This window comes from Falco peregrinus, chromosome 3 (genome assembly GCF_023634155.1).
Source record: "Falco peregrinus isolate bFalPer1 chromosome 3, bFalPer1.pri, whole genome shotgun sequence".
NCBI lineage: Eukaryota > Metazoa > Chordata > Aves > Falconiformes > Falconidae > Falco > Falco peregrinus.
Genome location: NC_073723.1, coordinates 94,952,822 through 95,018,332, shown reverse-complemented (window position 1 = coordinate 95,018,332; position 65,511 = coordinate 94,952,822). Strand labels below are relative to the sequence as shown.

General features: G+C 42.9%; 1 protein-coding gene across 3 annotated transcripts; it reads right to left on the bottom strand.

The window, feature by feature from the left end:
* Nucleotides 1–25,121: 25,121 nt before the first annotated feature.
* Nucleotides 25,122–65,210, bottom strand: DSP (desmoplakin). 3 transcript variants are annotated; one of them, XM_005239062.3, is made up of 24 exons: nucleotides 64,632–65,210; nucleotides 55,176–55,278; nucleotides 53,352–53,500; nucleotides 52,825–52,999; nucleotides 49,969–50,097; nucleotides 48,725–48,775; nucleotides 47,586–47,747; nucleotides 46,578–46,682; nucleotides 45,197–45,292; nucleotides 44,820–44,945; nucleotides 43,801–43,953; nucleotides 42,097–42,251; nucleotides 41,566–41,692; nucleotides 40,836–41,040; nucleotides 40,115–40,332; nucleotides 39,169–39,335; nucleotides 38,710–38,848; nucleotides 37,167–37,360; nucleotides 36,132–36,294; nucleotides 35,433–35,516; nucleotides 34,411–34,518; nucleotides 33,691–33,789; nucleotides 30,566–32,857; nucleotides 25,122–29,028 (listed from the first exon to the last, which is right to left on the bottom strand). In XM_005239062.3, the coding sequence occupies exons 1-24, from the start codon at nucleotides 64,823–64,825 to the stop codon at nucleotides 25,834–25,836; spliced, it is 8,589 nt and encodes a 2,862-aa protein (XP_005239119.2). In that variant the 5' UTR covers nucleotides 64,826–65,210; the 3' UTR covers nucleotides 25,122–25,833. The 3 variants fall into 3 exon arrangements, with proteins under 3 accessions (XP_005239119.2, XP_055654767.1, XP_055654766.1); XM_055798792.1 differs by having other exon boundaries at nucleotides 32,360–32,857; nucleotides 64,632–65,208; XM_055798791.1 differs by having other exon boundaries at nucleotides 31,892–32,857; nucleotides 64,632–64,924.
* Between the last annotated feature and the right edge of the window lie 301 nt (nucleotides 65,211–65,511).

Below are 65,511 nucleotides of genomic sequence, written 5' to 3'. Positions count from 1 at the left end.
TATAGTTAAAGGTGGACTTGCCTGCACAGTCACCTGTAAGGGACAGACCTTTGTCTTTCCACTCCAGTGGCAACTAGGTACAGTCATAAGTCTTGGCTTTCTAGACACTCAGTTAACAACCTATAGAGTAACTGCTGAACAGTCAGTGTGTGAGCGGTCTCACTGAGTTTTGCACCTGAAATTATTCAGGCCATTTTTTGATCAATCCAGCTGAAAGTTAGTGGGACTGTTAAGAACTGTTGTCACTGGGAACCGTGTTTCTGGCTCCTTCCCTGTCATGGAGGGGCAGTTGGAAATGTGTGTACCCTTTCCAATATTACCTTAGTACCTCAGGGCTCTATTTGCCGTAGCATTGCTCTGAGACTGCAAATGGGCACTGAGGTGATCCATGGAACAAAACAGCTGCATCAAAGTGTTGTCTCCTCCAAGAAGTGATTCCAGTACTGCTAGCTCAGTATTTCGATTGTCTATTTAACTCTTTAATAAACTAAAATTTAATTCAGCCACACTTTCCACCAGAGCCACCGCACTGGACCCCCTTCTACTCTCCTGAGATTGGCTCCTTTAACTTTCCTTTCAGCATTTCCCACATCAATGCAAAGTGTTGAGTTTAACAGCCTGATTTGAATAATCTTCTAACAAACATCCCATTTAAAATGAAATGGAAATGAAATGGAAATATTTTCATGACCCAAGGGAGAATGCTCAGACAGATTGATAATCTGCAAGGCAAAACTGTACCTTAAAAGTTATTGCGGTGACACACACATCTGAGACACACTGCAGATTACTCTGCGCTGCTAATTTGGGTGGCCTACTTGGGTAAGCAGTTGCTCCTCATGTATTACAAAAGCATATATATATAAATGAGCATATATCTTTATATATTATATACATACACATGTATGTATCTCTTATTATGACATATATTACAATGAAAAGTAAAATATCTTACTTTTATCAATCTTCCTAAGAGATTGTATAAATCAAGTAACTTCTACAAAGAGCTGTAAACTGTTGGCTTTTAGGACTTTCAGATGAAAGAGTAACGTGATGCCAAACAGCTACAGGGTCAAAATCACTTTCAGCCTGAAACAAAAACTGGGAGACAGAAAGTTGCTGCTTAAAATGATAGCAACCCCCCCGACTTTCTGACACACCAGGGTAATGGGAAGGTTGAATAAGTTGCTGCCGTTCCAGTGTTAAGCCACTGTGACTGAAATAATTCGTTATGGTAAATTTTGTTCCACTTTTAAAGACAATTATTGCTGAGAACCACTGAATCATTAAAGTTGCCTGTTTTTATCACGGTGTTGATCTGTATTCATTCATGCTCAAAGGCAATAAAGCACTTACTTAACCATGTATACAATTTTAAACATGTCTTTGAACTCCATGGTGTTTTAATTTAAACAGTGGTGCACTGAATCAGTGCTTCCAATGTGACAACTCCTTTCTCCCTTCCAACCTTTTAAGAAGAAAACAAGGCCACCCTTCTTACACCTCAGAAGGTTATTAAAGTAAGTGACCATCCAATAAAAGGCAAAATAGTGCTACAGTTAAGAAACCTGCTGAGCAAAGAGAAAGTCACTTGCAGCTTAATGGAACGGCAGAAAGGAATCCCATAGTCCATAAAGGAGAACTAATTCTGCAGAAGACAGGGATTAACAGTGAAATGTCCAGATGATACGAAGTTATTAACAGCAATGAGACTTAGAGATTCATGGAAATTTCAGGGGTCATTTTTAAACATCAGGAAGCACCAGAGCTGTTAAAATTCAGTGTGAGATAAGGCGTGTCAGGAGAAAAAACATGCAGGAATTGCTAGGTGCCTCTAGCCATCTAGAGAAAGGGTTGGCATTCACATAAGTCTGGTTTCCACTGAAATCATGTTAAAACAGATTTTTTAAAATGTCTTATCAAATGTTTTTGCATTGAGTTTTATCTTGTAAGTCATTGCAAGTTCTGATGCCTAGTGCCTCTAGTGTCCAGTCCTGGGCTCCTCAGTACAAAAGAGACACGGAGCTGCTGGAGAGATTCAGTAAACAGCCACTTAGATGATGGAAAGACTGGAGCATCTCACCTATGAGGAAAGTCTGGGCGAGTTGAGACTGTTCAGCGTGGAGAAGAGAAGGATTGAGGGGAATCTCATAATTGTATAAAAATACCTGAAGGGAGGGTGCAAAGAAGAGAGGGCCAGGCTCTTCTCAGTAGTGCCTACAGACAGGACCAGGGGCAATGAGCACAAACAGACACACAAGAGGTTCTCTCTGAACATCAGGAAACACTTTTTCACTGTGAAGGTGACCGAGCATGGCACAGGTTGTCCAGAAAGGCTGTAGAGTCTCCATCCTTAGAGATACTCAAAAACCTTCTGAACACGGTCCTGGGCAGCCTGCTCTAGGCAGCCCTGCTTGAGTGGAGGGGTTGGACCAGACCATCTCCAGAGATCCCTTCCAAACTCAATTGTTTTGTTAATCTATGTCATTAAATGAATGTTAGTGATTGAGTTTAACCTGCACTCATTTTTAAATGCAACATTTAGAGGGATTTTCTTTGAGATTTCCAGGTGCACTGTCCAAGTGGCAAACCACTAGACAATTTTTACTAGAGTAAAAATTACTCGCAGACCAAGACATCTGAAATCACATTTTAGCTGAAACTATTTTCTGTTAAGCTTTGCATTTTTTAAACTTTGAAATTTTGTTACATTTAATCTTTGTCTGTTGTCTCTGCATATAGATAAAAGCACTCTATTCAGTAAAGTTGTTGAATCAAAAGCAAAACACTAAGATTTGCATTTGCCTGTTGATTTCAGAAACTCAAACAAAGAACCAATATATCTCAGCAATATTTAAAATTAGGAGCTCCTCCTCTGTGTTCATAAAAGGCACTTTGTAACCTTCTCCTCTAGACAGGAATGTCTAGTCTTGCTGCCAGATTCGGTAATTAATATGTTCCTAAATATTGAGGAAAATCGTGACTCAATTCCTTCTTTCTGCATACAAATTAATGATTATCTTCAATAATGTTATTTTTAGTAACCAAAAATTAGATAGGCAAGCACAAATATAAGTCATGAGGAAAATCATGCTAACATAGTCTTCCTTAATATATTTTCAAACTTACCTTAAAAAAATCCCAAACCCCAAAACTTTATTCTTGGAAACATTGTTAAAAGAATAAAGGAATGTAAGAGGTGTAACTTCCCGCCCCTCCCCCAAGCTTATTCAGTTACAGAAACCTTCTAGTCTCCGAGATATTTATTTCTTTTTAACTCACAGTGGTTTACCGAACTATTACATTTTTCATAAATTATCTTCAGGTTTTTCCATTGATTTTTAAAAGAATTGCAGTTCAGGTAAGTGCCTGAGCCTAGTACTTCCCATTAGGCATGCACCCAAGCTTTGCATATTCCAGATATAACAACTAAGATGTAAAAAGATTTCCCTCTCTGGGGGGAACATAGTCTTATACTGTGGGGAGCATTTTAAGCTCTCCCTGAGGGCTGTGACTCAAGCTGTTAAAGGTGTTTTTGTAAAAAAGCAAAAGACTAGAAGTCCTCCCTAGGAAAAAAGCTGCCTGAAAAGGCTGTGCTGTCAGCACTGCACCTCAATGCTGAGAATGAAATGTCTACAAGAAGCGTGTGGTTTCTAAGCGATTCCTAGTGAAGAGCTGACATTGTTTTCAGCTAAAAAAGCCTCTGTGCCATAACTGCCATGGTAGAGGTATGTCACACCTCTATTACAAATCCATTTTTAGTTATCACAGGCATTCCAGTTTCTCTCCTCTAAAAATACATCCCGTGTCAACTTTGCTGGTATGTCATAGGTCACTGAAAACACAGACAAGTGCTAGTTAAATTTCTTATTAAAGCAACTATCATCCAGCATCCAGTTGCCCAGAATTTACTTTTTATAAAGAGTTCTGCATGGTTTCTCTGAGAAACAACACACTTCCAATATTTGCAGAAAGCCATTTACTCTCACCAAGAAAATAATCTACTTGGTTTATAAAATTGATTTTTCTTTATCCTGCAGTGCAGCATTGGCATCGACACACCAAAAATGCTGCAGTATTTTACTAGCAATCAATACCAAAAATATACATTAATGAAGGTGGTAAGGCTCCTTGAAGAGTAACTGCTCTTCTTTCTTACACTCTGCAGGTTGTTGTCTTGGCTTGATGTATCATCATAGGATCATGGGATCATTCAGGTTGGAGGGGACCTCAGGAGGTCATCTAGTCCGGCTGCCTGATCAAATGCAAGGCAACAGTATGGACTCACAACTGTAAAACTTCTGAAGAGTCCACAAAGCCACTGCAGTTTTGCCATGAGCTGGAAAAGTTTGTTTTTCTAATCACACAGGTCCCGAGTGTCTTTGGCTGTACCAGCAGGTTTCCTTTGTGATGTGGATAACAGTGGGGACCTGGACTCTAGTCTGTCTCGCTGTGCGGCCATTCCACATCAAAGAGCTGTCTGCACACAGTTCAAGTACACGATATTAAATCTTATTGAATTAACTTAGTCTGGCTAAAGGCAAAAATAAACAGGGAGCACTTCTATTTTTATGATTTCCAGTTAGTTTGCTGATATTTTCAGTAGGTTTCCCAGTGTTAAATTTAGACACTAAGTAGTCAGACAATGAACCCAGTTACTGAAACACCAGTAGGATGGAAATATGCAGTAACACCTATAGGTAGGCTATAGCAGAAATGAAGCCAACATGGAACTGAGACTTGTAGCTTGCAACGCTGGGGTACGACTTTAAGTCTCCAAAAGGCAGGTGCCTAGTCTAAGCCCATCACCTAAACTTACACCCAGTGGGGAATAAAATAAAGAGACAGACTGCTGATACACACTGTGATTCAGCAAGCTTATTTAGATACTGCCTCTCTTCCCGCTTCCCCCCACCCCCCAAATATAGAGAATGCTTATCTAGCTTAATGTACCCACTTAACATTTAGATGACTAAAGGTATATGGGATTAACCCTGCCTTTAGTGTGCCATAAATTCAGTTATACACACCTGTAGACCTTGAAGTCCAATGGGATTTCTATAGAGGCATATGCTGCAGGATGAAAGCCCCAGAAACACTGGGCTGGCAGGCTAAAAGAAGAGCTTTACTGATGTCCGAGAGATGCTCATCTTCACTGTTAGCAGTATCTCACACGCATATTAGCTTATGATGGGACCTATAGTCAAACAGCCTTAAAATCCTTCCCAGCTACTCCTGAACCTGGAAGCACATCCTTTGGTAGCTGTGAGTCAGGGAACAAGCAAAAGATGCCCACCATAAGCATGTCTTACATCGCAGACTATTCTGACATGTATTACGTGGAGGAAACCACTCGCGTCTATCGTGAATCCACATCTGCTGGGTACAACCCGCAGAAAGCAAGCTTGCCCTTCCCCCTCCCACAGAGGCCCCCAGCAATGCCAGGCCAGGGGCATCACAGCCTCCACGCTGCCCAACAGGGAGAAAGACGTCACAAAGGAACAAGGTGAGTGGCATGCTTATTCCCATCCTACAGTATGTTGGGAGAGCCAAATACAATATCCGTGTGGCAGAACATCCAAATGCAAGGTTATGTGGACAGAATATATATATGGCTGAATAAGGCAAAGAACTTCTGATTCAGGTAGTATTTCAGGCCCATTGTTTATCTCTCCGATGTTAGACCTCTAATATAAGCAAGACCCTTTGGAAACTTAAAGAAAAAAAAAACTGTCTGCTTTCGTATGTAATTACATTTCACACTGAAAGATTATTATACTCCTGCTCCATAAATCTGTACTGTCGGGTTCAATTATTTTCAGATGGCATTCCAGGTTTGCTTCTTGTTGGGTGTATTTTGTGTTATATGTTTTTAAAGTTCTGATCTCTCACTCTTTTATAGTTGAAATTAATTGGGCTACTCTGCTGTTTATCTCTAAGAACACTGCCTGTCTTGAAGGTGGCTTTTTATCCAAAGTTTTCAAATAACATAACTGGTCTGCTTTTTTTAAAAAATTCTCTTTAGATTATGTTTTTTATTTTTTGTATCATTATTATTTCTTGTCTATTTCAGTCATTGATCTGTTGGAACAATTCAACAGAGCCAATGGCTCTGGAGTCTACATTGTTCCAGGATCACAGGCTATCACCTGACAGCACATGAACTTAGGGCAAGTGTGCAAACCAGAACTAAAATCAGGTACACAAAGTGACATTGGTAAAGACTTGGGCTTTTACACAGACATTACACAAGCCCTTCCTCCTACTATGACCTTTGTCAGCAGTAAACCCAAGCATAACTGACTGCCAAATTATCTACTAAAAGCAAAGCGTCATATCCACAGCTCCTGAAAATTGGTATATCTCCTCTGGGTTTAGTGGAAACTATAGCTCCAGTTACTTCTGATTGAGATTTTAAATATATGATGATAATATGAGAATTATAATACTTCATTTTACTCATGTGTCTGGGTAACTCTCCTTTCTTAAGAGTATTACAATACATTTCAAGCCCTTGTTTGGTACATTTGTTCCCCTTCCACTGACAAGCATAATTCCCCATGCCCGGTATCATTAACAGCAAAAATATTTCAAGTGGGCTTCATATTGTTGCAGTGACAGCAAAGAAGAAATACTTCTAAAATTGTCCTGTGGTTTGTTTCTAGATTTGTTCTTCCCAAGGAATACTCCATTGTCTCCACCTTTCAGAGCGAGAGGGGACACTTCTAAGATGACATGGGACCTCTGGGAGATAAAGGGCAGAGGTGGGGCTGACTAGGCTACATCTCCACAGAGAAAGCAACTACTGCCTACGGTGCAGCTGCAAAAGGGTCTGGCTTCGTACCATCTTGGAGAACATGGGGGAGGTTTCTGATGAAGCCTGGCACAAACTTGCCCCGAGTGCTAAGGGAAGCCATCTCACTCTGTCTGTAGACTGCCAGCCGGCAGGCACGGCCTGTTGTCAGTCACTACAGAGCAAGGGGGGCAGGTGGAGATGGTGCCCTGGCAAGGTGAGCCCAGGACAATGTTATTCCCTGAGTGATCATCAGGGCCTTACTGCGTATGTAAAGTTCCACTTGACCTCAGCTGCCAAGAGTTATTCTATGCACAGCGTTGGTTTTATATTATCATAGCAGGAATTTATTACTTCATTAATGTTTACCTTTGGGATTACTGTCTGTTAGAAGCAGATCTGTGGTTAGCAGGCTGAATTTAGGGTCTGGGAACTGCATTTGTTTTATTTCAAGTGCAAAGGACATGCTCCACAGTCACTGGAAGGGACTGGCTCAAAATTCTTTAACCCTTCTGTTTAACAAAAGAGGCTGATGAGAGTGCTCTTCCTTTTGATTTGATTCCTCCAAAAAACAGAACGAGTCTCTGTCCCATAGCCAAAATAACCCTGGGGACAGCAGTCTTGCATTTGCTTTCCCTCTGTGGCCCTGACTTGCTACTGCTGGAACAGTACAGGGCCATTCAGCCTGAGAAAACTAACACAGGATTTTCACAGACAAAAAAAATTCTAGAAAGCCTCTCCCAGCTGAGATCACTTTAGACCTTAACACTCTCCAAAGTAAATGAACGAGATACTTCCTTGAAGCTTAATACTTCCACAATTACTTCTTCAGATGCACCACACACCAGAACTCCTTTCCAGCCCATGCAGACAAATCCACAAACCTAGCAAGCTCTTTCTCCTACAACCTGGGAATTAATTATTGCACTTAGTCCTATATTGGGGAAATGCTCATATACACTAGTGAAGGTGCCTGTATGGATAACCAAACAGACTGGGGCTAGATAGCAACTGTTCAGGAATTTTAGAACCTGGCTTCCTATTGACTGATCTCATAGGTTGGTGTGCAACAGCTTGAACTTCATGTAGATCATAACGTGGCAGCAGAGGAAACCTGCTGTGAAGTTCCTGGGGTGGTGAGCTGACTGATTGCAAATAACATATCCTTGTGGTTTCTTTTCCCTAAGATTTTATTTAAATCCATTTCCTTAATGTTCACTGTTGTTCTTTCCTTCACCTCTTCCTTACAGGCAGATGAGCAGGTGAGTTTCTTACTTTATGTACTTGTAAATATGGAAATTAGACATATGTATTTTCTCCCACTTGGAACACACAAGGAAAGCGTATGTCAAGTATTGCTTAAACATGACCAGTTTAACCTAGCTATGCTCTACTAATTTGCTTTTCTTGTTGCATGTTTCTTTCCTTCCCCACAAGGGTGCTAGCTCGGGATATGTGGAAACTAACAGATTGCAGCAGTGTTTTTGGAGAGCCAGATCATGCCAGTCTGCCTGGCAATGAGGACAGGCATTTACTGATTAGAGCAAGACTAACAGCACATGAAGCGTTAGGGGGTTGCAAAAATATATTACTCATTTGCTTAAAAGATTGAGTTTGTTTGAAAAATATTAGAGGACTAAGGTGAAAAACTGGTCCCACTGGAATCAGTAGTCAGTTCCCTGGGTTTTTTTGTAGAGCCAGAACTTCATCCTAGATCTCCAGAAGGCAAAGCCTCTCTTCTTGTAGCTGCAAAACAAAGTACTTCTAATTCTCCTTCACTTACCTGACATTACAAACAGGTGTGGTTTGTCTGCTCAGGACCTGTATTTGAATCTGAGTATAAATTTCAGCTCTAGGGCTACTGCAGTGTTAAGTTTCAGAGAAGAAATGCTTTTTCTAGTCTCTGAACATTTTCCTTTCTTAATTCTATACAGGCACATTAGCTTTTACCACGAGTGATGCACACTGGGTTGGGGGAAGGTTTCATAAATATCAAAGGCAATAAAATACTGGTAACCTGTAGCCTATTCACATAACACCTTGAGATATTCCTGGCCTGAAGTCTCAGCCCCACTCTGTGAGGGCTCTGTGATGTTTGGTGCACTATCGTGTTGCAGCGATCCATCAGAAGCACTGATACGTAGTATCCTAATCCATTACTATTTTATATTCTTTGTCCTTAAGCATGACTCTGGAACCATTCCTTCCTGTGGGACTCATGCAGCATATGGTCTAAAGCATGAGCCATCCAAGGGAAGTCAGTAGAAGTGAAGATGGATCAAATGTTCCCACAATCACATCTTACCCTCCAGAAATGGGTTTGTGCTTTTCGTCCAAGGGATGAAAATGAAGGGCACCTAGATACTGTAGGGAAACTGGAGCAGCTCCCATATGAGGAAAGACCGAAAGACCTGGGACTGTTCAGCCCAGGGAAGAGAAGATTCAGGGGTATCTCATCAATTTGTACTAATACCCAAAGGCAGAACCACATTCTTTTCAGTGGTGCCCAGAGACGGGACCAGAGGCAGTAGGCACAAACTGAAACACAGGTTTGTCTGAACACACGGAAGCACTTCTTTACTGTGAGCGTGACCATGCCCTGGCACAAGTTCTCAGAGAGGTTATGGAGTCTCCATCCTTGGAGATGCTCAAAACCCCATCCAGACATGGTCCTGAGCAGCCACCTGTAGGTGGCCCTGCTTGAGCGGAAGGGTTGGACCAAATGACATCTGGAGGTCCCTTCCCACCTCAACCATTCTGTGATTCTATGACCATAGTGGGGACAACCATGTAGTCACACCTAGGAATAGCAAATACTTCTCTCTCAGGTGCTTAGAAATGAGATAGAGCATGAAAAAACCTAGCTTTGCTCCTACCGTAAAAAGCCAGTATCTTGCATCTGAACTGCAGCTAACAAAAAATGAGAGGGTCTGGTAAGAATATGAAATGCCAAGAATAGTTATAAGAAAACAGAAATTACAAGAAATCAGTGATTGCAGCGTGAATTGCATTCTTGATGTTGCTGCCCACTTCCACACCCCACACCTCCATAAGTCACTCTAACACCTGCATCGATTTTTATCTGGACAGCTTTTCATCCAAAATTCCTTCTGTATAGGTAGCAAATGCTTGCTTTAACAGATTATAATCCTTATCTTCTGGCTGGTAGTACTAAAAAGGAAAGTCTGGTAGCTTGGCTGAGCACCAAGAACATCCACAACTAATATGTCAGGTATAACAGCCTCTCAACGATATACTACAGGTTCATTATGGTTTAAGATAGATGCTTTCTTTTCCTGTTTGCATCCCTCCCCAACAATCTGCTTTTAGATTAGCCTAATACATGCATATACATAAAATCCTAATGCATATGGTATGTAGGAGTTATTGCAGAGCACATCACCATGGGGCATGATGATGCTTTTATCCTTTCTCCATCTTTCAGGACTACTCATGGTACCAGAATGTCAGCTTGAAAATTACTTCATCTTATCTGATGTCCCCGCTCCACAGCTACCAATTAGTACTTGCTTTAAAATTGACAGGTTGACTCAGACCCAGTAGGCTCTGAAAGATCCTCTGGCTACTCAGGAACTATGATAAATGATCAAAAACATTAAACAACACACATAATTACAATCCATGTAGTTTCAAAACATACACCAGGTGCTGTGCTCATTTGTTCCCTTCGTTAAGCATCACCTTTTTTCATTATCAGATGCCAGGTACCAGGGATTAGGCAAATTGGTTCGCTGGGCTTTGGTTTTGTGTGGTTCCAAAAAGAGAGGTGTTTTACCACACGATACATGGGTTTGAAACTACTTACTTACATTAAAAAAAATTAAAACCCCGCATGAATAACTGTTGAGTTTTCTGAAGAAAAGGTGAAGTTGATTCTCAAGGTGGGGAAGCCAACATTTTACATTGCCTCATATCTCACCTTTAATGCTAAGCTGCACTTATTTAATTAGTACATAACCATATTACCCTTGTTTACCTGTCTTGTTCACTTGCAAATTCCTATGCTAAATTTAGATTGTGGTATTTCCCAGTCCAAGATTACCTTTTGTTAGTTGTTTTGATGAAACCAAGCAGCGCAGGGCTCAGAGTTCATTGACCTTTCCCAAACTTAATTTTGATGAATTCATACCCAGTAAAGATTAACTTCTGTGTGTATTGTGATCCTGAGAAATGAAGAAAAATGATTGAATGTGTCTATTTTTAATTGTCTGATTTCTCCATCACAGGGAGATCCTAATTTTCCAGGTCCACAGGGTATATCTAAACCAAAAGGAGACAGAATACACGGTTAATACCTTGCATTTTTGTATTGTTTGTTGGAAGCAGCTAGGTAAGAATCATTGTAATCATACTGCTCATTCAAACCCCAAAAGTAATAGCTGACTTTGCATACCAGGATGGTATTGATGGGAGTGAGGGAGGTGGTTGCTCATGTGCTAGAAAGAGGGTATGAAATATCAGCTTAATTACAATTTGCATTGATGAGATTTTTTTTTTTTTTACTTCTATTTCTTATGAACACAGCAGCAAGAACCAAATAGTATTCTCAGTAGCAACATTCCACTGCAAGTAGACATTTAATTATGATACCTTTTGGCAATATTATCCTTAAGAAACACTTCGGTTCAAACATCTTCTCCTCTATGCAAATGACATTCTCTTCATGTTTACCAGCTCCCACCAATTTAGCGCACCGAGACCCATCACTGCTAATGAAGTAGCTAAAATGGCCACTGGGACCCACCATGGCTCTTAAATATTCTCTTTAGGTATGGCTTAACACTCAGCAGAAGCCAACCCTAAATCAACACCATTCCTGAGCAGCTATACCTTTTCTATGTTTGGTTGTTGGTTTTTTGGTTTTGTTTTGTGGGGGGTTTTTTGTTGTTTTTTGTTTTTGTTGTTTTTTTAAATGTATTGGTTTCCAGTTGCATCTGTTCTCTGCTCAGGCTATATGAGAAAAGGCAGCAAAAGCAGGATGAATGCAGGATTCCCCTTTCAATCACAGCCCACACATACAACAGCACAATTTGCACGTGAAACCATGTTCTCAGATAATCTGTTTCCTTCAAGTGCCTGAGAGCACTGGCTAAAGTCAGAAACTTTGGCCTGGACTTACAGTAAGAGCTTCACAAGACATTTTACTAGATGTAAACAGACTAAAAAAAAAAATCAAATACTCTTCAGGGTTTGTATTTTGGACTAGGGTCCTGGAATAATGCTGAGAAAACAATGATCCCCAAGAACTGATGGAGCCAATTGCCATTGATGGCATCATGCAGAACCAGCCCACCAAATCCAGCTAGATGTAAATAGAATTCACTTCAAATAGCTTTTTAAAGGAAGAGAAAGAAGCAAAAGTCATCTCAAAGAACAGCTCAAGATGAAGCTGAGGTTTGGCAGGAGGATTTGTGTTAGCATGTGTATAAAAGGGAACAAGACCTATCAACACATCTTACACTGACTGCCCAGATCCTTGGGGCATGAAGGTCAACAGGCCAAATCTCAGACTTCATTGTTCTCCAGAAAACAGTTGCTGGTATAAGGGTTAAGGAGCAAGGGGAAAATAATCCTTTGGTGGTGGTACAAACCTAGCAACAAGGAGGAAAAAGAGCTGCACGCAAGGGCTTCTCTTGGGTCACTGGGGTTCTTGGATCGTGTGGCACGATCCATTGCTTGGGCATGTGCTTTCAAATTAGGGACTCTGCCTGGCAAGAACCGTAAATTATTTCTGAACATCACTGAGCATGGAAAGCAGCAGACTGAAACGTCAGTTCAGTGTCCAAGGCTAGGAACGTGGGTGATGCATACTTCAGGAGGCATTGAGAGGCCTCCCAAAGCAGCAGATTTTTCTCCATACACCAGCTCTCCAGGCGTGGCACGCTTTCCACACTGCTGAGCTCTGGCTACTCCAGTGCCTTCCCTAGGGGTGGCTATCCTGAGGTACCCTTGCAGCGAGGGGGACCCAGATCCCTAGAGGTGCCCGCAGCAACACATCCCTGTGTCCTATGTTGTACAGTTTGATGAAGTTTTGAAAGCACCAGACATGGATTTTGCTAAACTTGGTGGCACTGACTGGCACATGGCTTCAGATGAATCTAGAGCGAAATGGGGCAAGGGAAGCGGCACTCGAGCCCAATTTGAGCTGAACTTGTCCTATTCCTTTATCATGTTAAATATGGTATCTCTTTGAGAACTCATCATGGTACAGGATTTGTAGTGAATTCACACAGGGCTGGCTGTGGAGGCAAAATGAGTATGATTTAGTGAGGAATAAACAATTATGTTGTAATAGCAGCTCTCCAGTCTTCACCCCAGGGCTTTCCTGGTGCTAATGGACCCAGCTGTCTACCCAGAGAGTCTGCAAATCTACAGCAGGAGAAACCATGAGCTGTGCCTCCATCGATGCCGAGAACGGACATCCTGAACATGCAAATAAATCCTTTGTGTGTTCATGGTCAAATAAATTCATAGAAACGTTGCAGACCGAAGTCACAGCAGCTCTAGGCTCTGAAGCCCCGCTATATACAGAACTGCTCCTTGCTTTGGAGTGTGCTCACTCAAGTAGTCATTAATAAAACCAGTAGAACCATTAGCAATGAGGCAGGGCTTATGGCAGTGCTGGTGCTCCCAGGAGGCCCATAGAGATGCTATACATTCTAGCCCCCACCACTGTAACAAAAATGCCTTAACAGGGACCAGGCCACTATTTCTGCTCACTCATGGGAATACCTTTCCCCAGAATGAGCCCTCCCGACTCCAGCAGGACCGAGCACTCAAGGACCTAGAAGACTACAAAAATCATGCTTAGGGAAGGACTCTGACTTTCAGCAGGCTTAGCTGAAAGGATAAGACTATGGAGAGCTGTCTACTCCAAGGCTGCGATTTCTACAGAAGTCATTAAGAGCACAAAGCACTTGGGCAATCTCACCTCATCAGCCAAAGGACAGGACTCAAATATACAGCTATGTCGTAGACAGACACACTGTAGCCTTAAAGAGATTTTATTTATTACTATAAAAATTAAGGGAATTATTCCTATACAAGGTGATTAGTCCTGACTGTGGTCTTTGCAAAACAGCCATTCTGAGACTGCAGACTGGTAAACACTTATAAGGTGATTTTCTGATGCTTGTTATTCAGAGGATCACAATCTTTTTGATGTCATACAAAGTTCCAGGCAACTCAATTACAGCACCATTCCTTTAATTCTGTTTTACCTAAGGTTATACAGGAGGGGTATGGGACAGACTGGAGAAGGTGAGTGTATGATATAAAACAAGGTCTATTTTGAATTTGGTCCTAGGTCACTGATATCTATGGTGCCAGAAATTTATGTAAAGGCAAGTGTAATTTTTAAAGAGTGATTTTTAGGAATTCATAATGAAAATGTTTTACCCTGTTTTTTCCCCTTTTTGGAAGTTGCCAGCATCCTTGCCATGAAACAGCACCTTATTCTTATTCCTGGAAGAACTTAACTGCAATACTTTTTGGCTTCACTGCATAATAGTGTGCAGAAAATGTCATTTCCCTGGTTTGCTGAAAGGCTCATAGGATTTTCTCTGGGCAGGGGGTGGTGAGCTGGAGAACAAACTGTTCCATACGTTGTTCAATTGGCTTAAAATCAAATTTATTCTCTTGTGCCTGAAGATGTCTAACTAAAAGCATGTAAGTGAAACATGATGTGTAATCTTCCAGCTTTGAAGCAGTTCACGTTCTGTGTTGGAAATAACTGCCTAGTGGTATCAAAGCAGATTATTGGAGAGCATTAAATTCACTCAGATATACAAAAAAAGGCAAAAACATCCTCCACAACACAGAAATATTGAGCAAGATGGGGAGCTTTATTTGGAGTACTTTGTTACTTCCAGGGTGATGAAGGGTGTGTGGGATCTCAGGAGTAGATGGCAGTCCAGGAAAGCATGTGAGTTAGGGTTCGCTTCAAAATGTTAACAAAGCCAGTTTTCAGGCACAAAGAGCACTGATTTCATCGTTTCCTCAGCATCCCTTGGGGATTTGCAGGGCTAGGGGGCAAGGCAAGATCCCTGGGACCAGAAAAACACATGGCGTGGCTAGCACATGAAATCAGTTTTAGTACTCCTAGCGATGAGGACAAGGGGGGTTGAAAAAAACAAGGAAATAAAATGATAGCAGAAAGTAGCATCTTCCAGGGGTTTACCTTCCAACAGTACATGATTGACTTTACAGCTAAAAGCCCTGCCAAAAATCTAAGAGTGGCTAAAGCACTCCAGATGACTCCTACAGCCTAACTTTTACTATGATTGCACCAAAAGGCTTGCCACGTAATCCAATAATACCCTTGGCTATTGCTGCTGCCTTCTCAGCTTCTCCTTTCCTGCTAGTCAGGGCTGCTGTAAAAATGAGCTAGAAATAGAGATTTTATCATTCCTCCAGAACTAAAAAACAAATAAAAGTTCCATAAACCGTAAGTCCAGCTTAATAACTCTCTTAAGGTTCACCTTAACTGCATAGTGAGCTTGGATCAAAGTTTATTACTGTTAACCGCCCTTTCCCAGAAGGGAGTGATCCCAGATGTTTTCAACTGCCTTGGCAGGAGCTAAGGGTGAGCAAGGTCAAGGATGCTCCTCAGGAAGACCAGGCTTTATTGTGCTACACCACACAACCCACTTCTTCAATGGTGGAACATGGGTACCAGTTTTACATCCCAATGTGGTACAAATACATGTGTGGCAGCATGTACCTGACCACGTACCAACACAGTAGGATGCAGCAATATTTTATCTTTTTTTTGTACTGCTTCCAATGCCATTTTCAGGCTGCTGTAAAGCCTGAGCAAGAAAACCAGCATTCTGGAGGGAAGCTGGTGGATGGCAGAAAGATGCCACGGTGCTAAGGTCTAACTGTGCTTTCCCTGACAAACAAACATCTACAATCTTCTTGTGAATTTTGTGGATATCTGGGGTGCAGCTGGGACTGAGCGTCACCTCCCTGCTACAGGCAGGGTCCTACAGATCCCTGGGGCAGATGTGCAGCAGCAGCTCAACATGGCACAATGAGAAATGATCATCTGAAGGTGCTTCCAAGGTTGCCAGCAGGAGGGGAAAGCCTGGTTTGTAGGAGCTGCTTTTGTTTCCAGAGGGAAAAAGGGTGGGGGGAGGGGAAGGCAGTAATAGTTTTGGATATTTCTGGAGACCTGCTCACCAAAACTTTCAGAGAGCTCAAGATTCAAGTCTGAATATCTTTAAGTCTTAAAGATACATGTGTTTCAAATATTGAAACTGGAGAACTGTATAGCAGGTAAATCTGTAAGAGAGAATATCTGCCCAAAAATGCCCTCTAGAAGAAAGACAAGCCGAATCTTCCATGGGGGAAAAAATAATTAAAAAAAAAAAATATCCAACTTACAAACCTCTCATTAACTACATGTAAAAATAACTCAAGTAAGGTAACATATCGTTAAGTAAAATCAAACAGATGTGTAACTGAGCTTTTAAGCAGCCTCTGCACACATTAGTGGAGGACTGCAGGTACCCCCTGGCATTTGATACCCTCTAGAACAGGTCTCATTTCTGAGTAGTTTAGGATTCGGGCACACAACCCCATTCGCAGAGTTTCGCAAGTCTGAGCCACACACAAATGCTCTCAGACCACAGCAATGGCAAGGTAATTCAACTACTCTACCCGTCATGAAAGAGAGATTATTTAAATCACTTTTTATTTGTGGAAGACAAGGAACACACAACCCCTGCTCCACAGCACCATACGTGTATGATATGTGAGCTAGCCTGCTTTTAACTTGATTTTTTTTTATTAATTTTATTGTGCTGACAGGCTTTGACAGTGCAGCGACACTTCCCACAGCCTCTTCTGCCACTGTTACAGAGCAAAAAAAGGAAGAGAGGTCAATTAAAAGACTAACCAGACTTACAAAAACCTGCCTGAATTCTCTTAATGGCTCATTTCTCTTTTCCATTCCGGGCACCACAGGTGACATGGGAGATCCTTGCCCACCTGGTAGGCTAAGCCTCACAGGAATAAAAGGCCAAAAGGTAAAGCCCTACTGTTAACGCTGATCAAAACCACGCAACTTCAACCCACCCACAAGTAATTTTGATCTGGGGGGCTTAAGGTGGGAGTGGAGATGATAGTCCAGAAGTATGGCTGGTTATCTGGTCTTGAAGTAAATCCTTGTAAAACGTGCTGTAGGTGAGCTATTGCAGAGCCACTCTGCCCTTATGGGGTGTGCGCCCAGGGCTGTGTGCTCCCAGCTGATGGAGGACGGGATTTTTCAGCAGCATCCCCACGACGGCTAATTTCTCTTGGGACTTTGGTGGTACTTACTGCAAAGGCCTGGAAGTCCCAGGCACTCTTACATTCCCCCCAGACCTGATGTGCCCGGCGGGGCACAGCATTTCTGTGGGGCAATAGAGCAACTTTGGAGACAAAATCATGTTTGGAGAACTCTCCTGCATCCCCGACCGGCGATTGACAGACTGGAAGGACAGCTGGGCTGTGCCCTGACTGCAGGGAGGCTCACCCGATCCCCAGGCCCTGAGACTAACAGGGGAATGGAGTTACATGGTGCTAGCAGGGAACAAGTCTTTCCATCCACAGATCTCAAGCCTAACAGTACAGGCAATTCACACAGATGACTCTAAAGGCTCATATTTTCTGCATTAAGGGAACAAATAAACGATAATGAATGAGGAAATCTCTCTTTATTGAGAAGGTGCAAGGACATAGAGCTGGATTCCCTCTTTTAAAAGGGTGATGCTGTAGGAAAAAAAGAGGCAGGGATGCTAGATAAAAGGTAGAAACAATGTTCTTTGAAGTTTGTGCAATTGGCAATTTCTAACCCTTGTAAAGCCCCATCCCCCCATTTTGAATCATGATAATGCCTACTGGAATGGGTCAGAAGCCAGGGGGGGACAAGGAAGGGGATAAAAGTAATTTCCAGTCCTACTTCCTATGCCATTGCTATGGAAAGCTCTAATCCAGAGACAAATACACTTCCCATAAGGACATCTTTGGAGCTCACATACAATTCGCGCACACTTAGTCCATGGATAATAGCTATGGATTAGTCTCATGCAACCAGGCAACTACAGTGCTTGATGGCTCATTCAAAACGGCTAGTTTATCAGAATCCGGTTTTCCTAGCAGGATGATAGACGTAACACGAGTCTGCCTCAGATTTGACATTAATCAGAGTCTTTGCTGACAGCCTCTGAAGAGGCCAGCAGCAAAGCTGATTTCAAAGCTCTGTTGCTCTCTCCAGGCTTTTCTTCAGCTGCTCCACAAGCCAGAGGCAGAATAGGGACTCCTGACTCCTACCTCCACCCTTGAAGTCCTCCATGAGAACCAGGGCCTGCAATCATGAGGCTACCTCCAATCATCTATAGAAGGACTCATTAACTTCTTCCTCATCAGGTGGCCTGTAGCCAACACCTACAACAGCATCACCCATGTTGTCCTGGCCACTAATCCTTACCCATAAACTCTCAACTCATTCTACATCCATGCCAAGGCAGAGCTCAATACATTCCAGTTGCTCCCTCACATAAAGAGCAGCTCCACCACCTCTCCTTGCTGGCTGTCTTTCCCAGATGGCCATCCATGGATAGCCATCCATGACAGCATTCCAGTCACATGAGCTATCCCACCGTGTGTCTAACTGCGATGAGATTCATGGCCCTGCAACCACACACAGATCTCCAGTTCCTCCCATTTATTCCCCACGCTGCACCCATTGGCGTATAGGTATTTCAGGGAGGTGATGGAGCACACAGGTTTCCCAGGAGGTGTGCAAGAGGATCCACCACAGCCAGAAACCCCCTTGAAGCAGGTGGCCTTCTGGTACTCATCTTGGGAGGCAACTAAGGAACATACATCACCGTTCTGGTTGGCCTGGCTTATTCCCCAGCTGGATGCAATGGTGTGAGCATTACTACTGTGAACCCTTCCCCCCAAGTCCTTTAGTGTTAAGCCCACCTCACCAAGCTGGCCAGCCTGCTACCAAAGATCCCCTTGCCTTTTCTAGATAGATGGGTCCCATCCCTTCCTAACAGGCTATAACCAAAGAATGTCCCATTGTCACCAAACCCCTCACAACAGTACCAGCTGCAAAACCAAAAGCCGAAGTGCATTATACATCTGTTCCTGGCTGCGCCCCTTCCTTTTGCTGGTAAAATGGAAGAATGAAATAACTTGGGCACCAACATTTCACCTGCACCCCCAACAGGGCTTTATAGTCCTCCTTGACCCTGCTCAGGTTCTGGCCTGCGGTGCCATTCATGCCCACATGGAAGAGTGGCCAAGGACAGCAGTCCGTGCTCTTGCCAAGGTGTGGCCGCCTCTCAGCAACATCTCGCTCCTGGAAGGCAGCGCACCTCAGGTGACTCCATCAGGCTGCCAGGTGGGTGCCCCAGAGCCCCTTAACAGGGTCACCCACTACAAGCACAATTTTTTTTTCTTTTTGCAGTAACCATGGTGTGCTGCTGGTACAGCTCCCCCCTGAAGACCTTGCTTCTGGGTGCCTACAGCTACTGAAACTTCATTTCTCTTCCTGATTGTAATGCAGGAGGGTGGAGACTGAAGCAGAGTCCTGTGGGTCACCACCATCCAAGGTGCCTCATTCTCTGTGGTGTCCCCTACAGGAGCATGGTTCTGACACCACTGATCTATCTCCATCTCAGACCCTCTAACACCACGCAGCCTTTTAACTGTTCCCTGCAGCTCAGCCACCCATTGTAGCTGGCCATGCCAGACAGCCACTGAACATGTCAGAGTCCTTCGTAGGCTGAATGTAAAGCCATGTCACTTCCCCTCTGGATTTCAAAAGGCCTCTAAAATTTCAATATTTTTCTGTGTTCCATCCCAGGATTCACTTAATAGCACCAAGCCATCCGCAAAGGCCAAGGTTGTTATATTTGCCAAACAGTGGTGGAACCCACACCCTTCCTCCAACTTGCACAGCAGATGGTCCACAGATAAGCTGTATCAAATTGGATTAATTGGATCAGAAGCTTTAATAGCAACCTGAAGAAGTGGAGACTCTAAAATTCCTGGGGTGTAGACATGTGCATTCCACCTACTCCTCCTGCAAGTATTTGCCAGAAAACCAAGAAAGGCCAGATCAACTACAGATATTTTAAAACTTGTGCTAGATGGAAAGGAAAAAAAAAGCCAGAGAGGTTTAAAGATTTTCCTGATATTTCCTAAATGCAAATGCTTATAGCAGCACTTTAAATTTGAACCAAATTTAATCATGAAGTTTTAAAAATAAAGCCATATGAAAATGAAACATTGGGTTACGTTCTTAAACTCCTTTGCTCAGCCAAGAAACCAAGCACTATCCCAGTTCTGTCCTTGGTTGCTTGTAAAAAAAAAAAATTACTACACACACAAAACTTTCCAGTACGTTGTTCTTTATTTTTTTTTTCCTCCTATGAAAACACATACATTACTCTCAGGCTAATTTAAAAAAAAAAAAAGCAGCAACATTTTTAAAAAAGTTTTAAAAGAAGATAAACCTGGTCTGCCTGGACTTAATGGTGAGCCTGGCCCCAGAGGACCTGTGGTATTTCCTGGAGTGAAGGGAGCAGCTGGGACACCAGGTAGGAGTCCAAAAGCCCCTACAGTCAGTTCACTAAGCACGACCTGCAGTGGCCTGACATGCTTCTCCTCCTTTTGTCATATAGGAGACATAGGCTGTAAGGGTAGAAGGGCAATTCAGGCAGAAAATCTCCCTGGCTTAGATGGTTGCCAAGGTCTGGGAGGTAACTTACGTGTTGAATGACAGCCACCTCCGATTGAATAGTTTTATCCTCTATTTACCATCGATTCAGCCATTAAACACATGGGGCAGAAAAGCTTTTTATATAGTAAAGGGCTTATTTGCAACCAGATAACAGTATTCAGCAGCAGCTCCTATATATTTACTATTTCAGCCGCATCGGAATCACAGTGCTTATTTGATCTCTGCAAGAAACAGAGTTTGTCCAGCAGCTGCCACCACGTAGGCAGATAATGGGATGTGTCCTCAGGACCCTGGTTAGAGAAATGGCAATAACATGCCCATGGGCACGTTAAAGGGAAAGGAGAGAGCTGCTTTGTCTCCCACAGCCCTTTCAGGGCTAGGTAACTCAGCCACCCTCATTCACGCATCAGCCACGTGCCAAGAAAGCCATGAGGACCCCCTACCCCATTTGCAGGGGGAAGGTGCCGCACGTGCTGGAGGATTTAAAAGAAGGAACACCCTTCTCTAGTGCTTTGCTGCCTCGTTCCAATTGACCTCCTAATCCTCACCATTTGCTTGTGTTACTGATTTTTCTCTGAAGCATTTGCTGGACTTAGATACTTCCTCTGGTTTTACACTAGTAAATTTTCACCACTTCCCATGGAGTCACTCCTGGTCAAAGCAATATAAGCAGATGATTTTGTGGTGCATGGTGGGGGAGTCCACTCTTTCAGCATATTTTCTTTATACAGACTCATTTTCCCTTATCAGGGTCCCCTGAATACCCTGTGGCTGCCCAAAATAGGCAGCCAAGCAAAACACATCCCTCTGGACACAGTGACCACGCCAGGCATCCAAGTGCACCTGGACTGTGTCAAGCAAAGGATTGCATTACATACATCCCCAACCCGCCAACAGAACAGGAATCGACAGAGGGATCAGCTACTTCATCACCTCATGTATTAACAGATGGATGTTCAACTCTCCCAACAGAGCCTCCCACTAGATTAACGCTACCATAAAATATTTTTGCTGATAAACTACTAAAGCTGAAACTGGCTTTGAGAGGTAATGAATGGAACCCCAAATATTGCTTTTTCTTTATTATATGATGCAGTTATGTATATACATATACACACCAACTGCGAGGGCAAAAATTAAAGTTCACTTCAAATCCCAGGTGCATAATCATTAAACACCAGGGTAGCAAATACAGATCAGAAAGAAGCAGAGAGTCGATGCACAGCCTGCCTTGAGGTGCCCAGGAATTGGTCTCACATTGTCTGGGCACATAAGAAAAATATTTTCAATTATAGCATTATTCTGAGAGTGTTACACATGACAAGCAAATTCCGCTCATCTCAGAACAGCCTAGGTTCATAGAATCTTCAAAGTAACTGACTCTTCCAGATTTCTGTTAAAAAAGTGTATAGAAAGTGGAACAAATCCTAAAAAAACCCAAACAAAAACCAAAAAAACAAAACCCCAAAACAACTCAAACCCACCCTCTGTGTAAATACTTATAAATTCAGACAATTTTACAGTAAGTCACGTAGTTGCTATTCTGTAAGTCTCCCCACCCCTCTTTCGTACTCATAAGGCCAGACTATTCGTTAACCGTGACATGTGCATGTTTCCAGATAGCATAATGCAGCAAAACTCTGGCTTGAGCAGCACTGTGTTGTGCAAACCATATGGTGCCTTACATACTTTGGGTCCTAAGCAGCAGTCGCTCCCCAGCCTCCAGCCAAAGGACAGCAAATTCACAACATCAAGACCATTAACTCAGTCAATAAAACTCTCAGAAAGGAATTCCAGTCCTGCTCAGAGCAAAGCCCAGTTCTCCAGGGAGCTGAGCCTGCAGATGACCGAACCCTCCCCAGCCCCAGCAGTCAAGTCAGCACGCTGGGCACCCATTTGCCATCAAACAGGGCGAGCAGCACCCACCCCAAGGCACAGGGAGGAAGGAGGAGACAGCAAATTCGGAGGATTAACTGCAAACAACAAGGCTGCTGATGGGTACGCGGAGCCAACGCTCCTTCTGCACAGGGAAGCGCCTGCAGCCACAGGCTGGACCAACAAGTTTATTCCAGCTTTTCAATACTGAGGAATTACCATCCCAGCAGCAGAGATCACCCAAAGCTGCCAGTCATTCTTTCAAAACACACGAGCAGAGTTCTCCCCGCCTTTGGTGCAAAAGAGCTACGAAGCCTACAGACACCCTGCCTCAAAGCCGCAGCAGCAGCCCCACGGTCCCCCTGTGCTCCCATCACACCACGCCAGGCCACAGCCTGCCTGTTTTTCAAACCCCAGGCATGGCTCTCCTAGCTCAGGGATGCCAGGTATTGCCACAAACCCCATCTCCTCCGTCCCGCAGCACCCCACCCCTCTGAGTGCACTCACCTGCCTTGCCTCTCTCTGCTAGCTGATATCCCCATGAGGCTGCCACCACCAAACCTCAGCTCTGAAAAACAGATTCTTTCCAAGCTCCTGTCTCTGCACCTTTTTATAGTGGAGGAAAAGTCTCCACTTATCTCTTCAGCACCCCACGTTAGCAGCACCCTGTCCCACCTGCTGCCTGCTCTAGCTCAGCTGCTACCGAGGTGCTGGGCACCTGGGTCTGCTGCACCAAACCCCTCTGGCCGTGTAAGGCCACCACTGACTAATGTCACACTCCATCTGCTGCTGGAGGGTAGGTATGCAAGGAGGAAGCAGTGTCAGCATCGTTTCTGTGGGATGATCTTGTATTTAGGCCACTCTGATAGGTCAAAAGGTTGACTGAGCAGCAAGAAAGGTAATAGGTAAAGGTAAGAGTTTTAAATGGCCTAGCACAGACGCCAGGAATGCCTCGTGCAAAAACATAAACCCAGTCCTGCGGCAATTCTGCTGCAAAGAGTGTGCAGGATTCCTCAGCCCATGCAGGCTGCAGGGCGCGTGCACCCAAGAGCAGGCTTTCCTTCAGCAGTGACCAGTTCTACCTTTGCTGTAGAGCTCAGGAACCTCATTAGTCATTTAAAACGGTGGAAACATTCTGGGATTAAATAAAGCAGTGGTGGTTTGTTGGTTTTTTTTTTAACAGGGCTGTTTCTCCCTAGTAGTCAGAAAGCCATACAGGCACTGGCTCTTCCTCTACGGTACAGCTAATGAACTTCAGCTGGAGAGAAACCTCTGAAGGTGTGGGGCTCCATATGCTTTATGTAATTTAGCATAGCTAAATTTCATAAATTTATATTAGCTATATTATTTAGCTATGAATTTAGCATAGCTAACTTTCATAAAAGGTCAATGTGGACAAAAATAGGAGATGGGATGCACTTGCTCACCTACTGTCTATAGAGGGGTCTTCACCACTGACTTGTACCAGTCCGTTTGATTTCTTAGTCCAGTAACTGAGGAACTTTATACACAGCGGAGATTTTATACACAGCTCTCACCTTCAGCAAACACTGGAAATGCTTCTCAGGCTAGAAGGTACACCTTCACCAGAGACAGCAGTACCAAACCCCACGCTACTCCTTACTGCAAAAAAGGAACGTGCTATAAAAATTAGGCAGTGTCATTAATAGTGACTAGCATTTATGCTTATCAACTTCTTCCTATCTGTAGCAGCTGATAAAATTCACAGCCCAGTGGGCTAAATGCGGGTACGTGCTTCAGGCAACACTTTCAGTGACTTACAGGAAGAATTTATTTCAGCTACTGGTGCATTGTGCTAATAGTTTTGTTGTTAAGGCTCTGTACTAGCAGTTGTCTAAAACCATTCTAAATTCTTCTGAGTGGTCACCCTGCCAAGAACATAGTGCCTACTCGGAGGCATCTGCACTGTGTGGCAAATGGAAGAGGACAGGACAGTTTCAATGTACACAAATTGTTTTCTGCTCTGGCTAAGGAATATTCATGGCAGCTGAAGTGGCTTCAAACCACTTTTGTGTCCTCCTCTAATCCTCTGGTTTCTCACCTCAGGAGCTTCTTCAGCACAGATAGAAGTAGGGAGCAGGCTGCCAACAGCCTATGCAGACCTGCCAACAGCAAGGCATCGTGTGAACACTGATACACTCTTGCTATTTTCTCAACCTAGGCTTCCAGAAGCCAGCAGAAGAGGTGGGAAGTCATTACAGGAGGTGATTGTTCAGGTTTTGAAAGATCCTCCTGTGCCACCACACTGGCCGTCCAAGCCCCGTTACTGTATCTTTGTTCTGTTCATCATCCAAAGTTACACTGATGGGTAAGGGAGAATGTGTGTCAGTCCCTTGTAGCTGCAGACAACGGGCTGGAACGCAAGCAGAAGAAATACACTTCTGGTGACCTTCCAGTCTATAACCATCTGTGGGAACAGGCTTTCTGCTACTGGTGTTTTCTATTACTGGTGCTACCCTCATTTTCCTACTGAAAATCCAGAACCAGAAGTCCACATTCATCAAAATGGTGGATTAACATAATGAAAAATAATGTGCTGTACACTTTTTATGACAAAGCTAGTATTTGCTACTTTTTTTAATGGTTCTTTCTCTAATCTGTATCTCCAAGATTAGATATTCTCTAATCTCCAAGAATGTCCATAGCTAAATTTCAGAAGCACACAACAAATACTTTAAAACTTCAGAAGTTTATTGCCCAGAATAGTTCACATGGTGCAGTTGGATTTTTTTTTCCTTTTGTTACATGGAAATTAAGCAAAACAGTAGAAAATATATATGGGTAACAGTAAAACAAAAGCCCAGCCTAGTAATAGCCCTTTATATCCACCAAGTTATACTTAAGAAAATGGCTAGCCAAACAGAGAAGTAGAGCATCTGGAAGACAGAGCTTTTCATGTTTATAGTACAGATTCTAAACCAATATTAAAGGCATTTTCTGTCCATATTGTTCTTTCTTTTTTTCTTCATAACAGCAAATTGAAAAAGGTCAATGTGGAAAAAAACTACTGTAAGACTTCCAAACCTCAGTTACAAGCTTATGGGTTGACAGTTACAGATAAAAGAAGAAGGCACATGATAGAGTACTTAAAATATACAGAGATCAATTGAAATCCAAACACTAACAGAAAATGGGAACCAAACCTCAAAATTCACAATTACGGCTTTTTGCACCCCCCTAATATATATTCCATAAATTTGCATTCAAACATTTTACAGCTTTTTCAGATGAGAAGTTGAACATACCCAGGAGACTTAAGGGTTTTGCTTTGGGTTACTTTGTTGTTGTTTTGGGTTTAGTTGGTTGCTTTTTTTTTTTTAGGAAAGGGGACACAGAATAATCTAAATGATATTAAAACGCAGACATATTTTCCCACTTGTTATTAGCGCCCAATAGACCCACTGCTGAAGGTTGAGTACGAGTAAGAATATGAAGAGCTTGCTGATGCATCAAAACTTCCTCTCCTAGACCCACTGCGTGAGCCTGAACGTGAGCCAGAGCGAGAGCCAGAGCGAGAGCCAGGTGCTGAGGAGACATTGTAGGGACTGGATATGCCTTTTGATGAAACGGAGGCTGCTTCCAAGAGTTTAAGCCCAGTGATGTCTTCCACCATTGACCGATTCATTGCATCTTTGTAGGATATTTTCAGTTTGGTCTTGGGGCAGGTCAGGATTTTGGGATAGCTGTTCATGTCTTGCAATTTCTGGGCAGCACGACCATCAATCAATCCATTCCTAATGGCTTCTTCAGTACTTATTCTTCCACGCACTTCAGGGTCCACAAGACCTCCGGTGAGGTACTGGAATTCAAGGAACCGCTGCCCAGCCTCATAAGGCAACCATTTTTCCTTCACTGCTTCAGCTGCTGACATCCTCTTGCGTCCTCCCTTTATGCCTTCAAACCCTATGAAGGCCTTCTGAGCTGGTTTGAGGCGCGTGGCCATATCCTGGTCAATGATGCCCTGACTGGCAGCTTCCTGAAGCGAAAGCCGCTGGCCTGTGGTAGGGCATATTATGCCCCCTGTACAAGCCTGGGCTTCAAGTAACCGCTGCCCAGTGATGCTATCCACGATGCCTCGCTGTATAGCTTCTGAAATGGAGATTTTCTCCAAGTTTTCTGTGTCAAATATGGCTGCAATAGGACTGCACTCTTCTGGGGTCTCTGAGAAAGAACCGCTCCTGATCAGTGAAGAAGAACTCCTGACACTCAGCACTGTAGGAGACCGAGTCACCGACTCGTGCCGGAACACCTCGTCAGTGCCGTTCCGGCAGGAAATCATGTCTGCAAACTGCGTCAGGCTCAAACTGCCAGAACGGTACTGGTCAAAAAACTTCCTCTCAACCAGACCTTTATCAATAGCATCTTGGATGTCATACTGGCTACCTGTTTTTCTGTCGACCAGGACTACTCTACTGCTGCCATCTGATCCTGTAATAGTTATTTCTTCCCACTCACACTCCTGTTCGGCTAGTTCTGTATAGGTGTCATAATCTATGAGGCCTTTGCTGTACGCCTCCTGCACGGACATTTCCCTGTTTGTTTCTGGATCTACAATGACAACCCGGCGCTTCCTAAGCGTGTTCTTCTGTGAGGTGTGCACCACCTTCTTCTTCTCTCTCAGGGGCAGAAGGCAGAGCCCTGTTGCTTCGTCCTTTATGCACCTTTCTTTCAGCTGCAAGTAGGTCAAATTCTCCTCTGTGTTGGGATCAAAGAACCCTTTGGTGTCATCACTTGGATCACTAAGGATCTGGTTGAGCTCTTCATTGAAGTAGCCACGCTTGTAGGCTGTCTCTACTGGCAAGCGGTAGCTCTCTTTGGGGTCAATGATTCCTCCGGTAGCAATCTGGGCCTCCAGCAAACGAATGCCATGGCCTCTCTCTATGAGCTCTTTGTTCATGGCTTGAAACAGAGAAATGATGTTTCCAGTTTCTGGGTCTTTGTACCCGGTGACAGCTCTTTCAGCAGAGAGAAGTTTTTCTTTAAATTCAATTCCAACAAGGCCTCTTTTGTAAGCTTCCTCAACAGGCAGCCTCACGTTGCTGACAGGATCCACTATGAACCCTGTGGCTGCCTGGGCTTCTAGGAGTTCAAGGGCTGTCCCTGGTCTAACCAAACCTATTTTCATAGCCTGGTAAATGCCAAGTTTCTCTTTAGTAGCCTCATTGTAGATACCCGCAATACAGCTAGAGCCCTGAAGGAAATCAATAATTCTCTCGCTCACTTCTTCCACTGTAATGGCACCTCTTTCCAAGTCATTCCTTGTGGATTCCTTAATAATTCCAGCCTCAAGCAGTGCATCTGCTGAGACAGGCTGCCTGATCCCTTGGAATGACATACTCCTCTTCTGCACTGGGAGGAGGAGCAGACCAGTGTGTGGTTCAATCCTACATTTTTCCTTCAGCTGCATGTAAGTGACTGCCTTTTTGGTGGTGGGATCAATGAAGTTCTTTGTAGTGCCCTGGCAGTTGTTTAGGATCCTGTAGAGGTCTTTGTCAATCAACCCGCGAGATAAAGCTATATCTTTGGGTAGGAAAACACTGTTGACAGGATCAACAATGCCTCCTACAGCCAGCTGGGCTTCAAGCAGACGAATCCCAGTTTCTCTGTCAACCAGGTTTTTCTTGATGGCTTCAGATACTGGCACAGTTTTGCCTGAGAAAGGATCTTTAAATCCTGTAATAGCCTTTTCTGCTGTATAGATTTGTTCTCTGTCATCAAAGTCGATCAGATCTCTGGCGATAGCACTGTCCACAGTTAACATCTCATTTCGGTGTGGGTCTATCACACCTCCTGTTGCTGCCTGGGCTTCTAAGAGCAGGACCGCATTTTCTGCTGTAAGGAGCTGATTCCGTTTGGCCTCAACAAAAGAGTACTTTTGTCTGGGTGAAAGAGACACCCCTGCAATAGCACCTGCCCCTTTGAGGTAGGGTTCAATGTCAGCCGCGACTTCTTCCACTGACCTCTGCCCCTTCAGCAGCTTATCCAGTGTGAGTTTGTCTATCAGTTGACACTCATACAGCTGCATCGCTGTGATCTTCTTCCGCAGCCCACTGAACAGCAACTTGGAGGCATCAATACAAAAGTCTTCCTCGGTCTGCGTAGATCTGTGGGACCCATACGGACGTTGCTTCAGTTTCTCAATCTCTCTTTGCAGCCTGAGACGCTCGGACTCCAACTCCGACTGGTTTTTGACAGCCGTCTCTTCCAGTCTGCACCTGTATCTCTCCTCAATCCGTTTGATCTCCATCTGCAGCCTTTCAATCTCACTCCGCAGGGTGTTCTTCTCCCTCTCACTCTTCTCTCTCTCACACTGGATCTTCCTTATGGATTCCTCTGTCCGGGAGTGCTGGCTCTTCCACTGATTGAGGTCATTCAGGATTTGTTGCTTCTCACTTTCCAGGCGTTGCTTCAAACGAGACTCTGATTCCAGGGTAACTTTCAAACGGTTCAGCTCCTCTTCTAATCTCTGCAGCCTGGCTTTGTCTTGCTCCAAAGCACTCATTTTTATCAGCAAGGTTTCTCTTTCTTGCATAATGTGACTATACTGATTTTTGGATTCTTGAATCCTATTGGATGCCTACAATTTTAAAGAAGAAATAAACCAAGAGAGGATGGTTAGAGGTTACGCTGGTTAGACTTATGCTTTCCACTTACAACGATCTTTAGCCTGCCATTTAACCTGCAGCAAACTGCCACCGGAAAACATTCTAGTCACAGCAGTGCCTTACCCAAGACCATGGATACACATAAACCAGTGAAGGTACCTTGTCCCTTCACTGACAGCACCTCTGGCATTGACAGCAACTCCATTCTGTTACCCATAGTCTTGATTTTCTGCTGATTTAGTTAGCTTTTTATAACTGTCTAATACTTTTCATAGTACACATACAAAGAGCACGCAAGACTCATTAAAAGCCTGATGCTCAGCAGATGTACCCTGGCGTAGTCCTGCTCACCTGGGTGAATTTGCACCATCTAAGCACTGGTCATACATGGATAAATAGGACTCAATTTTTGCTTTCCTGTTAGTATCACGTTACTCTGAACAATTTTACCTGTGTTGTTCTACATTTTAATTCACTTAAGGTCTTCATATATTTATACACGTACACAAACACCTACAAGCATGCACATCTGTATGCAGTCCATGTGAAACTGAATACAAGTTTATATATTTGTAATACATGCATATCATGCACAGATGTCAGAAAATCCTAAATGTTAATATTTTCTTAAAAATCAGTATTAAGATTTTTAAAATAAAGAAAAACTGAATAAAGGGAAGAACAGCTGAGAATGGGAACGAGAAAAGAAATACAAAGGGCAAGTTAGGGAAAAGCAAAGAAGTGTTTTCACAAGTGCTCACTTGCATATATTTAAAACAGTAGATCTCTGGACAAGAAACCAGGCAGAAGAATGAAACACGAAAAAATGTTTTCTTTAACTTGTTTATGCTGTCACCTCAAGTTTAAGAAATAAGGGCCAGTAGTAAAGTTTGCAAACGCCCTTAGTGACTTAGGAACATAAATGTCCCAGTCAGTCAATGAAATGTAGGCTCTAAGTACCTTAAGTACAGCTGACAACATGATCTTTAATCCTCACCTGTAGTAAATGCCTTACCTAGCTAAGCAGCACTTTGACAGCTTGTTGGTTCTGGGGTTTTTAGCTGGTTTAGTTTGTGACAGCACCCAGGTCAACCTCAAAGGACTGCTTTAACCCATCCTGGCTGAAAGAGCCCGGGGAAGCAGCCAGCCAGCAGGGTACAGCTAAAGCACAGTGGTACTCTGTGTACTCTCATCTTCCCCTAGAATGGTTTGGTGGAGACTGGCACAGACCCAGGGTTTCTCCTGGGGCAAGGGTTGAGGGCAAGGCTCATCTAGACAGTAGGACAGCTTACGGCTCCCTAGCACAGCTCCCACAAAGAGGCTAAGAAAGTGGCCAAATCCTGCCATTTTTGTTTAAAAATGAACAACGGGAAGGGCCATAAAGGGGTATTAGTTACAAGTACAGTGAACTTAAACAGCGAAGTGTGAATTAAGTCGATTCAAATGGACACTGCAGTTAATTATATATCTGAGAGACAGTAAAGCTGGGATCAAAATATGTGTGAATACCTCTAGAGCTTGCTTTTGGAATTTTTCAATTTCCTGTCTCAATTTTTCCCTTTCTTTCTGTAAATCATTAATCAACCCCTGAAGTTCCAGGGTTTGCTTGCTGCTCATCTGAAGCTGATTCTTTAGTTCAGCAATGGCAGTATTTTTCTCATCAACTTCATTTCTGACCATTCTGATGTCATCGTACTCCAATCTAACATTTCGCAGCTCTTCCTCCAGTAACAAGTGTTCCTTGGTTAGGTTCTCGGTGAGAGACTGAAGCCTTTCAATTTCTATTTTGCACTCGTTCAAGTTTTTGCTTTTTTCCTCAGAGGTTTTCTGTAAGTGCTCGTATCGTAGGTGAGCCTGTTTTAATTGCTCCTGTTCTTGGACCAACTGACGGCGTAAAGTCTCAATATCAGATGTGTATTTTCTTATCTCCTCCATGTACCTCTGTTTCTCTCTCACATGACCATCTAATACTTCTCTTTGGTGTCTAAGATCATCTTCATTCCTCTTTTTTACGATAGACACTTCCTCTATCTGCTGTGTGAGATTAGTTATTTTAACTGATTGCTCTCTGAGAGATCTCCTCATGCCTTCTATTTCCTCCTCCAGTTTCTTCCTCCTGGACGTCTCCTCCATTACATTTTTATTCTGCCTGCAAAGTTCCTCCTCCAGCTTATGTTTCTGAATCTGCAAGTCTTTTACAGTGTTCTGGAACTTTGCACTTTCTTGATCCCTGCCTTTTTTCTCTTGCGAAACTCTTTCATAGTCAATTTTCAGTCTGGCCAGTTCCTGCTCTTGGATCCTCAGCTTGTTAATTGTCTCGGTAGCACTCGTGTTTGCTTTCTGCAGGTCAAACTGGACTCTTTTTAACTGACTGTTCTCATCCTCTAGTTCTTTTCTCTGACTTGTTTCTACATCCAACAACTTTCTCAGCCTTTCAATCTCTTTGTTTCTTTCCTTAATGGTCTTAGAAGCATCATCAAGCGACTGTTTGTACCGCATGCTTTCGTCCGAGTGCCTCTGAATGACTTGTTTTAGCTCAATCTCCAGCTGCTGTTTCTTCTGAGAAAGCTCTGAGCCAGCTGCCTTCTGCTGCTGAGCATTCTCTTCTATTTTCCGCAGATTATCTGTTGTCTGACTTATTGTATTCTTCAGTCTCCTAATTTCCTCACACAAATTCCTATTTTCTCTCATGGCATTATCGAGCTGTGTTCTATAATTATTTGTATCCTCTTCCTTTTGCATGGTGACCTGGTGAATTGTGGTCTTTGTGATATTAATCTCAGTTTCATATTTGTTCTTTAAACTAATAATTTCCTCATCATAACTGTTCCTTACCTTAGCCAATTCATTTTCAAGTTCCCATCGGCTTTTAGCCTCTTCCTGAAGCTGTACCTTTAGCCTTTCCAGCTCCTTAGTTTTATCCTGAATAGTCGAGGCAGCCTCCTCAAGAGCCTGCTTGTACCTTGAGTTGTCTTCACCACGAAGCTGAATGATCTGTTTCAGCTCCAGCTCTAACTGATGCTTTTGCTGTGACACCTCAGAACTGCAAGCCTTGTGCTGAAGAGCATCTTCTTCTGCTCTCCTCCGTTGATCTGTGGTTTGCAGAATGGCATCATTCAGCCTCACAATCTCATCCTTAAGGTCTCTGTTTTCTCTTGTCAGTCTGTCAACCTGGGCTCTGAGGCCTTTTGCATCATCATCTTTCTGTGCAGCTATCTGCTGGATTGTGGTCTTCTTAATATTAATTTCTGTTTCATACTTGTTCTTTAAATTACTCATCTCCTCGCTAAACTGGTTTCTTACCTTAGCCAGCTCATTTTCATATTCCCTCTTCCGTGTGCCTTCATCCTGAAGAAGAACCCTTAATCTTTCTATCTCGTACTCCTTCTCCTTGATGACCTTCTCAGACTCTAATTTTTGCCAACCAAGGCTGTCTTTCTCATTTTGTCTTGTTTTCTGCAGCTGGTCATAGTCATTCTTCTGCTGCTCATATCGATCCTCCAGCAACTTCCTTTTCCTTTTCTCATCTTCAGTCTCATAAGTCAGCCTGGTTATTCTGTCATTTAGATCCTTTATTTGGGCATAGCATTTGTCCAGGTTTTGCTTAGCAGAATTTCCATCCATTTCAGCTTGTCTTTTCATCTCCTCCAAACTCATCAGCTTTGCCTTCAGCTGAGAAATGTCCATCTGGTACTTCTGCAGATTTTGTTCCAGGAATTTATGTTTGTTGCTTGTCTCTGAATTTGAATCCCTGGCAAGCCTGAGTTCTTCTTCCAGAAGTTCAATTTTGGTGTTTTTCATCTGCAAAATCATAGCAAAAAAAAAAAACAAAAACCCCCGCATAAGCACTTGTGGCAAGTGTTTCAAAATCATCATGTGCAATACAATATACATTTCTAATATTGACAACTTACAAAGTATTTTTTTCTCTGCTTGAATGAGAGCTCAAAATCCTTTTGTATTTAATGCCATCAAGGCAAACTCTGGAATCCTTATTTATCCAGAGTCAAACCTTATTCAGAAATCAGCATAATGACTTTCAGAGGGGAAATGGTACTTGATGGGGGGAGGGAGATGCAATACAGATAGTGAAATCTGATGTACCAAGAGTTCACCAGCAAAGCATTGAATAGCCATCTTCAGAACCTCCACAGGTGCTTCATATACCATATGTGTGACCTCTTAAAAGGGCCTCTCTGTTTCCACTGAGCTGTATCAAATCAGGAGTTACTCCATTCAAAACACTTTAGATATGGCCCGAGACAAGGTGAGGCCTCTTAACCATGAGGAGCAAGTTTTCAGCAGCAAGGTAACTGTACTCTCACTGAGGTCAAGGCTGTGATGGATGCAGAGAAGGATCTCTCGCATGCTGTGATAAGCACCTCCTATTTACCAAGAAGGCAAGTGTTCTCCACCTCACACATGACATTGGAGGTAACTTTGCAAAGCACTATGCTTTTTGACAAAAGATGCACGAAATTCCTTATATGCCTCCTTAACTGGACACCACTGAGCTCAGGATTTAGTTTTGTGGAGCGTTTTGCACTGTACATAAGCAGAAAGCCTTTGATCAGTGATAGCTTGCTAACCTGTGGTAGTAACAGAAGGTAAAGAAAATAAGAGAGTCAGATTACCTTCAAGTCCTCCATGCTCTTCAACATTTCGCTTAAGAATCTGTAATAGTCTCCTGATCTTGTAAGAAGCTCTATGTAGCGAGACTGAGCCTCGCTAGCCTTGAAAAGAAAGAGGATTGTCAGCAGCTTGTACTACAGAGTTAGATATGAACATACTGATGTCTCAGATCATTTAAAGAATTCCAATCCACTTTGAGAAAACACATCACTTGACAAAGCAAAAAGCAAATTCTCCTCGCAAATTCACATGACTTTCCGGGGACTCCAAATGTACAAATTCTCTCTTCTGATAAACCCACACCACCTTTTTCAAGATTATTTTCCCCCATGAGTGATGATATTAAACCCAAGGCTTCATCCCCTGGTTCATCATGGTCTTCCTGTCTAACAGTCGCAAGCAACCCAAGTTAAACTTTTAATAGTGGTTAATTCCCAGGTTGAAAGTGACTAAACCACCTGGGGCATGAATCTTACTTTCTCACAATATGTATGCAATGGACATTGAAGAGGAGTGAGGTAAATTCCTGAGGGCTAATCTATTGTCTAAACAAGCCCAAGTATGATTTTACAGCACAGCAACTATTCTGCACCAATTCCTTGTACTTATGTGCTTAGCGCACATTACCAGTGACAGTGTTAAATTATTAGAATACAGCTGGATATGACTCACATGGACAAACAAGTGTATTTAAAAGATTGACGGGGAGGAAAGAAAGATACCTCTTGTAGAATCAGCACTGCAGGAGACTGAACAACACTCTTCTTGATAGGTATGTTGAGCAATGTTTCTAATCCGGAACTGTAGGAAGCAACCTGTAGCTCATAATCCTGTAAAACAACAGGGGAAGTCAAGACCCCTTTAGCAAGTGCCAAGGAACTCTCTGGGAATCTGGATTTCCCAAAATGCAAAGAAAGTTTTGGGGTTGTTTTGTTTTTTAATAAAAAAAGGTACATTTTCCCTTGTTTATATCTCTGACCATGTACAGAGGACCCTCTAGCATAAACAGAAGCACATCAGTTCAAGTACCACTGTGGAGACTCATGGAAGACAGTAACAAAGTGAAAAAGAGAAAAAAAACATTTTACAAAAAAGGGAAGACCTGTGTTTCCATTAGTTGACTGCTACCCAGCAGTGAAAAAGGTTCATGGAAGCAACTGGACTAGGTACTGTTATCAACCAAAACTTCATCAGAAATAACTGTCTCTGCCTCTCATATCACATACACCACGTCATGTATACAGCAAGACCTTTGTCACAGAAAGTAAGACGGAGCTGGAGAAAACATGGATCTCGGGGTGACATAAAAATGCAGAGACCACATAAAGCATTCCCTATATGTTCTTGGTTTTCATGGCCATTGCACATCACTCCTCCTGCTAATCTGCATTTGTCTTGCCTCCTAGACCAAATCCTTAACAGACCCAATTCCTAAACTACCAACCTGTTCTCTACTTCCTTATTTTTTTAACATGTGAACTGGAAAGTTTGGTCTGGCTAGAAGGAAGCTTTGACTCTCCTGAAGAGAAGCTCTCACTGCTATCTCCTGCGTTGTCCTGTAGTCTTCAGATGGCAAGTACACTAATTGTTTTCATTATATTCTGTACACACAAGTGCTTTACACCAGCAGTTTCCGCACACACAAATCAGAGAGCCAACGTTTCACCTGCCAGCAGAGCAGAGACAATGGGATGCACCTGACCATGAAAAACCACACCCCATAAAAATGCTGAAATCCAAGTACCTTAATTGCAGCAGAACACTGATCTGCGTGCTTGAGAAGCTCCTCGACTTTGTCTCGCTTCCCACAGATTTCACTGTGCAAGTTCTGTCAAGAAAAAAAAAAAAAAAAAAGAAAAAAAAGCTGTGAAGCACTCCCTCAAGATTTACCAGTACTTCCTCCTGTGCCTGCTGGCTCCATCAGTAGGCACCTGCAGTACCAGACCACTGCAACCCCAGAGGCTGAGACCTGAAATGACCTGTAGCTGTGCAGTTTTTACAACAGCAAGCTCTCTGTGCATGAGAAGGTTGTTCTCAGAAAGAACACCTAGTACTGGACAGCCCCCAGCGCTGAGGAGAGAGGAGTTCCTTTGCTTAGATGTATTTCCTTGCTGTTTATTTTCATGCTATAATTTGTCCCATAAGTTGCACCATCATACAGTCCCTTAAATTAATTCAAAGCTGATGTGTAAAAGTGTCAGTCATCGTGTAAGAGCCAAAAATGGTCTTGTTTATAATCTACAGCAGTGCTGACAGAAAGTAATGAGGATAATAATATTTTCTCTCTCCTGCCTTCTACACGTGGTGGGTTTTGGTAGCTTGCGTACTTTATAATTCAGAACCGGCCACTGTATGGCAGACTGCATTGTTACTGATATTTTCTGACTAGCAAAACAATTTTAAATCCAGATAATCAAAGACAGCTAATTCAGGTACTGCATACCTTCTGATCATGTAGATATCTCATGATAGTGTTGCAGTCACACAGCTTTGTGGATTCAATAGAATCCTGCCTGCGCTTGGCATCACAGATCCATTTGCACAGAGCCTGGTAGAGATCTCGGTAAGTTTTCAGCTGTTTGATCTGCCTTTCTAAATCCCACGATCTAGAAAAAAACCAGAGGAAACTGTCAAAATGGAAAGTGCATTCTCCTTCTCTCTCTTTAAAGATTTTTCAGAAATAAGACACAGTAATAAACGAGGTAAAACTACGGGAAGCTCTGAAAGAAGGTTCTGAATAAAGATTTCAAATAAAATGATAATTGTACTGGGTTTTAGTCACTCAACATTTTTTTAGTGCCTCGCTTTTGAGTAACTCTGCAATACACAGAGGTTGGCACTTTCTCGTCATCTAAGTGAAGGATGGATGAAACCCTGCAGTGGTAATAATCAAGTTGACTGACTTCGGTACTCTTGTTCTCAGTTTTCACCAAAATGACCAGCAATCAGTCAGTTACTCTTAATAGCACTGGATTTTGAAGTAAAGGCCTGAAGTAAAAACAGAACAAAACAAACCACATCCCAAAACCCAAAACAATCAGAATATGCCTTCAGTTCAATAAATATTAGAAAAAAAATGTTGGGATTTTTTTTACTTAATTCTTAGTGTTAATTTTTTAACCCTCAGGTATAGGATATTCAAGAATAAGCAGGGTTTCTTTGTTTGAGGGGGAAAATGCTGACTGGAAGTTCATAATCCAAGAACATTAGCAAGAATAAAGAAAAAAATAATTTGAAGAACTCCTTAGCACATAGGTTAAGCATTTACATAACTAACTACATTTTCCTGCTTGGTCTTGCAGGATACCTTTTAAAGTATGTTCAACCTATTCACAGTTGCTCTGTCTTACTGCCCTGAAGTCATCACTTGTCCTCAGGACATGAAGACTATTGCTCATCAGTTCTCTCAGACACACTGTTAACATGATCTTAGTAGCAACAGCAACAAGGAAGGCACTATTAGGAAATACGAGCAAACCTGTTATCTATCTGTTTATCAGCTCTCTGCCAACGGTCTATTAGCTGGGTAACTTTATCACAGAACTTTCCAATGTCCATGTCATACAGGGTATATGACTGGCAAGACTGTGAGTGAATCTGAAGTGTTTTCTGCAGCTCATTTTCCAGGGCATTCAGTAGTGACTTCTTCATGTTTAGGTCTGCTTTCATTTTCTGGAGAAAAAACAAAATACTGTCATACATTTTATTCTTGCGAGGATACTCAAATTTAACCATCCACAGCATGCACAATGTGTTTGGATCTAAAGATTTTGCTTTTAATTAATTCAGTAAGGTATGTACACTGATGTCAGCTGGACTTTAAATATATTTAAAGTGAAACACCTACTTTGGTAAACAGTTTGACTCAAGAATGTGTTTAAAATTAGATTCGCTCATAAATAATTTGTTAAACCGAAGCCCTCTGCTGTCATATTCTGTAGCTAACATTTGAGTTTCTCAGAACTACGTACAGTAGTTACCAAAAAGAAAGGGAAGAGCCTGCCTTGCTTGTTCCTAGAAACAAATAACTAGAAAATCTCACTGCAGTATAAAAGATTCCTGCATTTGCAACAGCTATGGAATCAAGCCTCAGGATTGGCATATTATTAAATTGTTAAATATTATCTAAAAATCTGCACTTTTTTTTTTTCCTGTTTACATTTTTATAAGCATCTTCCATGGAGATGTTTCTTTAACCACACACGTTTGCGTGCACATACATATTGTGGGGTATCACCAAACGGCATACACAATGCAGGCCTTGCATTTGCCACTCACAGGGATGATTGCATCCTTCAATAATATGCTCAAGCATTCTTTTTTGGTGTAGCTCAAATTTACACCAGGAAAGAACAACTCCCAGCAACTGAACTGCAGCTCTCATTTAACATGATAAAAGGGTAACCTGGTTGTGCTCCTTTTGTGCCACTAAACACTTTTTCCCTACTACACCTGAGAACAGGAAAGAATGAAAGAGTCCCCATCCTCCCAAAGCATTCAGTGCACAAAAGGACCAGCTCAATGCCAACTTTGTGCTCAGCAAAGCAGTTACTCTTTGCCTTCTCCCGTTGTATAGGATGAACAGTTTTCACTGTAAGATTTGAAATGGACTCTATGGCAAAACTGGCACATACGATAATACTCAAATTTACTTCTTACAACTAGATGACAAAAAGGGCAATTAAAGAGCCTTTCTGCAAGAAAAAAAGAGGCATTGCCTTCCAATCTAGCTTCATAAGTGATACAAATAAACACAGATAATATTGTACAGAATTGGATTATGGAGACCTTCCATGCCACTGGCTCTGCTATAGGGGCAGCAACATCCAGGGGATGGGGAAGTAGTAACCTGTACATTCCTTCCAATAATTTGCAACAGCATCATATGTCTATGTGATTAAATACAACGGGATCAGCATTTCCATGTCCTGTGGTTTCAGAAGAGTTTCCCCCAGTTCAATAGACCAGTGCTGGCAGCTATGAATTTTGCCTCACTGTGTCCTTGGGCCTTGGCCTCTCACCTTCAGGCACGCCCGATAAGCCTCCACTTTATCAAGATCCAAAGGAACAGTCTCCTCTTCAGACAGTCTGACTTCAAAAACTCTGATCACATCCTCTGTTTGTAGAATAATCTGGAGCAGACACCTCAGTGCATTCAAGCTAAAATAAATAATACAAGACAAATCCATTATGAACTGGCCAGGAATGGTGATTATTTCTAATTAATTGCAGATCACTAGTTAAAGAGAATAGACAACACAAAAGAACCTTCAATGATACCCATGATTGTTATGTTTTTTTAAAAAACGTCTTCCAGAAAAGAGAAGAAATTCATGTCAGTGTCTGTTTCTACCCACATGTACAGCATTTGTAGGAAAAAAAAGTGTAATTTTACACCTCTTGTAACAAAAGGCAGGTTTCCGTGCTAAGAATTATGGAAGAAAGTGAATTATTTATTGCTATAACCTCAATTTTCTTACCTGTCTAAGTAGCCAGCAGAAACACCATTAATATTTTCCAGTTTTTGAAACAGGGCATTTATCTCTGACTGCAAGTACACATACTTTTCACAGCCTCTGAAGTTAGGCAGCAAGTCCTTATGCTTATTGAGGGTTTCTGCCATTATTTGAGAGTCATTCTGCACACCCTAAGGAAAAAGAATGCCTGATTTACACATTTTTGGTGGCTGAGCGATCATTCTACAGCACATATGCAATTGGTCTCCTTATCCAAAGAGTCTGCTGTTATCTAACCAGCTTGACTAAGAACTGAAGCAGTGCCTGAGCTTGCTTTCTTCAAGGTAAGTAACATTGGGTGGTTTCTTTTTTGCACAGTCCACAACAGGTGGACTCCTTGAGCACCTCTTCCACTCTGAAACTTGGCTCTCCTCAAAGCAGAGCGCTTTACTGCCAGCTGCTTACTGCACTCAGTAGACTGCCAAGGTCCTGCTCTGGAGACCTTTGCAACCTCACTGCCTCAGGGGAATTCCTCATATGCTGAACCTGTTCTCTTTTCTCTCTCCAGTCTCCTTCAGATCTTAAGAACTGGGAGAGGGAGAGAGCCTGTAAGCCTCATATCCACTCTGCATCCTACAGACAGTACTTCAGAGGCAGGTGGTAAAGTGGGGTCCATGCAAAAAGGGGTTTAATAGTGCTTTAACCTGGATGAGGCTTAATATGAGCTCATGTCCACTTAACATCAGGCTTTCTGTATTCTTTGCTTGACAGAATGTGACTTCTAAAATCCAGAAGTCAACATTTTCTACTTAGGAGCTAAACTTCAATCCAAATCATCATGGTTAGCTTCCAACAGAGTTTTCTGCGCAGGATATGTGTCCTTCCCAGCTGATCAGAAATGCAGCTGCAGTATGCTCTGCAGCACAGTCATACTGAGCTTGAGACTCAAAGAAAAAACATCCACAGTTACCTCTAAATCCTTTATTCTGACTGAAAAGTCATGCACAGCCCCTTGATCCACTCCAAGAGGAGCTCTTTGAACCATCTGAATCTCAGAAGCTTCAATCTGACGCCGAAGTTTCTGAAGCTCCATGAGCAGCCAGGCCTCCTGTTTGTCATGTTCTCGGTTTCTCTCATTAACAATAATGGTGTTTGAGGAACCCACAGGACAGCTCTCAGTTGGGATGACTGTAAAATGAATTGGGTAAATGTCAACTGCCAGAGAACTGAGCACCTATGTATAGGAAGCCAATGTACTGCCCAAGTGACCTAAACATTGAGTTGATCTGTAGAACTGAGAACAGGCAGAAGATCTGGGCCCTCAGCTGTTTCAAGGAATGAAATCTCTCCTTCACAAAAACACAAACTTGCTTCCTCAAATGCAACAGCGAGATTTTGCTTCCCAATAACTGAAAATGTATCAGACTGACTAAATTCCTCTAATTTTCCCAGGAAATTCTTGAACCTTGGAGAACTGTTCCCAGATTCACACTAAAGGAAGGAAGAACAAAACATGCTCTTCCCTGTGCTGGGCCAGTTTTGTTATGCTGGGAGACAGCAGTACAATTCTTGAACATGTTTCCATTCACATATTTATGAGAACATGGCTCGCACAAAAAGAACGCACCACCACCACCCCCTACTCCACAAATGAAGAAACCCAAGCAGTCCATTCTCTACAAAAAACAGACCTGGTTGTGGCTGCCGTGGTTGATTGGGCAGTTGTATGATCAAGGTTTGGTAGTGCTTCTGAGCATCAGTGAACTGAGTTTGGATCTTTCGTTTGTCTTCATCACCAAACATCTCTGAGCCTTGGCTGTTCCTCAGGAATTCTTGATAATGGATCTCCAGGTCAGTTATTATTTTTTGGTAATCTTCCTTACGCATTGTTTTCAGCTGAAGTGAGGAAGAAGAAAATTTTGAACAAAGCAATTGGGGAAGGCTTATGACTAGTTAATCATTAAGGAATAAACTAATACACCTATATAAAAAACCCAAAGGAATCACATTTTACAACAAAATCTACCCAGGCTGCCTCTAAAGGTATGATGCTAAAAGTGCCCTTTGAGCTAATCTATTCTTGTTATAATTATTTCATCACTTAAGAATAGTTTGAAATTCTACTTCTTACTCTGTCTACCCATGCACTTGCATAATGGGACCAAGTACAGCAAGTATGTAATAAATGCCCTTAGCTAATCTTCCCAGTTATTCATACCATGTTTGAATGGGAAAGCATTTTGCTTCTCCTTTAATAAAACAACAACTTCCATATGTAACTGCTTGTGCAACCCAGCAAAAGGCAGGCCCATGGTGTTGGAGAACATACATCTGCACATCACACAGCAAGCACTCTTTGGGACAGGAGGGGTCAGTCCATGGATGTTCCCGGACTACAGGTAAGGCCAGCTGGAGTCTTACCTTGGCAATAGTCATTGCTCTGATTTTCTCAATGTCGATCATGCAATAATGCCAAGACACCAGACTCTTCATGTTGATGTACAGCTGGTTCCACAAAGCTAAAATAGCTTCATAGTACTGCTCAATTCTGAGATGAGAAAAGAAATTCCATGGTCAAAATGCATCTGCCCTTGTAGCATAGCTACAAATCAGCCCAAGAAACATCCACCAGATGTGGAACGTGTTAAGGCTTGTTCTCTACTTGAAAAAATGTTGGAAATTAATTTATTCATTACTTTCGTTATTAGAGATGAGAAAAACCTTGTAAAAGTTAAGTTTTAAATATTTTTAGATCCCAACCTAGCTCTCAGCAAGATTCACTGAAGTGAATTTCTTCAAGTCAAGGGTCTAGACCTTAATCCCCCACCCCTGGCGGGGCGTGGGGGGCACTCTGATCAAGGCGCAGACCAGATTTTGTGATTGGCTTCTATTCTGAGGGAACTTTTCCATCTGCTCCCAGTGGTAGGTGTCCAAACCCAGGCAACAACTCACTTGGTAGCAAGATCCACTGCTAGTGGATTAGGGGGTGGGATGATAAGACTAACAGATGGCACCAGCATATCTACTCCTCCAGGGCCGGTCACCAGCCACTTGCTGCGCTCGTTATTATCCTTCAGAATACATTCATCTCCTTTGCGCACTGTTTTCTGTAAGGAACACAAAACAACATTTTGTTTTGATTCAGTTAAGTAAGGTGGGGTTTCTAGGAGAGACAGACAAGGAGGATGCATCTAGAGCACAGAAATGGGAGGAGGGCTTCCCGGCTGCCAGGTCTGAGCATGCATCTTGGCTTCACGCTGGGGCAAGAGATCAGTTCAGATCAATCCCTTCTCCCTGAATCTGGCTTCCATGTGAAGAAACCCAAGAAAACCAACTGGGAGCCATAGAACTCTCGGAGCAGCTGCCAGTCCAGCCGATCATCAGACTTGGGGCTCGCCATGACAAACATCAAGGACTGAATGTGGACACATGGTCACAGTAAGCTATGCAACCATGTATGGCTGCAAGCCAGTGAGCTGGAGGCATGAGGATGCTGAGTACTGCATCTGTATTTGAGATGAGACTGGGAGTGAATGCAGCAGAGCTAGATCCACCCGCCCCCACTGCCAGAAATCCTGACACGGTGCGGCCATGGTTATGGACACAATGCAGGTTACAACCCACTCACATCCAAGACAGGGAGGCTCCTCCTATCATCTATCCTGACAGGACCTAACCTGCATCACACCTCTACAGCCAGCAAATACCATTTTTGAGATCACTAGTAAAAGGCCACGGGCTTTGCACTGATCTGAGCACGCAGGGGGCTCCAGACTAGAGTCTACCTTCATCTGAGCAGAATGTAGCCTGCGTAAAGTAAAAGCAATAGCCAAGCAGTCAAGCAACCATTGCCTAAATTTGTTTGGTTTTGCTTACAGTAACAAGCAGTTACTCCGTGTGGACTCAGCTTCTGTGTCTCTGGAATAAAATGTGGTATGGAAGAGTGCAGACACAGAGCAGATAGCAGAAACCCCAGATCATAAACACAAATCACAGTGGTCAATGACTGGTCCCTACAGAAGCACAACCTAGTGAATCAGCTAAAATAAGTTTTACAGATTAAAAGAACAGAAAATTTGGGTAATTGGGAACCAGTGAAGAGAAAGAGCATGTAAGCAGAACACACATCTAAGCCTACTCTTAAGAAAAAATACAGAAATAAAGCCAAGGAGCCCCAGAACTGAGGGGGAAGAAAAGCCACCACCATCAATTTCATACTCCATCCAGGAAAAAACTGGGGATACCCATGACTCACTGTACACTCCTCACCTTTTGTTAGATGAAGTGTTGACCTAAGGACCCAGAGGGACACTGGAAAGGTGAGCAATCACCAAAAAAAAGGGATAGCTGCTGGGAAGCATCAGTGTAAATTTTAACCCTATTATCAATAAGACTTTTCTGTGCTAATTTGAACTATAAGTATTAATGCTATTTAATGGACCAACAATGATAATTTTGACTAGACTTATTAACCAACCAGAACCTTGCTTCTTTATTCATAACTGCAAGAAAGTGAGAGCTTTTTTGTTGAAGAAATTTAAATGCTAACTGAAAGCGAAGGGGTTATACCTATCAGCTCAATAGTTTGTTTACTAAATCATTTGCCATGTTCTAGCTTATATGATGTTCATTCCCAGCCAAAAAGGGATACAATACCAGATCCTGTTTGTAGTCACACAGAGCCTTGAGAATAATGGGCTTGTTACTCCGGTAGTCTGGGTTACGTGGCTTCAGCTGTACAATCTTCTTGGATTTATTCACCAAACTCTGCACTTGCCTCTTGTATTCAAGAATTCTCTCTCGTTCATTCTGCAAAGATTAACTGTATGTTAAAAATTCATCCTAAAAAGAAGCCATATCTAGTTCCCAGTGTTTTATTTAGAGGGGGATACATCTGGAGCTCATGGCAGGCAAAACTTCATTTAGCTCCAGTGGGATGAGCCTGGCCTATAATGTAAAACTGCAGTTTTAAAAAATAGAGAGGAGAAACATCAAACTAAGTATCTTTGCAGCTCAGCAGAGCTGCAAAGTTTGCAAAACTTGCAAAGCAGGCTTTTCATACAGATCTGCAATGTGATTAAAGGGATGTGTGAGAAACAGGAATAAATGGAAAGAACGTATTAGAACATGAATGCTAACCAAAAAGTAGTAACTACACTCTCAAACTTGACATAATCAATTGCCCTTTTACATCACCAACCATTTCTTCTTCAGTATATTCACTTTGGAATGCTAGTGCCTAATTCATGACAAGCAAATCGTTAGCTAAAAATGTTGAGTTAATTCCTTTCAAAGAGACTACAGTGATACAGTGACATGATGAATCATTTATTAAATGCACTTACCCTTTCAGGCAAAATCTATTCTACCACCTGTGAATGAAAGTCTTTCCTTGTTTGATTTGTTAGCATGTCAGAAACTTGGGAATTCGCGGGGTTCATTTCAAATTTAAAAAGAAATCAGAGTTCCCAAACAGTATCATACAAATTAAAATAACACCAAACCATTTGTAGGCTTCCCTAAGAAATGGGCAGGAATACACCATTATGGTTTCAGGTTCATACAGTGCTGTGTATAAACACTGCAATACACCTGGGTTTACATTTAGTGTCTGAAGCAAGCAACTGATTTCCAAAGAAAGCGTAACATAACCTGTCAGGTGGGTGTGACAGTACCTCCAGCTCTTTTATCTGCTCCAGCAAAGATTGCAGTGACATGCTCTTATCACAGATGAACTTCTTTCTGATGGAGTCTTGTAAGTTTTTCAGGTAGCACTCTGTAGCTTGGGCCTCTTCAAAGAACTACAGGAGAAAAGTTGTGATTTCAGTTGTATACAGCTCTTTAAAAATGTCTGCTAAAAATCAATGGATTCCTTTCATAAGAAATCCCAACTCAATCTGGCAGAACGGTAGCATTTACAACACGGTAACAGTGTGTTCTGCCTAACTGTGTATGTATTTAGAAAAAAAAACAAACAAACCAAAAAAACAAATCTATGATGGGATTCACACTTTTAACAAAAGTGGTGTGAATTCTCCACATCACTACTTACCTGAAAGTAAGCCGCATTCTCTTTCAGATGAACATCAATGCATTTGGTGATCTGAAGAATCCAGCTCCACTGAGTTTGTAATGTATCCATGTAGGCCTAACAAAAATAGTAATATACAGAACTGAATCCACCACACTGATCTCTCTCCCATCTTGAGTGATCTTGAGTCTCCTAGACTCAAGCAAAACTATTTAGGCTCCACAAACTAAAATGCAAAATCTGCTAAAACAAATTCATACACACCAGAATAATGTAACTCATGCAAATAGTTCCCCAACTTCTAAGCATCTACTTAACTCAGATAAGTTAAATACTTGTTTGTGGGATGCACAAAGAAATTTGTTCATGACTTGAATTTTGTTTGATCAGCATAAAGCCTGAAGTACATGAACAAAAAGGGGTGAAATGCACAAACGGTAGTATAAATAAAATATTTCAATTGCAAATTGTCATGTTCTCCTTCCAAGGAACACTGTTAAACATGATTTTTCTTTTATGATGGCTGTTTTTAAATTCAAACTTCTTAAGTAGTCCTCATGTACATTCTTTAGAAATTTACACACAACTTTTACTTCACTGCTGGAGCTTACAAGGATCTTTCCTTTAAGGCAGAAACTGACCACAGATTAAATAAGAATGGTGATTTTACACAACATGATAACAATTAACAAAGCAAAGACACTGAGGAGCAGAAAGAACTCTTTTTTTTTTTTTTTTCTCTCCTTCTATTAGCTTCTTTCAGTTTCAGGGTTCTTATGCACTCTTAAAACTAAAAGAACTACAGCGTTTCGTAATAAAATCAGATTTTCCCAGTTGTTGAAGCCTTTGTAATTGAAAGGTAAATGTACACCAAGGTGTGAAAGCAAAAATGTCTTGGCTAAGCTGCAGAAATGCACTATGAATTTCAGCTGTAGAAAGTATTTGCACCTGGATTAAATATAAACCCTCAACAAAGGGTGTGGCTTTCTTCAAAACATGTCTACTAAGTTAGCAGGAGAATGACAAGATGCCTTCCTACTGCAAATTCTGCTGCACTGTAGTCAACTCAAAAGAGATACAGCAATTTCAATACGCTCAGACAAGTCCCTAAACCTCATACTAATTTTTACATGCATCTATCATCAAATCTGAGAGCAATGAGAGCTCTCCTCATAGCTCTTAAGATACTTGCCGTTGTTTGGCCAGGTTTGTAGTGGAAGGTAGTAATGTTTAGTAGAGCTGCTCATACAGCTGGATAAAAATGGACATGCTTTTTGGCAAGCAAATGCTTCTCAGGTCAAAATGCAGTATTTCATTTGCAGACTTTCACCGAGAACTTTCCCCATGTAGCAAGGGAAGAAAGAAGCTAAACAAGCAAGTGAAATCACACAGTCTGACTCACCTCGATTTTGTCTGAAGCAGGGTGCTGATTGAGCACTAGCTGGTCACTTTCTTGCTTTAGCTTGTTGAGTTCTTTTTCTTTAAGCTCCAGTTCACTCATGCGTTTCTAAACCACCAAAACACAGCGTCAAACAAATGCCCAAACATATGCTGTACAGGATGATTTATTTAAAATTGTCCAGATAGTTGTGATAATATAAAATTATCCCTGCTAACACTACATTGAATTCTATTCAGTGTACTGAAGTTAATTATGAAGAAAGTAGAATCAAAGTACAGTCATCTCAGTTCTAGCCTCTGGGCTTGATGCTTCACAGAGCAAAGCATCCAAAGTTCTCCCTTCCTAGGAATGACTAAAGCAAAAGTGACTGCAACATCCAGAACTGTACTAAAAAGAAAAAGTACCTCCTTAATAATGTGAACTTTCATTCCTTTCTCAATTAGGTGATCAGCACCAATATTGGTTAAACAAATGCACATGCTCAATTTCCCTGCATAACCCACAGAAGACGAGGAGCAACACAAAGTACATCTGATGGTGGGCTCAATGTGCTGCTGGCAAAACCATTAGTGGAAGAGAGCATCTCCCTCTGGTATAGCTCTGCTTGCTGGTGATAGACAATCAGAGCCAAATTCCAGGACCCTCTAAGCCCTGCATAGTCCTAACAGGGAGAATTAAACTGTTTATGTCCATTAGTTTATCATGCCAACACAATGACTGTGTGATTACTAGTTCACAGAGGACTGTACTGCTAATGCCAGCTTCCAAGGTCAAAAGAACCCAGGACAACTGGTTGAAAGGGAGCAAAATATTCCAACAGATGTCCAATACTGACTCATACAAAAGGCTGTCATGCTATTTAATTCACGTGTTGATAAAAATCCCCAGGAACTTCGAAAGAGTGAAGAAACACCTGTCCTGTGACCAGTCCCCCTGAGCCAGGCTGTTCCTCCCTCACCATCCCAAAAGAGGACCCATGGGAAGCATGGGGAGGTTGAGCTGTCTTACAGAGAAGGCCTCCTGCTTCCTGGCGATGTCAGTGTTCCTGTCACTCCAGTCATAGAGAAGCTCCTCTTCTTCACAGTCATTGATCCACATGATCTCTCTGCTGGTGGCTTGGATGAGGTTCTGGAACTGACGGAGTTGATCCATTCTCTCAAAGGAGTATTTCTGTAAGGAATTCCAGAAATGAGAAGCCATAAACACAGAAATGCCTGTGCTGGGTGGAGAAAGGGAAGCCAAGTGCACAGCATGTCCTATTTTTTTTTTTAAAAAAAAAACCAAACCCAACTAAAATAACAGTAAAAACCACACAAATAGAAAACCCATTGGCAATGGACCACAGATAATGTGCCTGGGTTTACTGAGATATGAAACCTGCTGGCAACAGAGAGCAGACAACATGTCTGGATTTACAGAACAACAGGAACCTGAAGTCAGCAGCTTACGAGTGTAGCAGACATGCACACAGGCAAGCTAAAAGGCATGGGGGAAAAGCTAAGAAATGTCTGAACATTTAGCACCACTTTTATTTGCATCTGCTACTCATAGTACATCCTTGAAGTTGTATCAGCACCTTTTGCATGCATGACACTTCATGAAAAGATTCCTTCTCTGTCCTGGCATCATAATACACATCCTGTTGCTTGAAATGTGTATACAGGAATCAGCTTCCAATCCCAATCTACCATTTGCACAAGATTCTCACTGTGTTTTACATGAAGATCCAAAGCAGGGAAGATGCACAGCCCTACGCAGAATTTGGTTCTAATCCCACCTTTAAGTAACTTTGTAAGCTTCATATATAGACTAACTACATCACTACATTTACATCCACTAAGGAGGTAGAGTTCTACTCTTCATGTGTTTAGTGACCAAATCCCTTCACCAGCTGCAAACTAGAAACTTCCTTGTGAAGGTAAGTCAATTATACACAAGGTAATAAATTAATCTCAGGTTCATGATGCAAACTGAACGTTATAGAAACTACAAAGCACTGCCAGTTTACCACTGAACAGAACTATTTAAATATTCATCTGCCAGTCTGTTGAGACCTAAAGTGTCCTTTGACTATCACACTGGTGTTAGTAAGACAAGAAGAGCATTCATCATAAAGGGTATCGGAAACAAACACATCTCATGCTCACCAGAAGTCCTTCATATTCTTCCTCCAGCTGATGAACTGCAGCCTTCTCACGCTGGAAGAGAGACAGCACATATTTAGTGAACCTTTTACAAGTTGCCCATTTGCTGCTATTCCCTTTAAAGTGTCAGTATCATTACAACTACAGGTGGTTACCTCCAAATGCCTGCAAAAGGCAGAGGTGAGCAGGATACCTGCACCACTGGGGAACCACAGCAAGTATAAGACCAAGGCTTGGACAAATTTACTTCCCCCAGGGATGCTTATTACGTGAGGTTGCACATAAACCCCTGTAATACCACAACAGCTCCCAAAACTGGATCTCCTTCTGTGCCAAACTCCTAGGCAGCTGTGAGGAGCCAGCTAGCCCTAGAGCCAGCTTTGGAGACCATGAAGTAGTGTAAACTACAATGTGAGCAGCAGGCTCCAATTTTTATTCCCATTTCTATGACTGGGAACCATTACAACCTGGGAACTGGTATTCCATAGGGCCAGACAATCACCTTTCCTATTAGAAGCAGAAGGGGAAAAGGAGTTAACACCCATTTACTCTTCAGCTTGGTTGAGAGATCACAGCTCCAGAATGGAGTACCTTTTCTTTAGGCCCAACTCTTTCTCCTCCTGTCTGTGTGACCAATTAACAGAAAAAAATAATGGGAATGAAATAATCTTCCTCTCTCCCACACCTAGGTACTGGGCTGATAGGAGAGGAAGTTAACCATTGCATTTTCAGTGACTTCTTTATTCCAATCACAAAATCCAAAGGGGGACAGAAGCCGCAGAGGGGCAAAAAAAAAAAAAAAAAAAAAAAAGACACCTAAGAAAAGCTCGAAGTTTAGCCCAGAATTTGGGTATTTTTCATGAACCCCCCTCATTACTCAAGGCTGTATCTAAGCACCCACATGATTCTTTCACTTTCTTGTTTTAACGTATCTAGACAGAAAGTGAGAATAATCACTTAACCATTCTTCTCACAAAAAATGTTGCAATGTTTATTTGCCAGCCTTGGTACACAACAACAGAACTTTAAATAGCTACTAGATTTTCACTTTAAAATTCTGGGGAAAGAACTGGAACAAAAAACAATCATGAAATGATAAATATTAGGGTTGAAAGTGGTTACTAGCATGACACCAGTACTTTCTGAACAGAAGCTGAGCTATTCAGCATTCCTTTTTATAAAGGAACACTGGCAAGCCAATGATGCAAGTCTAGACTAAGCAATGTGTAAGGGAAGACAGTAATTACCAGATCTGTTTTGACTTTGTCCAGATGCCAGCGATAGTCTCCAATGGCATTGTGAGTTCTCCTATGGTCACCAATTTGTTGCTCAATGGATGCTGCATCAAACCCCCATTTCACCAGCTCCATTTCAGCCTAGGAGAAACAGACAGCGTTTGTACCTTCATTTCTGACATTGTTACCTAACTCAGAGCATAAAGGAACTGAACTGCAGGAAGCATGACGATGCAGTAGAGTAAAACTGAACAAACGAAACTTCAGAATAGGGGGTTACAATTTTTTAAAATTGTCATCACTTAAAGTGTGTGACAGGCTCCCAAAGTAGAAGAAACGAAGTGGGGAAAATATTTAAGTTGCTTAAAATTAGACTAGATGACACAAAATACACTCATTAGTGTTATTTTCAACTGTGTTCTTTGGACCAAACTGTTCTTTTATGTTCTACAGTCTAGTTACATTCTTATCAGTCTGAAAACAAATTACGACTTTATCAAACAATGCTATTCATGCAATTCATGTGAAAGTACCCAGAGTCAAGTTCTGTAGCCCAGTACACTACACTTCCATTTAAATCACACTCAGGTAAACTCCAACAACTTCGGTTAAACACAGTCAAATTAAATGAAAAAACAAAAGATAAACTGAAATGATTATGGAACGTGTTGTTTCTCTTGCATTTTGGCAACATTTATTGTAGGCTGCAGAGTGAAAATCTCTAGGAACAGCCTTTGAAAAACAGTAATACACCTGGATAATTACTAAATCAAAAACTGACTACAATTGTTTCATTATTTTCAAATATTAAAAGTCACTGAATTCACAATTCAGCTCCTCAAACACCAAAACATCTCTTATGCTGTAAAGACACACTCCATCTCTGCCTGAATGCCTGTCTGCCCATGTGTACAGTAAGGAAACAGGTATCTTAATCGTGGGTTGGGACCAAATTTGGTAATTACCAGCCTGGAGCCAAACCTCTGTGAGTCAGCAGATGACAATAAAGCCTAAACCACACTCAAGCATAAGGGTTCAAAGGCAATGTTGAAAATGATCCAAGAAACAAAACCATTTTGCATTCAGCCATCTAAAAGTTACAGGACTTTGACCCTTCTCCTTATATTTAAGGAGTCTAAAGGAGTCTGAAGCAACAGCGGCAGTCCTGGCTGCCTGCCAGCACAGGAACAAAGGCTGTCTGGATTTCACTGCACTTTCCCTAATTCTGCACTGGAAATTTGGCCAATCTTCCTACCACCTGATTCTCCTGTCAGCAAACCACCGAGACAGAAAACAGAAAAACACCAGCAGAAAACTACAGCTGCTCAGACCTTTTCCCCCACATCTTAACCATGTTACTAGAGGGAACATTATCCTAGTCCCAGTGTGAGTGGGTGATGGGACACAGCGAGGCACAATGGAAAGAAGAGGCATGGTGGAAAGTTCAAAATAAATTTTCAAAAAAAAAACCCCTCAAAAGCCCAACAGAGAGCCACATGTTTACTGGCTCCACCTTAGCTTTGCCTTAGGGACTGAAAAAGGGAGGGAGAGAGAGCCTTTTACCTTCACAGGAGCTTTTGTGTGGGAATGCAGCTATAAAGCACTTGCTTATGCTCCCTGTGCTTGGCAAGGGGTGTCATGTGGTGTCTTTGGGAGGTGCAGCATGTTCACTGCCTTTCATCACTGGAAGCATGCCCAGTGCCTGTCCAACATCACTCCTCAAACCGTGGCAGGTCTGACAGTTAGCCTACTCTCCCACAGTACGTGTAGAGCAATCATATCTGCTGTTGCTGTCCGGGCACGATGCTTATACACACTACCGCTCAAGGAGTGCATCTCCACTTCCCCTTCTTCCTCTAAAACATGCCACGCTATGGGAGGGTATTGAAAGACTAGACTGTGACTAGCACTCACATAAAAGTATGGGAACTGTACAGAGCTCTCACCCCTGCTCATCTGGTTTGCGTAGCAGCCACCTGGCAAACACCACACGCAGATAACAATGACAGGATCACTAAGCAACAACCCGATAAAAAAAAAAAGATAAAAATAATGCAATTTCAATTTACAAGGAGTCTGCAAAGTATAATTTCAGCCACCTTGTTCCATGCTCCCTATCTGTCTCTCAAAGGCCTTTCCAACCACAAACACACAACTTTCACTTCAGCAGCACAAAAACAGACTACGGGCTCTCAACATGTGTTTTCTACTCCAGGTTACACCATCAACAGCTGTGCATAGGCAAATTTATTCTGGGTATGCAACAGATAGCAACTTCAGCTTTTTGTTCAGCATTTCGACAGTGACTTCTGAAAGCCTAGTCCTGTGGCAATCAGCTCTACCTTCTGGCTCCCACAGCGAGAAGGATAGATTAGAGGGGGAGAACAACTGTAAAATACTGGACAATGGTTAAATCTGTGAAGCTGGTCCTATCTGTGTAAAGGGTTAAAACAAATATGAATCATAAAGGAAATCTGTGGAAGGAAGGAAGGAAATATCGAGCATAATAATCCCTAATGCAAACATGCCAATGCCTTTTGTTATGTTAACAGCTGTGTCTCCCTTAACTTTCAAATCTAACTTCCACACCTTTTCCTCCGCAAAGGACAACCCTAAATCCATGTTCATATTTCAGTGGAAAATCACTATATATATTAATAAGTATATTACTCATATTGAGTAAATACAGTATATACAATACGGGGGAGGGGAAAGAAAAAAAATAAAAAAAGAGGAACTTGGAATAATATAGAAGCATTCATGTGTACTTTTAATTTTCTACTGGCACCCAAAACATTACTACATGTGAGGTGACATTCATAAACATCAGCAGGTCAGCGTCGACTCGGGGGTTTTGCACAGATTTACCTTCTGATGCCTCATCCAGTTCAAACATTCACTTGTGACACGTTTCGTGTACTCATCCCAGCCTGAGCCACTCTGAGAGGAGTAGCAACCACCGCCTTTGGAGCTGGCCCTCCTGGCACGGGGAACACTGATGGCTTTGTACAGGGCACGCATTTGCTCTTGAAGCTGAAGCAGTCTGAAAGGAAAGGAACCACTTAGTGTCTATGAGGAAAACACCCAGAAAACATGAAAACAATACAATTCATCTTTCCAACTGGACCACCAAGTATTCAACAAAGCAAAGTGTTGAAAGCACAGGCTGTGGAAAAAAATACACTGACTAAAATTTCATGGGGACAACCAAGGTGTGAAATTCTGTGAGAAAAATATTACTGCAAGGCCCCTCCCCACGTTAGCATGCCCCAAACAGATTTAGTTCCACGTTATTAATTTCTGTCACATCCTACAATACCAGGAAAGATGGACACTTGGGATACCACAGACTTCTATCAGTCATATTCCTTCTCCAAACCCTTTGCTGGCAATACCTTTTCTGATACATATCACAGGGCTGGCCCATCTGCCTCATCTCTCTGATCAGCCCATCCAGGACATCCATTTGGTCATTTGCCTGTGCAAAACACTCTTCCAGATCTCTGTTCCCTCTAATCTGGACGCCATCCCCATATTTCAATTCCTAAAACAAACAAACAAAGAGATGGGAGATTAAATTAGATATTCATCACCTAAGCTTCAGCTTGGTTGTTTTAAGAGATGTTATGAGAACTGATTATTTTTAAGAAGCGTGGCAGGTTTCAACTGCTAAGTCTCCGATTGCCGGTTTTAACTGGCAGGCGGCCAACTGAGGACCCACAGTCATTGGAAAGCCCTTATTACAAATTAAATACAAAAGAAAATTATTAAAACATAATAGCAACCAAACCTTTCCATAAAGAACAGCACATCCTGACTGATGTTTACTTCAGCAGAGCCAAGGCTTCATACAGTGTGCTAAGTTTTTAAGACTTTACGGTTTTGTGTTCAGAGGGCAAGAAGCAAGCACTGTCCTAGCAGGAGTCGGTGGACATTGCTCCAGAATTTTCAGAAGTTCCCCTGAGGTTCTAAGATACTCCTCCCCTGCAAAAACACACACTGCAACCTGCCTGCCTGGGACCAGCTCCATGCCCCATCACATTTGCATCCCACCTTATCACCCAAAGTCTAGGCAAATTCTCCATGAACCCTCTCAGTGCAGTGGACCAGCATGGTCATGGTGCTTCAAGCAGGAAGACATGGCTCTTTGATCTCATCCCACACTGACACAGCCATGCTGAACAAAACATAACCCAGCTGTGATTTGATTTTGTAAATAAAATATCAATGGACCTCATTACTTTGTCCTTCAGAACAAAAAGAGGAAAAAAAAAAGCAAGCAGTGCATGTTGTGGCACCAAGCTGGAACTAAATATCACTTTCTTTTAACTTCACTGGAATAATATTAATCCTTAACAAGAGGCAGTGTTTACTCTGGCATTGATTTTTATATAAACACGCTCACACGTGCTGTATCTCTGAAAAGGAAATGAACTGCTAACCACAGAGTTCATTCCTAAAAGAATTGTCTGTCCACAGAGGGTCCAAAAGTGTGCATTAAATCACATCTACTGCCAGAACTGTGAACGAGTTTTGCATCTCAGTGGCCTCAACAGCAGGATGCACTAACCACCCTGCACTTCCTCTGACTTCAGCAGAAACAGGGGACATTCTTCACCAGGACTGAATCTAGCATCAGTGAGTAACCCAACCCCAGACACTATGGGATTATATCAATGTAGCATACAGCAAAGATTATCTCTGTGCAGCTGGGATTAAACAGCCAAGAAGTTCTTAATCTAGTTTCATACACTTCTTTAGGAATCATCTGGAAAAATAAAATAAAGGTAATGAAGGTCTTTCTTATGGTGGTTCGGGTTCATTATGGCCCAGAAAATGATGACGATAATCCTCAGCACACACTAAGAGTATAAATGATTGTAACTTTATTAACGGCCAGGGGTCTTGATCTGAAACTGAAAAATAAGATACAGTAAAATCTGTTTGAAGGATGGGCTTTTTTTTTTTTTTTTTAATCCAGAGGTCCCTCTTTTCTTAATCAGATGCATTTAAATCAGTTTTACTGAACACTGAGTGCAGATGGAATAGGAAGACCTAGGAAGGAGGTATGCCATTCCACTCCCAGCTGCCTCAAACAAACAGCTGGAAGGGGAGAAAGGAGATGAAAAAGCAGAGTCTGTGAGTCCAGATAACAACGCAGCATTCATTCCCTGTAATATGCATAATCACTTCTGATAAGAAGAACAAGAATCACTCACGGGTTGTACTATGAGCTCAGCTCGCATCAGGCAATCCGAACAGTTTTGCAAAAGCTCCTGGATGGTGTTCTGGCGTCTGGACACTGTACAGGTCCCATTCTGACTGTTGTGGGAGAGAAGAAGATGATGAAGTATGGAGTAATCACACATTTTGAAGAGACATGAGAAATACAAATCTGGAACAGCTAAGAGAAGTTACATGGAATGATCCACCTCATTTAGCTTCACAGAGACGCACGTGCTTTATCTGGCCCTCCTGCACAACTGCACCGTGAAGTTTTAATGCTGATTCCACCATGGCAGAGCCACTTGCTAATTCTGTAACAGCAGGTGCGGACTGACTTTGTCACAGGATAGAGCAGAAGGTGGAAACTGGCATGCCATAAAGGAAAATGTTTTTCTTCCAGCACAGGTATTTGTAGCTTTGATCGACAACTGGCAGTATTACAGTGAGAATGAATTATTCACAATCTTTGTTAAAGTCGATACATTAGAGCATAGCCTTTGCCTGATGTTATTGTACGTGTTATCACACCAGTCATCAAATGTCAGAACATAAAAGGGAAGTAGGATCCTCTGCTACACAAGCGCACGAGCTCACAAGACCGTACAAGCATACGAAGGGCCCTTTTATCAGCAGAAATGCATGAAGCTAGTGCTGTGTCTTGAGAAGGAACTGCGAAGTTGCCCAAGCTATTACAAAACCAGATGTAGGGCCTGGAGTTAGAGGACATGCTTTCTTACAAATAAGATGGTAGTTTGGGGGTTTCAAGTAAAACTCCAGAACCTAAAACACTAGTGGGGGGAAAAACCCAGGACAGATTAACAGGGTTGTTATTGTTGTCCTGCACATAGTCTACTGTATCCATACTGCCAGAAGGTTGCTTTTCCAGCATTTGGGATTCAGCCACCAAAGCGAGCCACTGCTAGCTGAACATGGGTGAGGTGCTTCAAGTGAGGTGCCATTCCTTGCTGATGGAATCAGAGCTCTCAAGCAAGCCCAGGCAGCTCCCAAACCCAAGCACTTGCCAGTGAAACTAAAATAAACCACTACTACGAGACGGTAAGAAACTAAGATGCTTCCAAGCCTTGTCTAGTTTTCTAATTCCTGTGCTCACAGTAGATAATCTTTTCCATTACAAATCTCTGAAGGTTCAAACCTTCCACACGACACTAACATCAAAAAGACTAACGGTGCAAACCTGTCCAGCTCAGAGCCAGCAACTCATAGAATGGTTTGGGTCAGAAGGGACCTTACAGATCATCTAGTAAAGTCATCTGGATTCAACAGAAGTCTTTCCACTGACTTCAACAGAATGTGACCATACTTCACAAAAGGAATTGTGACAATGTCAAAAACTCGGCAGAGCTGTCTTTGGGAAATCGCTGCAGTGGTGAGAAACGTTCAGTGGTGTATTTTTAAGAGCTCTTCTGCAGCGTGCACAGTTGGTGCTCCAGCAGCCTGCCATTCTCCTATCAGCTCTTCTGGAACCAGTGGAAAAAGTTTGAGTAACTTTTCACCAACTTCCCCCAATACCACGGAACAGACTGTCAAAGACACAGAGACAGGGCTAGAGAATCACTGGGTGACTTAAAACAAGCTGTACACATGCAACTCCTGGCTTTTTGGCTGCACAAACACTGCACCCTACTGTGCTATGCACCCCTGTAGAACTTGGAAACAGCTTAAAGAAAACAATTGTGAAAAATAGCATATGAGTCTGATTTTGTGCCAGGCTTCCCATCAGCTTCCTTTTCTAAATCATTCCTTCTCCTTAGGCATCACTGTTGTGTTTGGCTCTAGAAGTATCTGACTGCATTTAAAATTTACATTTAATTATACCCACAATTATTCTCATGAATGAAACATAAAAAAGAAGAGAGAGGAACCTTCCAAGCAATTTTCTCCTTTTAGAACATCAGAAGAGGATTTTTTTCTTCAATCGCTTTCTCAATCATCTCCTGACAGCTATAAATGCCGGATAGCCATTAAAGGCAGAAGAACTATAGATGGTGGCCTGACTTCTGCTGTAATAAATCAGTGTATCTCCACCGACTCCAGTGTAACTTCACTCACCTCAAAGGCATTACTTTACTTGACAGGAAGAGGAGGTCTAAACAGCAGCTGCCATAGTTAATGCACTAAGAAATTATGAACAAAAGCTATTTTAAAATAAATCATACTAAAACAATTAAAAAGATAGAAAAAGCAGAATTGCAAGTATTTTGTGCTCATCCCAATGATGTTTGAATACCATATCCAGAATTATTTTCCAAATAATTAGAGTTGGAAAACTGAAGATGGTTTAATATAGTTGCACAAAACCGTTTCAAAAGCAGGAGCAGTTGCCTTGAAGTGAGAGGTTTACGTGCACCCTATTCAGACCTCCAAATAAAGATCCACAACTTACTTGTTTACAGTTCACAGGGACCTTCACAGCAAGAAAGCAGCAAGTGTTTACGGTTCTCCAATCGAGTGGATAAAGACTTCAGAAAAATCATGGCAAAAGTTGAAGCAATACGAACCGAAATCAGAAAACAGCACAGTATTTCATCAGTGCTGCTTTTAACACCTTGGATATCAGTTCTGTTGTTAACAGAAAAAAAATTGTTAACTTTTTGCTCGTCAAAATACTGAGATCAATACTAGGACAACAGGTGAAAAGGTAGTGGCCTGTTAAAGTCAGTTGATGACACTGGCCAAGCTAATGGCTTTCAAATCAGTCAGCTGACCAAACAGAGCTACACAGGGTTATGGGGCATACCCAAAGAGTGCCGGTGCCAGTACAGAAGCCGATGTTGATAGCATAGCTCCACCAAGTCGACAGGACTCAAAAGACTTCAAATCCAAAGAGGATTTAGCTGTAGAAATGTACTCAAGAAGGGCCTAAGTCCATCTCTGAACTTAAAAAATAAAAATACTTAGCAAGACTATACCTCAACATACATCAGTTGATACATCAGATGGCAGCAACACAACATCACATGGACATATCTTCAATGCTTTTCACCCATGTGACAGGAGAGTATTTCATAAGCAGTTTTCAAAGGCCCTCAGTAGAATATTCCTCCTATTGAAGTCAACAGGCCTTTAATGGGAATGAGTAGATCAAAGCAGAAACCCCAATGCAGAGTAAGCAGACGTCCAACCTTGAGGCAGAAGGAAACAGCCAGCAAAAGGAAAACTATCTCCAACACAAAAAATACTGGACCAAAGAAACTGAGGCAAACCCTAACCCTGAACATGCTAGATGGCACCGCAACGTGGAGACAAGAAGAAGCTGGATTTTTAAAGTACAACCGTGTAACCTAGATCCTATATAAAAATGTCCCTTAGAAAGACATAGGACCCCAACAATCCTCAGAGGACACAGATTAAGTGGACTACTATAGCTGATATTTTGTCCATGTCTCTCTCGCTTCATCTGATTTTGTTTACATGAAACTGAGTTTCAAGTAATGTTTGGTCATTGTAACAACTACTACTGCTACACCGTATCAATGTGATTTGATTTGATTGAACTCTGGCAGCATCTAAAGCTCAAACCTGTGAATAGGAATCCTGCTGCACCAAGCACTGTAGGCAAACCACCCAGTGAACATCTAGACAGGTTTTTCACTTCTTTTACTGCACCTGTGTAAATACAGCGTACATTTTCAACCATTCCAGCAGGAAGAGAAAGAACTGCAGCCTGGTCTCCTAGCAGTACTTATAACACAAGAGTACAGGGACTCCTACTAATAAAAAAAGACATTTGCAATAATTATTTACTGTACTGCTTTGGTTTTGTAAACCCTGGAGAACAGCGCTGAGTGAAACAGCCTGGACTGCCTCAGACCTTAACCACCTATATGTCCCTTCAACTCAAAATTTTAGACTGTGACACTTAACTCTGAAGGCAACTCATTAATTTCAAAAAGATACTATTAAGCTGAGTGCTTTATTAAAATGACTTAGTTTTAATAGTCATTAACTATTAAAGGAACAAAGGAAAACAAAGGGGGGTAGTGTCTGTGTTTTTAAGTTATGAGAATACTTCAAAACACAGAAGACTCACTTCTATTTGGGATCTTAAAATGTAGCCCTGTACCTCTCTATTGGAAGAGGAGCCCTAGGAAAGGCACAGCATCTTCATGCTGCCGTCAGTCTGTACAGGAGCCGGCCTGCTTGCTGCATGCCACGGCGGAATACATTGCTCCCTTGCTATACTGCACTCTTGCTCTCCCAGAGAAATGAAAGGACAGCCCAGCCCCTGTTGGCACTGGGATCTGGGCAGGATGGTAGTTCAGACAACACCTCCCCACTGAAATATAGCCCACCCGAACTAGCTGCTGCCTTACTGGTGAATCCTCAATTTCTGAATTAGGATTGTACTTAACTGTTAAGCAGCACCGGTGATCCTCATGAGACCCCCAGCTCTACAGAAACAAGAAATAACTATTCCTGCTTTTTGTAAACGGGACTGAGAAATGTGCTGAAGGCCACATGATGAGTTATGACAGTTGAGACACACGGCAAACGCAGCAGTGCCCATGTCCCTGGAACACAGCAGGGCTGACTACTGCTGCCACTGACTTCTTCAAGCAATCGAAAGATTTCCTAAGTGATATGTTTTGAATAAATGATACATTCTCCGTAAACACTTAGCTTGCACCCTTACAGGGCCAACCAAGTTGTCATTACTGCAGAACCAGAGAGGCAAGGAAGAAAGCCAGCCACCTTCTGCTTTCTCATTTGCCTCCTGCTGCTGAAGACCTGCACACACCCCAGCCTAAGCGCCTGCAATGAGGCTGCTTTGGTTTCTGCCTTTGTCAGTACACATCAGGAGGCTGCTGTGTTATCCGGGGGGCGATTATCCTCTAGAGAAAAGGGGCCAAGGAGACGTACAGAAGCACATCCAGCAGCTTCTGCAGAGCCTTCCAGCAGCTTCACAGCTCCTTAAAGCTTTGGAAGCACAAAGGGGACACTCTTGTTCCAAAGATCTGTTTTAAACCAAATTAAAATACTCCTTGTTAGATTTTCTGATTCCTCCACAAAATATTTACCTGTTAAAAATTCAAAGCATTTTTTTTTCATTCAAAAAGGAAGCTTTAAAAAAATGTCTTTTTGCAGATCCAAAGTACTAGAGTGACTCCATAACTCAACAATGAGAGCAACACAATAGTACTTCTTTTCCTCCACGAACATACACACACACCCCCAACTTGTTTGAACAAGCAACAGATTCATCAAGGGATTACCTGGTATGCCCAGGGTAGGCAAGTCAGAAGAAAAACCTGACCTGGAATTTCCATTCCCAGCACAAAGACTGCGCATACCACAGGGTTAAACCACCACCCAGCTGCTATTGCCTGCCAGCTGGCTGTGTGTGCCCCTGACAATGCACAGGCATATGCTGGCAAAAGGTGGTGAATCACACCATCCATAAAGAATATAACCAGAAATTAAAACAGTATAAACAGACTTTTTTGCCCCCCTCAAAGAACACGAATGCAAGTGTCAGAAATTGTAAAGTTTCGTAACTGGGTTCTCCCCATACATCTCTGCTATTACTAATCGGGTTTTGCACAACACTGCCTTGCCAAACTAGTCCCATCTGCTGAGTATGCACAGACAAAGGCACAAAACCAGCAAACTTCACAAGATGCCTGCATCTTGCAGGATCAGGCTCTAAAACACATTAGAAATGTGCAAAAATTTAGTAGTCACTGGTGAAATCTTAAGACTCTTGAGGCTAAGTGCCTTCAGAGCAAGCACGGTTTCACAAGGGATCCCGCCGCCCCGATCTGCAGAAAATCCTTGCACTTTTTCCCACCGGTATTAGTCACCAGGAGGAAAAGCACCATTTCAAAAGGCTGTACCTGCCCAGTGCAGCTGGCTGCAGATACACTGTCTCCCACCTCCAGCTCTGGGAGAGGGAGGTGCCAAATGCAGGGTCCAGCCTGGACCGTGGAAATACACCTCTGCCGGAGGGCAGTCACTTGAAACACAGCAAAACCCCTTTGCCTGACAGAGCTTTTCACACCTGCAGAGGTACCTAGCTTGAAATCTCATGCATGTACCTACAAAACAGTGAGCTGGGAAAGGTACAACCTGGTTTTCTCCTCATGGCGTGGCAGCATCACCAGCTGTTGCTGAAACCCGTTTCTTGGCCAGCTAGAGCACAGCGCAGGCCATCGTGACAGGTACTCGGCAGCAACTCAGACACATTCCTCCCTCCCTGTCTGCCTGCGGTTTTGTTTGTCACCAGGGCAGTTTTTCCCCCCATGCAACACCGAGGCAGAGGAGCGCAAAGGGGATGTTACCTCGCCAGCACTACCACCACTTGGCTTAGCCAGGACCCTGCAGATCCCTGTGAGACTGACAGGACGGGCAAAACACAGCTTTGAATCTGTTTTCTCCAACTTCCATTTGTCAGTCGCTGAAAGTAATGTCAGGGCACGGGATGTGAATGTCTAACTCTGTTTTTAACTTAAAGCACAGAAGTTAATTAACTCTTCAGCAGAATTGTGTAAATTACCTTATTTTCATATCACACAATGACTGTAAATCCTAGGCTATTTTTTCTCCCAATCTCAGCAATGACAAAACTGCATAACTTTCCACTTCTCATTCTCTCACAGCTTATCAGATTTCATCTCTCCATAGCAAAGACATTGATAAATACTGGATTGATGAATTGGCAGTTTAGGAGAGTGACTCACCATCAAGCTGAGTATCTGTACTCAGGGCCAAGCTCATCTCAAGTTCCCAAGCCAGAAGAAACTGGGAATGTTGTAAAAGCACCTTGCTGAGCCCTAAGGGTAGGGAGCGTCTTCTATTGCTCTGTGAGTAATGTAATACTCAGCACAGACTTGTTTGGCAGAATACGCCCCAAAACTTACTAGACTAGACCCTAAGTTGAATCCTACTGCATTTAAAATTAAGGTACATTAATCTTCACCACTGGAAAAAGCAGCCTCGGTTTTGTGAGTTCAGTAGCTGCCACTAAACTTAGGCACTGAAGATGTCAGGTGGAATGCAATTATTAAAACCAATTCCATAAATGATGGCCCTGATCCTGCAAGAACAACATGCTCAGGATTTAGTGGATTTTCTGCACACAGCGCATGTGCAAGATCAGGCACAACTTCTGTTTTCATTAACTGGCAACAAAATCCTCATTTTGTATTTTGGGACACATTTTAATTCAAATCAGCACTGGTTAAAAATAAACCTTTGCAACTCAGTAAGGTGCAAACACGCATATTGTTTTGCAAAACCATATTTTAAGTATTTTGTATGGTCAGATCTTTTCATATAAAAAATTTATACATAAAAACATGCACATATACATACATAATTTAATTTTATTTATTTATAACCTCATTAACAGGCTTCTTTAATTCCATGCTGAAGCCTTGCAATAAAATGAACAGGAACCTTCATTGCAACCTCCTTGCCATGTATGCCTTCCCAAAAAGGAGATATGAATATTATGTTACAGAGTAAATGAAAGGATGTTGATACAAGGTCGTTAACGTCTTGTCTGTCCCTTCCACTCTTGCTACACCACCCCTGAATACTAAAGAAAAAAGAGCCTAACAAACTAAGGGCTGGTTTAAAATATGTAACAAAAGCTGAAGAATACAAAATTAAAAGAAGGTATTTCTCCTCTAGTGAAAGTCAGGAATAGTAGGGAAGTCACTCTAGTGAATGTAATGCAGCTGCACCAGAGTACAGTCTGGGAAAAGAGAACGGCCCGGAAGTAGCATATTCTGCCATTAATTCTTCATGCCTGTCTCTTAGAAACAGTAAAGGTATTTCCAGTGAAGCACCACCAGCAAAACAAATCCTCACAAATGCAAACCACAGAAACAGCATTCTGGAGTCCTAGTATGTACATTTTCCCAAGGTAAAGTATTGAATTGTTCTAATTATATAGTAATAAATAGGTATTCCCATACTACTGTAATAGTATGTAGACATGTTATAGCTGCAGTTCATCGTAACTAACTTACCTGTGCACACATCAAACCGAAAGTCAAATGAAGAACTAAAACTAAGAACTGGGTAAAGTAATAAACAAAAAAAGAGGCAAAATACAAGTTTTGCCTTTCATTCAGTGGTCCTCTAGCAACAGGTCTGACATACATAAACAGAGCTCCCTGTAACCTCTAGGGTAATCCTAATTCTCTACAGCCATTTATAGATCTGCTTCATATAATAAAGCCTGCCTCTTCTCATCTGCTGTTTATTTACTAGATATGCTTAATTTTCATCCTTCTGCAACCTAATCATGACGTACTGTCCATAAAATTAGGGCTTAAGTTCTAACACAAATTGCAGGACAGCATTCTGAATCAACTCCTAGGTCAGTAGCATCAATAATCAGACCAACAGGTTTAATAGAGCCATTCCGTGTGTTTAAAAAAAACCCACAATAAAACAAACAAAAAAAAACAACCAACCAAAAGGAATCACCAGCAGCATTGTATCTAGGTGCCTTACATACACCAGTGCTGTTTCCTTCAGCGGCTGTAACCGCTGCCTGCTTTTCAGTCCCATAAACTCCCAGCCAAGAGGATTAACGGAGAAGTCTTCATGACCACTGCACTTATTTTTCATACATTCAGAGCACCACTTTGCTCCAAAAAGTCTTTGCCAGAGTTGATCTGCGCAGATTGCGGGTACAGATGCATTCATGAAAGCAGGTATTCTCCAAACCAGGATTCACAGCCAGCACCCTGCCTACAGGACCACGACTGTGTCTCCAAACGAGGATTCACAGCCAGCACCCTGCCTACAGGACCACGACTGTGTCTCCAAACGAGGATTCACAGCCAGCACCCTGCCTACAGGACCACGACCGTGCTTGCAGCAACAGTACAAGCAGAAAATGAAGAGGCAGAGGGGAGGAAAGCAAACTGATGTTGCTTGTCACACATCTTTGCTCCCCAGCCACCAAATGTCAGGGATCACTACAGAAAAGACCATGCTCCCAGGCCTTCCACAAGCTAGCAACAAACTCAAAAACGAGTAAGAGAGCGGGTTTCACTAGTCATTTTATAGCCCTAGTTATGTGGCTGCTGGGGAGGCCCGTGAGAGCTGAGCCCGGGTGTGCGAGGCACGGCCTGTCCGGCGGCACCGAGCCCGGCGGGGACCTGTGGGCCCTGCACCAGCACCACGACCCGCGCAGCGCCGAGGGGGGATGCTGAGGTACTGTTCTGCTCTTCACCCTGTTACTCTCCTCACGGAGAGGCCCCCACCAACGGCTGTTTTAAAAGTTTTTGAAAATCAAAGTTCTTTGCTCGCCTTTAAAAGTCTTGTAGAAGTTAGTCTCCTCATGGAGGGGGGAAATAAGACTTGCAAGCTCGCACACCTCAGGAAGGGAGCGGCGAGGCGGCCCAGGGCAGCTCCCCGATGGCGGCCTGAGGGAGCGGGACCCCCGCGGCCCCGGCCCGGCCCGCACCTACCCGTATCCGTCGGAGGCGTAGTCCCCCCCGTAGGTCTTCTGGTAGTAGTAGGTCTTGTGGGTGTGGGTGCCGCCGCCGCCGCCGCCGCCCACCACATGGGAGCTCATCTCGTAGCGCAGGTCGGTGCCCGACTCGGCCCGCGCCATCCGGCCCAGCGTGTTGATCCGCGGGTGCGAGCCGCCGTTGATGCTCATGGCGGCGAGGGAGCGCGGGGGGCCGCCGCCCGGGGGGAGAGGGGACCGGGGGGGGAGCGACGGGGAGCCTGAGCCAGACCCGACGGGGCGAACCGCATGCACCCCCGGCAGGGCCCGCCGCGGGCCGGGGAAGGGCCGAGCGCCGGGGATCGGCGCGGCCGGCAGGTGAGGGAGGGGAGGGCAGGGGCGCCGCGGAGCGCTGCGCGGTGGCGGGCGGCGGAGGCTGCTGGCGGCGGCGAGAGCGAAGGTCCCGTCCCCTCCCCGCCGGCAGAGGAAAGGCGAAGCCACACCTTTCGGCGGCCGTTTTAAGCGGCGCTCCTGGGCGTGGAGCCGCCGCCACCGCCTCGCCTGCGCCCTCCGCGCCTCCCCGGCAGCCGCCTCAGGTTTCTCCCGGGCCGCGGCCCCCGCCCCGCCGCGCCCGGCCTGGCCAGGCCCGGCCCGGCCTGGCCTCCCCGCGGCGGCGGTGTCGCTCCCCGGTGGCCGCCCGCGCCCCGCAGGGTCTCCCCCAGCCTCGCACGGTGCTTCCACCTGCCCGGCTGCGTGCTCTGCGCTCGTACGCGGCCGGCGGCGCCCGGAGCCCGTTGGGAACGGCCTGCTGGCCCGGGTCGTACCGGGCCCTGGCGAGGCCCGAGGGGTGAGGGCGGCCGGGCAGGGGTGCCGCCACCCCCAGCACCCCCCTGCCGCTC

Coding starts and splice junctions, on each gene's coding strand:
- DSP (XM_005239062.3), bottom strand. CDS start 64,825: ATGAGCATCAACGGCGGCTCGCACCCGCGGATCAACACGCTGGGCCGG. Junction 55,279..64,631: donor TACGCCTCCGACGGATACGG/GTAGGTGCGGGC, acceptor CTCCCACAACAG/TCAGAATGGGACCTGTACAG. Junction 35,517..36,131: donor GATATCTACATGATCAGAAG/GTATGCAGTACC, acceptor TTTTCTTGACAG/AACTTGCACAGTGAAATCTG.